The sequence below is a fragment of the Pyxicephalus adspersus genome, chromosome 12 (assembly GCF_032062135.1).
Source record: "Pyxicephalus adspersus chromosome 12, UCB_Pads_2.0, whole genome shotgun sequence".
Classification (NCBI taxonomy): Eukaryota; Metazoa; Chordata; class Amphibia; order Anura; family Pyxicephalidae; genus Pyxicephalus; species Pyxicephalus adspersus.
The window spans coordinates 29,510,393-29,582,481 of record NC_092869.1 but is presented as its reverse complement, the minus strand read 5'-3'; the positions used below and the strand labels follow the sequence as shown (position 1 = coordinate 29,582,481).

At 39.9% G+C, this 72,089-nt stretch overlaps 4 protein-coding genes and 2 long non-coding RNA genes across 7 annotated transcripts in view; 2 read left to right on the top strand and 4 right to left on the bottom strand.

Annotated features, from left to right (window-relative positions):
• ARID4A (AT-rich interaction domain 4A) overlaps positions 1-3,684 on the bottom strand; it is a 45,724-nt gene extending 42,040 nt beyond the window's left edge. Inside the window, exons 1-2 of the mRNA XM_072427650.1 lie at positions 3,506-3,684; positions 1,043-1,099 (exon numbers count right to left, since the gene is read on the bottom strand). Of these exons, the coding sequence (XP_072283751.1) occupies positions 1,043-1,048 (6 nt within the window). The 5' untranslated portion in view covers positions 1,049-1,099; positions 3,506-3,684. The remainder of the gene's footprint in view (positions 1-1,042; positions 1,100-3,505) is intronic.
• A 201-nt stretch (positions 3,685-3,885) lies between these two features.
• On the top strand, positions 3,886-13,794 carry LOC140342214 (uncharacterized). Of its 2 annotated transcripts, none has more exons than XR_011923017.1 (2): positions 3,886-4,158; positions 12,023-13,794. It is a non-coding gene; the product is annotated as an uncharacterized lncRNA (long non-coding RNA). The 2 variants fall into 2 exon arrangements; XR_011923018.1 differs by having other exon boundaries at positions 3,886-4,186.
• A 7,816-nt stretch (positions 13,795-21,610) lies between these two features.
• On the top strand, positions 21,611-23,352 carry LOC140342695 (uncharacterized). The gene is made up of 4 exons (XR_011923128.1): positions 21,611-21,807; positions 21,960-22,139; positions 22,877-22,909; positions 23,096-23,352. It is a non-coding gene; the product is annotated as an uncharacterized lncRNA (long non-coding RNA).
• An 8,553-nt stretch (positions 23,353-31,905) lies between these two features.
• On the bottom strand, positions 31,906-46,647 carry PSMA3 (proteasome 20S subunit alpha 3). Its single transcript, XM_072429029.1, has 11 exons — positions 46,500-46,647; positions 42,786-42,868; positions 40,942-41,065; positions 39,593-39,694; positions 39,433-39,506; positions 37,300-37,372; positions 36,924-36,989; positions 34,942-34,988; positions 33,038-33,105; positions 32,134-32,198; positions 31,906-32,051 (listed from the first exon to the last, which is right to left on the bottom strand). The coding sequence occupies exons 1-11, from the start codon at positions 46,518-46,520 to the stop codon at positions 32,007-32,009; spliced, it is 768 nt and encodes a 255-aa protein (XP_072285130.1). The 5' UTR covers positions 46,521-46,647; the 3' UTR covers positions 31,906-32,006.
• Positions 46,648-50,013: 3,366 nt separating this feature from the next.
• On the bottom strand, positions 50,014-62,195 carry ACTR10 (actin related protein 10). Its single transcript, XM_072427842.1, has 13 exons — positions 62,044-62,195; positions 59,691-59,763; positions 58,805-58,887; positions 57,443-57,551; positions 56,738-56,845; positions 56,086-56,153; positions 55,035-55,114; positions 54,916-54,951; positions 54,452-54,531; positions 54,292-54,365; positions 53,303-53,384; positions 52,528-52,729; positions 50,014-51,539 (listed from the first exon to the last, which is right to left on the bottom strand). Exons 1-13 carry the CDS (start codon positions 62,118-62,120, stop codon positions 51,358-51,360), a joined length of 1,254 nt encoding a protein of 417 aa, XP_072283943.1. The 5' UTR covers positions 62,121-62,195; the 3' UTR covers positions 50,014-51,357.
• Positions 62,196-68,352: 6,157 nt separating this feature from the next.
• TIMM9 (translocase of inner mitochondrial membrane 9) overlaps positions 68,353-72,089 on the bottom strand; it is a 6,751-nt gene continuing 3,014 nt past the window's right edge. Inside the window, exons 3-4 of the mRNA XM_072428463.1 lie at positions 70,506-70,601; positions 68,353-68,783 (exon numbers count right to left, since the gene is read on the bottom strand). Coding sequence (XP_072284564.1) covers positions 68,649-68,783; positions 70,506-70,601 — 231 coding nt within the window. The 3' untranslated portion in view covers positions 68,353-68,648. The remainder of the gene's footprint in view (positions 68,784-70,505; positions 70,602-72,089) is intronic.

The window sequence follows — 72,089 nt, the reverse complement described above, 5'->3', positions numbered from 1 at the left end:
AATATTAAAAGTCTAATATACAGAACTGTATGAAGCGAGGAGGAGCAATCTCACAGCGTGGTAAAAGGTGCCAGTTGCAAAGAACTGCCAAGGGTGGAAGAAACTTGCTCTCCATGTTGCAATAATTAACCAGGCAATTCTATACAAGCTCCATATAGGAAAGTAAACAAATTCTACAACAAAGAGCATCAAGTTATTGATTGTAAAGTTTAGAGCAGCAGTAGTAACTCTAAATCTCACTTTTAAACTTCCTTCCTTCCTCACAAAAATACAGCAATTTTCTATAGCACAAACCAAGTATATAAGTGAACTAATCACAAGCAAAATAGGCAGAGATTAAACCCATCAAAAGAGACTAGGTGGATACAATACCAATATCAAGCACTGTTATTGTAAATATATAACATATAGCAATATGTTGGCAGACCTGGCATGCAAGTTTGCTTACACTGGCAATACGCAAAAAGAAGCCTGCAGTGCACACATTTTGGCTTTATTTAAAAACAAACCAACCAAGTAGAACTAAGAATAACTCATTCATATTACAATTTCAGCATTCTCATACAACAAACTTGCAATTTATGTCATGATGTGGGAATGTTTACCAATTGTCTCATAGCAATATAACTTCCTACAAAAAGTACAGCAAACAGGGCTACTCCACACAAATCATCCTGACACCGTTGACAAGGACCAAAACACCTTATATATAAAAGCCTACAAGCCAAAACCCACCAACATAATGGGGGAAACTTTGCTGTCTATAGATGAGAGTGTAGATGTCACTTTTGTTCGCACGACCTGTGTTACATATTGGCAGGTTTCAGTATCCAGGTCCGCCTGAGAGTCAGACTCGCTACAGTATGTGATTTGGCTAAAACTGTGGGAAGCTGTGAGGTGAGGAAACCCCAAAAAGGTTTGGCTGTAAGTGCTGAAGGAAATGCAGCTAAGGAAGCTCCGCAGGACGAATACAAAAAGTACAAACATGCCGTGTGTATGTTAGGCAGGACAGAGTGTTACAAAATGATAAGAAGCCGCCTACCTTCATCGTCAAAGGTTATTTGAGGGATTCCAGCTCGAAGATTGGTCGTCACTACAGCTGAAAAAAGAGAAACAAGAAAGATTTAGATACAGAACATTTTGCTTTAGCGTCATTGCAGTTTTTCCCAAAGACAATCCCAAAACCCATTGAGAAGTTAAACTAATCACGAGAAGGGCAGGGTAACTAACGATCATGATGTCCACTGCTAACCAAAACAATTATTTTTCAGCAGAAAGATTTGTATCCTCAGATGTGGCTGACAGCGGAGATGCAATGCATGGCCATGAATGTAGCAAGCCAAATGAAAAAAAAAAAATATGCAGCATTTACACACATGAGCTCTACAACTACGTTCACAGAATATGATCTTTAATGCAAATTTAGGATCTGACTGTCTGCATTTATCATCAATCCAGACTAACTGCACAATGAAAGGACATTGCTGTAAAGTCTCCTTGAGTAGCCCTGTACAGTAATGCTGGGTCACGTGTGCAATTCAACTGCTGAATGCTATGTGCACAAAAAAGTTACTTGACAGAGAGCTGCAAAACTAAAGTTAGTTTTGGGCACCAGACAGCAGTCCGTGTACACATGCTCCCATTATCAGGGTAAGGAATAACTTGTTTGCACCAACACAAACCTGTTCAGGTATCAATGCTAGTTTTTTCATAGGAGGTGGAACTTCAATTTCTGATAGAGTTTATGGCCACCAAACCATCAGGGTAGGTAGGGAGGTATATGTGTAAAATTCACATGTGAATGAGGGAGGTATACGAGATTCACAGACATTTATATAGCAGCCTGACCCACCAACAAATATCTGTGAGTACATGAGAAAGTGAGTTACATGGCGAGATGTCCACAAACATCCCCAACAACAAATGTGTGTGGACGTCTCTACCGAGAGGATTTTTGTTGGAGTGCCCACAGACATCCTCATTATTCCTGGCCATCATATGCGAAAGTTGTGAAGTGAGGAGGGTGATGAGGATATCTTTATCAATAATCAGATGTCTGTGGGCACAGCAAAAGGTGAGGTGCCCAGTGACGTCTCCATCACCAATAATCACATGTCTGTGGGCACCTCAAGAGCCAGGGAGAGGTACCTGAAGAGCTTACATTATGTTTGGGGCAACTCAAGAGATGCAAGCAGGAAGTTAGGTACCCACAGAGATCATTTGTCAACAGTGACCACTTTGTGAGTACATCATGAGAAAGAGCAAGGGGTGAGGTGCCCAATGACATTGTCAATGATCATTGTATGTCTGGGACAGCAGAATGTGAAGTGCCCGATGGTCATCATATATCAGTGGGCACCTCAAGGAGAGGTGCCCAGTGACATCACCAATGACCAATATGTGTCTGCGAGCACCTCAGGAGAGACGACAGAAAGTAAAGTGCCTGATGGTCATCATATGTCAGTGGGCACCTCACCAATAATGATCATGAGTCTGCGGGCACCTCAGGAGAGATGGCAGAAGGAGAAGTGCCCAATGGTCATCATGTATCAGTGGGCACCTCAAGGTGAGGTGTCCAGTGACATCACCAATGCCCATCATGTGTCTGCGGGCACCTCAGGAGAGGCAGCGGAAAATGAAGTGCCCAATGGCCATCATATATCAGTGGGCACCTCACCAATAACCATTATGTGCCTGTAGGCACCTCAGGAGAGATGGCAGAAGATGAAGTGCCCAACGACATTAACAATGACCATCATGTGCCAGTGGGCACCTCAAGAGAAGCACCAAAAGGTGAAGAGCCCAATGCCATCAGCAGAGATCACCTTCTTGTCTCTCCTGAGGTGCCCATAGACAGATGAGGAAGTGCCCAATCACATGGTCGGTGGCCATCATATGCCAGTGGGCACCTCCAGAGAAGCAGGCAGAGGTGAGGGGCCCAATGACATCACCAGGGCCCATCATACCTCTATGAGCAGTGTGTGAGGTGCCCAGAGCTCCCCATCACCCATATGTGTGTGGGCACCTGGTCAGATGCCATCCATAGCCGCAGGGCCTGTGCCAGTGGAATGCCTGGCAGAGAAGTGTCCGGTCATCTCAGAGGATTTCCTGCCTCGGTGAAGAGGGGGCGCCAGGCTTTGTGTTGTCGGTCTGTCACGTCGCCATTGCTGTACCGGGCGGCCCGCATCCTCCTCACACGGCTCCTTTGTGGAAGTTGTGCGGAGAGCGCGGTGCCCATACAGGGAGCGGATCCCCTCCTCCTCCTCAGAGACCACCCTGACAGCAGCACCGAGACACCCCGCTCTACCTGCCCCCGCTCTCCTCAGCCGCCTACCATTCCATTGGCAGCCCAGTCACATCCCTTCAAACTCTCTGCTGAGAAGTCAGCGCTCGGCCAAGCCGGATGCCCCGAGCTCCACCATCCCGCCCCCCTTTACCAGCAAAGCTCCCGAGCCTTCCCCAACACCTCGCAAAACCCACGGCATAAGCTGAAAGTTCCACTCACACACTCGGCTCCTCCAACTCCCCACTTGCACGGAACTGCAAGCAATAAACGAAATAACAAGCTGTTGAGCAGAAGCAATCCTTCTCGGAAGACCATTGGTTCTGCCTCACGCCGTGGAGAGCAGACCAAACGTATGATTGGGCAGAATATGCTAGTTAGTTATTGGAAGCGCGGGCTTAAAACGCCTATTGGCTGTTAGGAATGCAGGTAAGAAAATTCAGCCATGCGATTGGATCTCTTTTCCCGTCTCAAGTGATTGGTTAGCATTCTGAAAAGCCAGCCCTTTTCTGTGTGTGATTAGACATTTAAGAGCCGGATGGAGTTCTGCGGATGGCGATTGGCGGATTGGTGTGAGCGATGAACCCAGCCCCGTGCTTTCATTGGTTTCCCTGTTTCCTGGAAACGGAACTAAGCCGAGTTTAGAATGAAGTAAAAGGGCTGCGCAAGGGGAGGAGCTAAGCGCGCGCTTTAAGAGACTGCGCTTGCGCTTGCCAAAGGGCTCAGCGCCATTTTGTAGGGGGATATTTCCCATTTTATGCTCAGACAGGCAGGAGGAGCGACAGAGACGGGAGACGTATAGTCTGTGGGGGAGCCCCGCTGCTACGTGGATGCATCGGGCCGGTCTCGGCTTAGTCCCTGAGGACATTTATACGGTATGGACGGCTCGGGTTGGGTTTTGTGGTAAGCTTTATGTTTCTACTGAAGCTCAGAGGTCATATGAAGGCTGTGACGTTGTTATCGGCGGAGGCCATTTGCCGGGGTGACATAAGCGGGAGAGCTGCGTCACAGGAAGTGCTTGTCTGTCACAGAAACCCGACTTCCGGGTGCAGATTAACCCTTCCCTGGTCTGATATGTCACCACTCTAGGCAGGGCCTCTGTAAGGGGCCCATTGGCCCCTGGTGTGGGCAGACAATGCCAGCTTTGGCCATGTGAATAACCCTGGTCTCCTGTCAGTCGGTTCACTTATTTTATTTTTAATAATAATAATAATAATAATAAACAGTGTTTATATAGCGCCAATATATTATGCAGCGCTGTACATTAAAAAGGGTTGCAAAATACAGACAGTGACACAGGAGGAGAGTTTACAATCTAGGAGGAAATTTTATCATTTATTATCAATTTAAAGCTTATAACCTTTTGTAAATTATTGATTTCTGTTGCACTATTATTAAGGCAGCTGGAGCTCGGCGTATTTGCACCTTACTTTGAGCCTTCGACATCTGCAATCTCCCGGAGTCCTTTCCATGATCATTGGATCTCTCGGGTTAAATGTCTTCGGCCCCTTCTATTGGTTGGCTTGGGATGATGTCACTTGTACACATGTGCACGGGCATGCACGGTGCAATGTACAGAAAAAGTAGACATTCTGATAGGCGGGCTTATACTAAATTTTCACTTTTAAAGCCGGACTAAAGTAAAAACAATAAAATTACACCTTTAATCCTGCAGATCCCTCGATGGCTCGGTTCCTTCCCACCATCAGGTCATGCATTGACCTGGGATTTCTCTTCATCCCAGGGCAGAGGAATCGCCGGGCGCCGCCATCTTTGCTCTTTCAGTCTTCTTTCTTCATCACCTGATCTTGTCCTGCCCCTTCTGCGCATGCCCGAGATTAGGTAATGTGCAGAAGGAGCAGCCAGAGCCTCCCAGCATACGTAATGTAGGTATCCTGGGTGGCTTTGTGCTCCCATTAAAGTGGAAGTAAAAAAAAGACTTCAGTCCCACAGATAAGTCTGTCTGTTGTCCCAGTATCCTATCTTTAGGGCACCGCCATCTTCTCTCTTCTTCCTACATTACCCGGTGCGAGATCAGGTGATGTTGACTGGGGAAATACTTGCTGATCTCCCTGTGCATACAGATGGGCATTTTTTCCCTCTTGATGAAAGGGCTCCTTCTACATATGCTCGACCGTCCCGGGCATGCACAGAAGGAGCAGCAAAGGGCCTCTTAGGATGCGTGACATAGGAATCCTTGGAGGCTCTACGCTCCTATTCATTCTTATTTGCCTAGGCAACTATAAAAAAAAAAAAAAAAAAAAAAAAAAAAAAATCATACAAGAAAGAATAGAAGGAAGATGACTGCTCCCGGCACTGAACACAGACAGGTGAGTTTACAGGGTTTAGTTCCACTTTAACAATCTTTAAAAAATGTTAAAGTGGAACTAAACATAAAAATGAAACCGTGACCAGGTGGGTCCTTCATTGCAGCAGGAACAGACAATGTCCTATCTGCAGTAAAATAGGTTTACCTTCTGGTTCACAATTTTTGTAATTGCACTTTGCTGTCCTCACTCCATCAAGGGCATCACAATCTCCACCCAGTCATCTTCCTGGAGTATGCCATCTTGATTGGCCAGGCTGATGTAACTCTTGTGCAGAAGTTCATTCAGTTATCCACAGGGAATACCAGGATGTGCTGGGTATCACTGCAACCTTCCTGATGAAGATGGCGTTCAAGTATGCATTTTTTGCAGCAGAGACATTTACCTGCATGATCTAACTTCAGTTCTGCTGTAAAGCCTGCCTAATATTATTATTATATGTGTGTGTTAGTATTTATATAGCGCCAACATATGTGGGAGAAAACCCACGCAAACTCCATGCAGATAGTGTCCTGCCTGATGTTCACACCTGGGATCTAGTGTTGCAAAGGCTAGAGTGCTAACCACTGAGCCACTTATTTCTCCTTTTAAAATCTTTAGATCTAGGATCCTCTATACCTGCAGACCTTTTAGTTCTGCAGGTATAGAGCTAAGAACCTCAGAGGTTTACATCATGCATGGTCCAAATCTGTGAATTTGGTGAGGCCATATACAGCCTTACAGCTAACTGTTGAAGTGGGTCTGCAGTATTGGTCCCTCTGTACTTCTCTCAAGCTCAGCCGAACTTCTGAGATGAGGGGACTTCCTCTTGAAGTGTCCCCGCTATGTACTGCAGTAGTGTGTTTTATTTATTGTGCCTAAGTGATGAGTAAGATGTTGCGTTATTCTTCGCTCCTCCAGGCTTTCCTTATGACCGTATGTCTTGTAAAGCTACTGCTGACTGATCACGTCTGTCTATTGTCTTCCTGTATGATGCAGGAATAAGTTATGGTTCAATGCTGAGGTCACTAAAGGCTCACAGGACAACAGACTGGTGAGAAATGTTACCTTACTTGTCATCCCAGATAAAACATGTTTAATCCTTGCAGTGTGAAGGATTACTTATGGCAGGGGTAAAGGTTTTTTTTTTTCAGAGCTTCTTTGAAGGATAATTGTACTTGCGCACAAATGTCCATCAAAAAATGAAATCGGATCCCCTTCTAAAGAAGTCCAGATACATGGGTCTGGGTACCGCAACCTAGTGCCCCTTCAGTCACTATGGGTACTTGTAAACAATAGTGTCATCTCCTGTGTAACCAAAGAAGGTGGAAAATTTATTTCCAGAGGCAGGAATTTAGTCAAGCATGAGCTTCTAACATTATACTGTGCGATGACATTACTATTGTTTGTAACTAGCTGTATGAGTTGGAGGGGCCTAGGCCACAGTGGACAGATTTCTATAACTGGATATCCTAATAGGAGGATTTTGGAGGGGTGTAGCAAACGGATAACTGTAACACTTTTGTATACGTGTACTGTTGTCTTTGAAGTAAGGTAAACCTTTTGCAACTGAACACTACAATACTCTCCTGTCCTCGTTCTCCTGTAGGGTACAACCATCATCTTATTTTCTTGTAGATGATCTTTAGACGTCCTGACTGGCTGGGACAGAATTATGTAACATGATTCCCAGCAAGCTCTGAGGAAACTGGGAATGCTGGATATCCTGGCAGCTAAGGCTGTCCCTTAGGTTTTTGCCAGAAACATGGAGCGATCAGCCAGGATGGACATAGCCTGTCCCCTTTCTGCAATAATGACCTGACTCATCGCCTATTCCTAAAAGTGGAACATAATTATACTGCTGAAAGCAGAACTTAAGTTTCCATTAACCAAAGCCTATGTGTAGAAACTTGTAACCAATCAGAATGAGTCTTGTTTTTCTTAATTGCTTGGTTGCCCTGACTTACTGCTGAGTGGACTCTCATAGAACTCCCTACACACTGCTATTCATTCTACACTAAGTGCTTCTGGTGCCTTGGTGGTTGACTATTACGGTGTTTGTGGCCTTAAGTATGGTCTTAAACAGCCTGCTGTAAATCACTGCTGTTGCAACACCTTAATAAGTGATTTGTGTTCTTTTCAGCACCCATTAACCTACTTTTGTCACATTTTGTTTTTCCCTTAACAAAATCTATTAAATATCGGAGATGGACAGCACAAAAATCTAAAAAATAAGTGTAAAAGAAATTAACCAAACTTTTCAATTTTCTGAAGCCAAAGTCCAAAGTTGGTCTTCCCTAACCTGATTTTACCCACAGGTAAGAAATGTATTGATTTTCCTCATGGGCCTAAGGGTCACAGGATAGGTGCAAAGGGGGGGTTACTCTTAAGGGTTCTAGGACATTCATATTTGGAGACCCTGTGTATCCTTACCTCAATCCAGGTGAGCTCTGTGTATTTCTTCCAGATCTATGAAGTTATCCAGCATTAAACTTAATGAACAATCAGTATAGTTCAGAGTTCTCCCCAGGGCCTTTTAGCTGGGCGCACCACCCGGCACTTTTCAGCACCCACCCGGCTGTTTTTGGGTGGTTACTAAAGAGTTTGGTCACAATACAGGGGCTGCCACCCACCTAAAATGTCTTCCCACCCGGCTTAAAAAAAATTCTGGGTTGAGCACTGTAGTTTATCATTTAGGTTTAAGCCTAAACCATGGCTATAGAGATATTCTAGACCTACACTATGTAAGTTTCTTTTGACGTTCTCATCAGTAAATCATACAATTTGATCCTTGCCACAGACAGAAGGATTTAATGTTCACTTATCTATATTGTAATTGATATTGCCTGTACATGGTGTGTGTTTATATAGGTAGTGTAAAAAGTGTACACATCCAATGTGATGGGAGAAAAATGAGACCCCAAAAAATAACTTCAAACTTTTCCCACCCTAATGTGCCTTTTACCTGTACAATTCAATTGAAAAACAAATCAAAAGTCTGATGGACTTGTAGCATAAGTGTGCACACCTCAAATTAATACTTTGTTGATACGCCTTTTGATTTATTTACAGCATTTACTCTTCTTGGGTACACATCTGCCATCTATTAAAATAACTTTGATTAACCCCAAATAAAATTCTGCTTTCCTAGTAGGATTTTTCTGATGATACTAAGTTGCCAGCTACAGCAAAAGCTATAGTTTGCAAGGAGCTTACAAAGCATAAAAGCCACATCATTGTTAGAAGGTATCAGTCAGGAGAAGGGTATAAAACATTTCCACAGCATTAGATATAACATGGAAACACCGTGAAGACAGTAATTAAAAAAATGGAGAACATATGGGACTACAGTGCCAAGAACTGGACATCCCTCCAAAATTGATTAAAAGACAAGACAAAAACTGGTCAGGCAGGCTGCCAAGAGACCTACAGCAACACGGAAGGAGCTGCAGGAATTTCTGGCAGTACTGGTTATGTACTACATGTGACAATCTCCTGTATTCTCAATATGTCTGGACTATAGGATACTGTTGCAAGACACAATTTTTTTCTTAAAAAAAAAAAAAAAAAAAACATTTAGACCCGGCTAAAACCTGCAACAAAATACACCAAGTCTCCCAAAAGCATGTGGGAAAATGTTTTGTGGTCTGATAAGACCAAGGTTGAACTTTTTGGCCACAATTCCAAAAGGTACATTTACTAAAAGAATCCCATCCTCACGGTGATGCAAGGTGGTGGCTGTAGCGTGGTTTGGGGTTGCTTTTCTTTAGCTGGGGTTTATAGTCAAGGTGGAGGTAGTTATTGATGATACTAAAAGTTTCACTTTAAACCTTATTCTGTATGTAAAGGATAATACTATTCCCAGCAGATTTGTTTCATCCTGAACGTTTAGTTTTTTTTTTTTCGTAGTTGAAACATTTCTTTGGAATGCTCATCTTATGGGTTTGGTGCTGTGTTGTCCTTGGGCAGTGTACTCCTAAAGAATGACGGGGGAAGGGTCTGCTATGCTAGTAATTTTTTTTTACTACAAGTCATCCTGACTCTTAGGATCTGTACACATGTGCAATCATTGTCATTGGAAAGGATCTCTCATGATCCTTACTAACGACTGCACAATGCATGAGCGAGCGTTGTACATACAGTACTGTTCTGCTCCATGGAGTGGAGGGGGGAAATGACAGAGCGGCACCCCGCTGCGCTCTATCCCCCTTCACTTTGAATATTATCGTTGTTCGTCCATCGTCTGTGTATCCGCCAGGTTGTTCGTACGATGGGACGGCGAGCGATGTACACACACAAGATTCCCATCCAAAATCGGCCCTGATTATAGAACGAGAAAAATTTCACGTGTGTACCTAGCCTTACTCCTCCACCCCCTTTGTCCTTTCAGAAAAGTTGCCTGCTGACAGCTTATACCAGAATGTAAACACTTAACAAACCTCATGTTAGTTGGTAAAATAATTTATTCTGCCGATAAAGTACATATTGATGTTTAGAGTTTGACAGCAACAGAAGACTTGTAGTTTAAAGCTGCAATTGCTGAACACATTCTAAAGAAAGCTAATCGTCTGGATGTAAAAGTCATTTTTGGTTTTAGTCATGCATCTAAAACAAGCATGCAGATAATTCTTTGGAAATTGGCTGAACACCTGAACTGCCTCCACTTTCTGGGTCTCTCATTGAATGTAGTAAAGTCTGGCGATGAGAATATCTGAGGCAAGCTGTATATTTTAAATCCAGGACAGAAATGTTTTAAGTAATCTTTGGTGGGGGACTATATGTAGTTGTAGACCAGAGGTCGGCAAACTCCGCCCTTAAGGCCAGATATGGCCTAGTCGGTAGTTTGTTCTGGCTCTATGCCGGCCAGCAACCCGCGGCGGAGCTGAAACAACCTGCTGGAGCAGCATGGGCCTCCGTGTTGTGGCTCCCTTCGCTATTTACCCCGGCCGGTGTTACCACTTCCGCCACTGGGGTAAATAGGGAACATTCTTTCACCAGGAACACCCCCTGGAGGGAAATCCCTCTCCTCTGCAATGCATACGTAGGAGAGGGATTTCCCTTCGGGGCATTCCTGGTGTGGAGGCTGAACCATTAGGGAGAGACGAGAGAGAGTCCGGCCCAGTGTGCTGCTGCCTACCCCTTACATGGCCTAGTGGCCAAAAAAGTTTGCTGACCTCTGTGGTAGACTGTCATTTTTTGTCCCTTTAAATTCTGTCTGTCCAACTCCATATTTGAAAGCAAACTACAGGCCAGGATTTTAAACAAAAAAAAAAATCTGAGACTCTGACACCTAATCAAAGTTACAGTGTATTGTTAGAACTACTAAAAATATGCACAGATCCTGGTCTTTTAGGTCTGTGGTTGGGACAGCCCTGCAAAAACCCTTGTGCTCAATAAAGTGCTGCTTGATCAGGATTGTGTCCCAAGAAATCCTGTTAAGGTTGCAGTGGCAATCAAAATAAGCTTTGTGAATCCCTTATCGTTCCTTTGAGAGGGTAGAGGTTTCTCAGTGGGTATTGCTCCATGACACTCATTGCACATTTCCTGCTGAAATTGTAAAATGTAAAATTGCTGCTTGGAGCAAGGAAACTTGTTCACTCCATCAAAACATGTTACTCTATACATGGCACTTTGTGTGGTGGGGAAGGTGCTGTGTCAGTGTAATGTTGTATTCAGTGTATTTTCAATTAACTTGCACAATTTTTCAGTCTTTCTATAATTAAATCAATTTGGAACTAGCAACATCTATTAGAATTGTTGCTTCGGATGATTTCCAAAGACCTTTTTCAGCTTCAAGTTATAAGATTAAGCCCATCATGGAGTTACATAATATGCAATCCACCCAATGGCATGGAGTTAAATTGGATGTATAGTTTCTTTATATTTATATTTTTAGCTATCTTTTTAACTACTAAGAAAATTATATCTCACTATAAACGCTACTGTATGATTATGATAGTTACACAGGAAAAAGGCCAAACAGAAAACCTGTTTCCATTATCACTTCCTATTCATGATTTTAAGGAAAAGGTGCTGAGTGTTGTCTCTGAAACTGAATTTGCATTATATTTTTATGTTTTTGAAAAGTAAACTTTTTAAAAGAAAATTATATTCTCTTCTTGAAAACAACATCTTGCCTAATTTCCTGTTCGAGAAATGTGCATGTATGCGCCTATACAAATCAACATGTCTGGCTGGACAGGTTTTCAATTAAAATATTTTGCCATTTATTACCTCAAAATATGCTTCTATCCAGTCAAAACTGATATTCAGAAGATATTTTACTTGTGTCAAAAAAATAAACTTAAACAATAAATGTTCACCTAATTTTAGACAGTCCGTGTATTACAGAAGACTTAAATAAATCTAACGCAATACTTTAATGATAATAAAAGACCTTTGACTGAATCTCTTTTTTTATTTCATTCTTTAGGTTCATCTGACTGTGGACTTGTATAAGCTATGTTTGCAAATGAAGAAATTTCTATGTATTCTGCACCTACAACTGCAGTATGATTCTTGTGACCTTCCAGAGGTCAGGTAACATATAAAGTACCTTATGTTAGACAGGATTTATCTGGTATAATGTTCCTGTCTGCTCTGACTTGTAGAATTTTCTACCAGCTCTGTAAAGCTTAAGTGTACCTAGGTATTTTTTTCTCCTTGCAAAACGAACTTTTTGGATATATACAGCTGTGTTTTAATTTTCTACACAGTGTACAATTATTAGGCAAGTGAGTATTTTGACCCGATCATCATTTTTATGCATATATTCCAACTCCAAACTGTATAAACTTAATGCTTAGTGGATTGAAGCATATCAGGTGATGTGTGGCTTAAGGAGATCAACACCCTATATCAAAGTGTTCCAGTATTTAGAAGACTGTCTTTCTTAAAGGAATGGTACATGACTAAGTCTTGATGATTTAGTCCATGGTTAAGTCCATGATTTTTATGCAGGACAATGCATCCGTTAAAGTGCTCCACTGTGTGGCTAGCCAGTTAGGGACTTAGGCTTAGTCTACACGGACTGTTTCCCCAACGTTTAACCTGAGGCTTTTAAAGCCCCATGCATTATATTATGGGTTAATCTACACCAGGACGTTTCCTTGAGGCATGTTCATGGCATTTATCTCAAACGTTGCTTGCAACGTTTAAAAAAATAAAAAAAATAAAAATAAACCTGTGAGTTAATGCTGGTTGATTTCAATGGGATGTTTTCCCGTGTTTTTAAACACTTAATATGCAAATATATTTAAAAAATACAGGGAAACGCAGAAATTTTAAAGGCAAGCTTTAAAACGCTAATAAAAGTGCATATAAATGTAATAGGAACGTTTACATGCGTTTTTAAAAAACATCCATGCAGACCCAGCCTTAAAGATGAAAGAATGCCCCCCTTCCTCACCTGACCTAAACTCTACTGAGAACCTGTGTGCCCTTTATCGGGAGTTTGGGTGGAAAGGAATGATACACCTCTCTGAAAAGTGTCTGGAAAGTTGTGGGTACTACTGCACAAAAAGTTGATCATCAACTGATCACGAAACTGACAGACTCCAGGAAGGCGTAGGACTATTATTGAGAAGCGTTGGCTATATTAGACACTAATTTTTGTTTTTTGTACACTTTGAGTTGTTTAATATACTCCCTTTACAGATGAAAATTTTTGCTTGCGCAAAAATTGTGCACACAAATGTATTCCTGTGAGAATGCTCACACGCCATTTAATTTTTAAAACCATTCAGGTTTATAAACATTTAGATTGCTTGATAACATACTCCATAATAAATTGAATCCTCAAAATATTCACTTGCTAAATAAGTGTGCACACAGTGCTGTTTAGTTGATTCCTTGTATGGTCTTGTGTGATGCTTGGCTATTTATTCATGTATTGGCAGTTTTCTGCTTTTAGGGCAGAAAAAAAAGTAGCTGTTGGACTCTGTACCCTTTCATATTGTGAAAAAGGGTTAATTACTTTGCTTTAATGTACTGTCTACAATTGTAGATGTCATTGTTTTAATTTATTTTGTGCATGTTTAATAAAGTTATTTAGAATAATTTTTATAGTATGACCACTACTAAACCTTTCTGATTTGGAGCAGTTGTAAAGCCATTTATAGAAGCAGTTTGGGCAAAATGTCAATGAGATGTAATGTCATATTTTTTTAAGTGATACCAATAAACTTCACAATTTTTTTCACCAGAGGTGTTGTGTTGTGTGGACTTTCTGTGCATAAACTTTGTTGCTTATCAAATGGTATGAATAATTCATTGTAACCACTGCTGTTCATCTTGGTGGAGTGCTGAGTTCTTTGTCTTGCTATGAGACTTGTATGAGACCATAAAACCCTGTGTGATAATAGGGAAAACAGGCTGTTATCTTTTATCTGGGGAGGCTCAAAGTGTGAGCTTCTTTATGAGCTTCAGATGGCAAGCTACTGTCTTACTATTGGCATTACTTCAGCTTGTTGGGTTGGTACCTAAATGTGCAGGCTTTGTGTATAGGAACCAGTCAGATGTTGGCTGCCGGACAGATATTTTTACATGTGCCTTGATAACTTTTCATGTTGTACTGGGCAGACATAGGGAGGAGGTAAGACTGAGAACTCTGAGAGAATAACTTTACATTTATAGGGCTTTTCACAGTTCACCGTTTGCCACATCTCCCTTCTGTACCTGCAAAACACAAAGCTAAGGAGGGACATGTAAAAATGTTGCATGTGTATAAGCAATAACTTTCCTAAAGTGGAACCAAACTCTGTCAATACTCGCTTGTCCCTGTGTTGTTACAGGCCACTGTAACTCTTTACTCCTTTATCCTAATACTTGACCACTTTGATTAGCCAGGCTAGCATTATATAATTTAGGGAGTTCCCATTCCTGGCACCTGCATGGGAATCCAGGATTGCTGTTTATCCATGGCAACAAACGATGAATTCTGATTGTGCAGCTCCCAACCGGATGGCCATCAGGCAGGTAAGAATAGCTATTGCAGAAATGACAAAACATGTCCCATGCTGCAATAAACACCTGCTTGATTGCCGATTTTGAAAGTGGGACATACTTCTCTTGAAGGCTGTCCCAAGAATGTTTAATCAGTAGTAACAATTACCTACTGGCCAGTTTTCACTTGCAATTTTTCTAAAATAAACAGGTCCAAAAGGAAAGCAGCTAACTTATCCTAAATCTGTTTCCAATCAGATGTGTTAAGAACAATCTCATATATACAAGTCACATCTTGTGTGCAATCCATCAAATCCAAGAAAAACCTTATACACGTGGACACAGCGTTTTTGAGATCTCTGATCAGCTGCCAATCAAAAAAACCAATTGGTCTTCCCAGCGCAAAATTGGCAGCAGATCTGCTTGTGTGCGCTAGTCCTTGGGATCCTGAAACTTAAGTGTTTTAGGGAGCATTGTCTTTTATTTTAGTTACTTCTAAAGCCAAACACTGATCTTTATCAATTAATAAAGTGGCATATTGATGAACAAAAAGGAAACTAAGGTATAGCGCATGTTCTCATAAAGTATACTCGGGCCCCATCATGGCTTTTATGACGGTGACTCAAATGTTTTCTGTATTAACGTCTGTCAGCGATTAACATGTCTGATCTAAAACCCAAATGTTTCCTTTGTAGTATAAAGGACTAGTAAGAGGTTTCTCACGCTACTTTTTTAAATTTATTGTTTAAAAATACTCCCTACTTGGGAAAAAATGGTTAATGGACCGCATACAGGATTAATAGTCTCATACAGGATCTGAAAAGTTAGAGAAGCATGGAATGCTTGTTTCCATCTGCACAGGCATGTGAAAGGTTTGGCTGAATGAAAAAAAATCCAGTTACTGATGGTACAATTGTAAGGCGGTAATATTTAGATGCCTAAATTACTTTTAAACTGTAAGTTTGTCTTTTACTTAACCTTGGCATATGTCTTCAATTGACTTTAACACTTAGGCTGGTTGCAAACCTGTGGTCCATTCTGTTGCAATATGGTAAAGCAGCCAAGAAATGTTACTGTAAATATCTCCAGTCTAATTAAATCTGCAACTTTAAAACTATTATCCTGCCATAACAAGGGGGCTTGTTCAGAGTGATACTTCTCAAGTCCTAAAAATTTCTAGTTTGTTGTACTGGCCCACATTGACATGATTAAAAAACGTATGTATGAGTGCATGCATGTAGATGGGATGTATCTACTTATACACTGTGGATAATCATCAAACACAACAGTTGTTAGTGTGTCGAAGCACTAATAAGTTGCTTAATTTCAGTTAAACATGCTTCACAATTCTGCATCCTATTAAAGAATATTTTTACTGTGCGCTACGTTAACATGTGATACATTTGGCTCTGCAACTCTTTAAACCCCTTTTTATAATCTGTGCTACAAAATATTTTTTTCCCTTCTGCTTTTTTTTTATCTTTGCTTCCTGGCTAAAATTACATGTTCAGATGTCTGTTGGGTTATCATGTGACAACTTGTTTCCTTGATATGTACCTGTGACTTTAAAATGTAGCCAATTGTTTCATGTGGATCCCTGGGGAACTTTCCCTTAGTCAAAGGCATCTTGTTGCTGACAGCTGATTTTTCTGTGGTCTGCTTTTTGCTATACATGGTAAGGAAGTGGGATGGCTCACGACAGGAAATGGAGATGTGTGTTCATACAGGTCAAGTAACACAGTGTACACAACCTAGTGTCATGTCTTCTAGGCTTTTATTGTCCTCAGTTTTACTAAAAACACTTTTTTTTTTGCCAATTCTTTTGTACTTTTATCATTTTCCCTTATACCCCATTATCACTTCTTCCTTTATATTTTAGATGTATTTAAAGGTGGCTACATACCAACTTACTATAGCTTATCCATATACTTACGTATAGCTTCTTGCTGCTCCTTGCTCTTGGTAGCATATCTTGTCATCTGAGTTTGCGGTTACTGAAAACTTTAGTAAAAAAAAAAAAAAAAATTAAACATATTTGTATTTCTAACTTCTTTGCATTTACCTTTTAGAGATCTCTACATCTATCACATGGCAGCAGTGGAATTTTATTGACCTAAGTTAAAGAAAATTTTGCAAATTATAGCAACAGGTGCGTGTCCTTCTTCCCAGCCCACTTCTTATCATGTACTCTCCTATTCTTCAGTTCATTACCCCTCTGTTCAACACTAGAGAATGAGGAAAGGTTTTTCACCCAAAATTTTACCACTGAGGCTTGGATCTCTATACAAACAGAATGTTGTGGAGGAGCCTAAATGGTGCTTGGTTAATTTAAAAGTGTAACTACAGCTCTCTGCACAAGGACTGGATGAGGTGCTCACACTCATTGGAGCGCATCTAAAACAGTTTTATTTATTAAAACAGGCTTTAAACATTCTTAATTCTAATCCCCAAATGGGTGAGAAGTACATCTGTGCCTTTTTTCTTTTAGTGCTGCCCACTAGGCTGTGCAGCCCAATCCAACAGTAGTCACTGTGTTTCCCCTGCACAGAGCTGCACATTTGCACAGTATTTTCTTGTGGTAGCCTCATTGAGACGGTGAGAACTTAATAAAGATAAATAGTACAATGTTTAGTTGCCCTTAAAATATTTTAAAGTTTGATCAATCCAAAATCCAAATTATTGCAATAAACAATTTGCATTGTGTCCTAAAATATTGGCTTGTTTTAGGTATTTTTCCATAAAAATTAATCTACCTGTAAAGCCAAAAAATCCTGTGTAAGCTTCCAGTTTCTCTGGTTAGAAATTACACAGCGCTGAGAACAAATGCCCCTCCACCCCTTCCTTACATGTGAGTGTAATGTTCCAAACATAAACCCATGTCTGTTTTATTCTTTGTCCAAACCCTTGGCATTAGCAGTTGTTCCGCACAGCTTGGCCTGCATGTACAGTGGAGAAATTGTAAAGACATGAAAAAGCAAGAAATGGATTTGTATATAATTCAGGCACTTTACATTCTGTAGCTGTTCTTTTGTATAGCCCCACTTTTTATCCTTTTCCACATTGGTGTGGAGGTGCAAGTTCTCACTGGGCACTGGTCTGTTTTTAGAGCTTACACCCTGGGAACACAATTGTAATACAATAATAAGAAGCAGGAGTGGGTGCCTCTGATTATGACCAAATACTGATAAGCTTCTGGCTGGCCAGGAGATTGGAAGGTGCCAAGGCATGGTTACATGTTCATGATTTTCTGCTTCTTATCAGAAGTTATGATTCCCTTTTAGACAGCCAAACTTCAGGTTTTAGTACAGGTTCTTTTAATCTGTAAAGGCTAGATGTAGGAATGAAAATGATGGGAATGTTCTCCCCCTGTGACAGCTGCTAGACAGCAGAACAAGCTTACTGGTACTTATTTAAACCACAGACAAGCAAATTTTCATTTAGTGTGGCTTGCTTGAAGAGTATTTTGTTGTATGGCATTCATAGTGTTGCTTTTTTCATAGCTGTACACGTCCCACACTTGAAACTCTGCATATCTAATACTGGAGTCATGTAATATTTGTTCTTCACCGAAGTTGAACTGAGTGCCATGTGATTAATGAGTTATTGTTTTACTTCACTCTTTTGCAGAGAAAATCTAATAATCCAACCTAAAAGTTGAATAGCTGGTTCTTGGAATAGTACAGCTTGACCTTCCAGCTCTGTCATGTCCATGCTCAGTTCTGTTTCTGGAGTTCTTGCCTTCTCCCAGGTTTGGGGTCTTCATTACTTTTACAAATTAGGATTCTGTATCTGCAGCATATGTGCTCTGGAGTTACTTTGTCCCAATACAGAATGGTGCTGTATTTTGGAGCTTTGCATGCACCCACACATACAGTCTGTACTGTCATTAAAAAGGACTGATGTCTGCATGCTTGAGTTCACCTTAATGCTGTGCAGGCAGCTCAAACTCTGATAAAAATCAGGCTGAATTAGGAAGAAAAAAATGTAGGCACTTTCGGTCAACCAATTGCCATATCTACTCTATTATGGAAAAAGATTATGACACCTCAAAATTTAATAACATGCAGTGACATCAGATGCAAGACCATCTGCATCCAAAAGCTGCTATCTTTGCTGAATCTAGGTGCCAGGAGTAGTGCCAGTCACTACATAACAAAAAGCCACCAGGAGCAGGGAAAATGTGTTTTTTTTTTTTTTTTTTTTTTGGCATTTTCTCGAGCTGATTATCTTGGCGTGGAAGCAGCGAACTGGGAGACCTTTGATTCCAATATATGCGGCTTTTTTTTTTCTTCCTCTTGTAGGAGGGGGAACATGTTGTATGTGCAGATTCTTTGTGAATGCAGCCATGGCTGCCTGGAAAATAAACTCCACATGTCCCTAGTGTGACTGTAATCAGGGCTGTGATTACGTGTGTGTATCCTTGTTGCTGTATTGATCAGAACATAGAAAACTTGCCAATTGCTATACAAGTTGTGCCAGCATAAGTTTTAATTTTAATTTTTTTCTAAGGTATGCTGTTCATGTATAGTTGTTATATGAATAGAGTTGATCTGATATAAAACAATGCTGCCTCGTCTGTGGTTTCCATGTTTCAACCACATGTCTGAGTTGCAGCAAAAACTGTCATTTAAGTGTACGTGCAAATATAAAACTTCTTCAATCATGGCACAGTTAGGCACTTCTCAAGTTGATTTGCGTCACTGAAATAATCCCATAAATGTACATCTTCAGACCAAACTGAAAGCTGGTAAATACATAGGCAAGCAGGAAACATGTAGTGGGAGTGAGTACGTTCTAGTCAAATAGACTTGGAGCTTGGAACTGCTTTAGTTTTATTCAGGGTACTTAATGCATTTTGTTAACAATATTGACTTAGTGTAGCTAAATCTAAAATGTTTGCTTACTTTCTATTAATTTTCTTTATGCCTTTGTTTAATGATCCTGCCAGAGCATTTCCCTGGACTTTCTGTGACAACACTCACTCCCAGGGTTTTGCAGTGGCATTGTCACCTAATTAATCAAACTTCAGATCAGCTCTTCAGTGAATGTGCTAATACCGTAGACGTGTGTCCACCCCACTGCAGTAGTGTGAAGCATCATGGGAGGTGTAATCCCAGTATTATCTGGTAATGTCACTGCAAAGGCCTATCTGCCATGGCTATGATGGGCGCATACATACCCAGAGTTGCAAGTTCTAGCTGAAGTGTGAATGCCACGCATGATTTACTGTAGAAATCCTTCCTTTGTTCTTTTCCCAAAAGGTTTAGATTTACTTTTGTTTTATACAAGCAATCCTTTTTAAAATGTTCAATTGGATTTTTGATGTAGTTTAGTTACTTTCAAATACCTGTGATAGACACCACAGGAATTTCATTTATCACGTCTGCTGTCATGAAGCTGCCAAACAGCTTTGAACTCTGATGCTGGAAGGAAGTAAATTATTAACTGCCAATCCTAGGTTTATTTTTTCCATTCCTTACATTGAAGCCGTCTGCATAGTGAACGCTTGGATAGCGCGGCTTTAAAGTAACTCTAAATTTCTGTACAATGCATTTTAAAAAATGTTCTTCAATTAACATTAAAAAATGTGCAGAAATGATGAAATAAATTGAGTGCTTTTTCACACCTATACTTCTCATATTAGATTTAAAATAACATATTGAATACTTTTGAGCGGGGTTCCTCCAAAGGTTACTGGGGGTTCCTTATTCAATGAGCATGTGGAGCCTCTCGGGTCAGTTTAAATGACGCCAATGATTTTTTTGGCTATCTGTAAGGTTGACATTCTTCTCACTGGCCAGCGATGTGAGAGACATTCATCCTATTGACCACCACAGTAATCTGTGAGCTGAAGGTTATTTCAAGGGTTCCCCAATGTTAAAAAGATAGAGAGCCCAGATTGAAAGGATTACTGATAAGGTTAAGGTGGAACTAATGTTCCAGATTTAAGGACAATCAGACATGTAGTCATTGTAGAAAGGGACAGGTAATGTCCCTCTTGCAATTTTCTCTACCTGACTGCTCTGGGTATCTGGCAAAAAAGCTGAGCTGCGCCTATTCGTCAAACAGGAAAAAGCTGCTTTAGTTGCTAGGATACCCAGCAATCTCATCTTCCCTTATGCATGACGGGAACTAATGAACTCCTGTGCGCCTGCGCAAGAGTTACATCATTCTGGCCTGTCCAACCATGATGGCCAAAGATTGTCTCCAGGAAGAGAAGAAGTGAGAAGATGGTCTGGCCCCTGACAGAACAGGGAGAGGTAAGAATAGCAGGTTTAGTTCAGTTTTAAATCCATATTTTTTGTTTGTTTTTATAAAGCTGTATTTGTGCTCCCAAAAAAAAGGGACAACGCAGGAGGGAAAAAAACAGCCCCTCCAAATTAGGGACAGCTGGGATGTATGGTTGTAGACATGTTGGGTATGATCATTAGGAACTAATTGTGGCCTTCTATTTATTGCCTTAGATCCATGTCAACTCTTACATCATCCGGATAGGGCAGACTATCGACCAAAGCGCCCCACACCTAAAGTTTTGGTATTGTAGTGCCAACTCTGCCCACTTTGGTTGATCAGACACATGACTAGCAGTAAAGTTAAAGAGGGGGAAGATTTACATACCATGCACAGACTGAAAGCCTGGCAATCTGGGTGAATGTTTTCTTGAGAACATATATTTATATTTATATATATATATATATATATATATATATATATATATATATATATATATATATATATATATATATATATATAATATATTCAAGCCTTGTTGCCTGGTTTGTGGCATGTTTTAGCGGTGTGTTTTGCTGAGGTGCTTCAAGGATGTCATATATGGAAATATTGGCTTCCCTGCTGTGTGTACTATTCTCAGACAACACATGTAGAGAGTTGGGATTATTGGGACAGCTACTGGAAAGAGGTTAAATCCAGGGTCATGAGAGGATTCATATACATACAGAGAGAACAGCTGATTGCCTCGTGCTGTAGGGTTGTCCTTGTTCTGTAGGGTTGTCCTTCTTGTTCTGTAGGGTTGTCCTTTCTGTTCTTACTCGGGGAAATATTGAAGAAGCAGTTTTTTGTTTTGTTTTTTTTTTCTCCTTATACTTGTGTGTTCAGGCAATCGTAACTGCAAATGTCAAATCTACTGGGCTCGCTGTTTTTACACTTGCAAGAAAAAGAGCGGGGGACGAAAGTTTAGCAAAGAACACATCCTCCATGTCTGGTGCTTCAAAATTGTAACTGTAAAATTAGAAAACCCAAAGAAATGGTAGAAGGGTGAGTTTGTCATCTCTCAGTCTTACTGACATTGCTGATAAGTACTACGTATTGTTTTTTTTGGCTTAAAAAAAAAAAAAAAACTCACTTTACTTAAAGGAAGTGGGTGATCCCCTTCCTATATATAAAGGCTGTGATTCTCTTAAGTCTAGGGTGAAGATAATAGGAGGAACATTTATCTTATTACTCACTTCCCCCTGCATCCAGAACTCTTCTCTGCATTGTACTTGATGATAATGTCAGAATTAGAAGTGGCCAGAGGACCTGCTTTGTGCGACTAGTCATGAGACTGGGAAAAAGTGGGGAGAATGCCACCTTGACATAGGAATAAGGTAATTAATGCCTCTTTCACGATCCTTTAAAACGACTGACTGATGCATGAACGAGCACTGTATATACAGTGCAGTTTCCCTCTATGGAGGGGGGAGAACGATGGAGCAGTACCCTGCTGCGCTTTCTCCCCTTCACGTTCGACAACAAGCATTGTACACATGCAAGATTCTCATCGGATATCAGCCCTGAGCCAATTATCAGACTAGAATCATTGCACATGTGTATGTAGCCTTGGGATAAATGACCAATCCACCATTAATATATTGGGTGTAGAGGACACCCTTATCGTGTAAAATATCATGGGGCACCATTTGTGGTCCATAGGACTACAGATGATGTGTCAGTGACTGTCTGACTGTCTAATTTTCAAGTCAGGCGATGCAGGGTGACATTTATTCCATTTTTACTTCACCTACCACCACCATCAGGACTTCTGCTATTTTGGAATTGGTCTGATGTACTAAAGAAGCTGAGAATCTAAACATCTTGGTAAGATGAATTAGATGAAGTATTCCTAACACCTTAAGTAAATCGGCCTCGGTGGCTAAAGGCATATGACTTAGTTAAATGATTTATCTTTCCAACCTGTGTCTCAATACCCCTTCTCAATTACCACTAGTATATATTTACTACTCCAGTAGCTGGGGTAAAATACCTGCTATTTCTTGCTATGAAGGAGCATGTGACAGCTCTGTGATTCAAATGGCTTAGAGCTTGTATAATTTTTTTTTTCCAGTTGCTGAATGGAATGGTGGGGAGTAAAAGAAAGGTGAGCATGAGCGATTGGTCAGGTCTGGATTATAGTAAAGTAGCTGCTTCGCATTTTGCAATATACCATATAAGTTAACCAGATGTTTACCTTGCCAACCCAAGGGATTGCTGTGCATGTCACAGTGGTGACATCACAAACCCAGGAAAGTAATTTTGTAACTGGTATTTGCTTTTCTTTATCCAGATTTTTGAAAGGCAGATGTACAACGGCTACAAGGAAGTGAATGACATCTAAAAGCTGGGTGTAAAAATGTCTAGATCTGCCCCTTCATGGAGCTCTCTAAAACATTTTGGAAAAAATTTGGGTATTTATCGCGGTTTGTGTCTCTCGTTAACATTTCCCCTTTCTTTGTGACATTACAAGGTTCACTTAACAGAAATATTAAGGAATCTCCCTAACCTAAATTTGCATTTAAAAAAAAATCCTGAAAAGCATGCTAAACCTTTTTTTTTTTTTTTTTTTACCAAGGCTTGGAGTATCTATAAATTCTTTGTGTTCAGACATTGTTTCAGTCGTTTTTCCAGTGCTGCCACGTGCATGCAAGCATTTTCTGTGCTGCTGCTGTGACTCTTACAGCTATTGTTGGTATGTGGTTTGACCGGCAGTTACACAGAATACATTTCACATGCAAAGTGCTGCTTAGTGTTCCACTCATGCACAGCGTATTCCCCAGACAGCTCTAGGCAGTCTTGCATTTATGTGTAAGTGCAGATTAGAACTATGCAGTGGAAAGGCAAGTACAAACCGCATTTACTATTTTCTCCTTCGTGTTTTGTTAGTGACCATATGATCTGCACACAATTTAGCCTTGAGGTTCTGTGTCCTGCTCTAACTTGATCATGTAGTTTGCCTTCCATGTCTGCTTCTATCTCAGCCAGGTTCACAGCTTTCCATACAATTGACAGTTGTAGGATCCTGTAATGTGTGACTGGTCTTAGAAAACTGTGTAAATGATTGTAAGCTCTTCGGGGCAGGGTCCTCTCCTCCTGTGTCACTGTCTGTATCTGTCTGTCATTTGCAACTCCTATTTAATTTACAGTGCTGCATAATATGTTGGCGCTATATAAATCCTCTTTCATAATAAATTAAAATCATCAATCAATAAATAAGAATTGTCTTAGAATGGAACTTTCACACACAAACAAATTCACCTTCACCTGTAAAAAGCTTTCAGTTCATCTGCAAATGGAGCCCAGCAGCTCCTGCATTCACGGTTCTGTCCATCTCCCCCATGTTCTTTCTCCCTGGTTCTTCCTCACATAACTCAAACTTGCACTGTGCAGGCGTGAGATTGAGTGATGTGTTTTCCAGTAAATGTAAGAAAATAAAAATAAAACTTTTGCAAAGGGGCAGCCCATGTTAAAGTATCCTAGAAGGCTGTGTGTTTCCCCTTCAAACTTTGCCACTGAAATGGTAATGTTAGAAGGAAAGGGAACCTCCAGAATTGTGGGGAAAAAACACCCTATGATATAAAAGGGATAGCCCCCCTATATTATAATGTTAAAAATGTGATAATAGGTCCACTTCAATGGTTATTGGGTGGGTGTGTGTGTGAAGGATTTTTTTTTTGTTTTATTCCTGTAGTCTCATAAATCCTTATTATTCCACATAGAAGAGATGTATTCCACTTTTCTTTCTATCTGCTGCTTATCCCCATTTTTTTTATCTTCCAGTTTGTGCTTTTGTTTGGGCTTAACCTTCAAACAAATATTTCCATCCTGGGGATACTGCAGTTGGTTAGAAATATGATGGTTTCTGACCCTTGTCCACTCTTTCCAAAGTAAGAGTTGGCTGGATTTGTGATTGAAGTACATCACTTCCCAAAATAAATGCTGTTTTTGTATAATCCCAGCAAAAGTTGTCGGATCTGGCACTGCAGATACGTACCCTCTGCAAGGCTCTCATTCATAGCACCAAGACCTGGTGATGGTTTGTTTTTTCACTTTGAAGAGCCTATGCATGGTGGCTACTGTTTTGCTTCCTAATTATCAGTATTTGTCCTTTGTTCAGATTTGCTTTAAAATGAATCTGAAAATGTTACACCAAAAATGCTCTATGGGTCATTGATAGTCAAGACATTGTTATCTTCAGGTTCTGCAGGAATTTTTTATCATGGAGGGGGAATGGTGGTCTGACACTCGCTGATCATGGTGTCTCTTGTTATCATACTGTAATTACCATGGATCTGAATTGCTTAGATGGGAATATTTTATCTCCTGATGTGTATATTGTACAGCTGTAGATACCTTGTGACTGTAACAGGGAGTAACACATCTTTCACTAGTTTACAAGCTATAAAGCGTGCTACAGGCGTTGACTCTCCATGCTTCAGCTCCTATAATTCCAAGCACTATTCACTGGAGAGATCGGCTTTCACAGAGGGTGTGTCTGTGTGCTGAAAACACAGAAAATAGTTTCAAGGCAAACACGCTGAGCTGTGCATAATTGTGACGCATGACACACTTAGTACAAAACAAAGCCATTGCTTCATGGAAGAAGGCCGCATTCCACTTCCTCTTGTTGGATCTGATGGTTCTAGCTTTTGTCTGTAATATATCTGTAATTTGCTGCATTGCTATTGACACAGAACAAAAAATAGTGTACTTAGTGCACTTTCATTGCACATTTACTGTAAGCGAAAGCAGACTATATAACCAGCTCATTAATTCCCTGCAACTCTCAGAATCCTCATCTTCCAAATAGACTCCAATCTCCATCCCCAGTGATACACAATAATGGTTACCCAATATACATGCTGTGAGGAAATGCATGTTTAGGTCAGCACCGTAAACTGGTCAGTTCTATCACTGCCCTCTCCCTCACCCAGTGTCTAATTATTGTCTATGATGATGCAGCTCCTTAGCCCTTCATCTCATCCTTTCCTGGCATATAAACTGGGTTGCTTTGCCAATTTATATGAGAAAAAGCCAGCAAAGGATGACAGCATAGACAAGTGTCCATAATGTTACTGCTGAAGGAGGAGCAAAAGCTAATAATAAAAAGCATCACTTGAGTGACCGCATTCATCCAAGTTATGTTTTGCTAAAATGGTTGCCCTTTTCTTTAACTGCTGTGTTAAAGACCTCTATTTTCTCTCAGTCACAACTCTTCTGTACACCATTGCTGGACCTTGCTGTACTGAACAAGAGATGGCCTGGAAGTAACGTTTGCCCTTTGTGTTCAGCTTGGTTTGCTTCATAGACTCCATAATGGTAAAAGTGCGTTCCAGGTCCAGAAATACCACCTTAGTGTTTCCCTTGTCTCTAAAGACTGATTGTGTAGGGCAGTCAGGCCCCAGAGCTCTCCTTCCTTCACCACTGAAGAGGTTATCACTGTGTGGCCGGTGTTCTGGAAGCTGATCTTTGCCCCGATCCTACCTGCAAATATCCCTCACCTGCTACCAGCTATCCGGTTTTTATGAGTAAATGAGACCTGGACTCTCCTAATCTGAGTCTTTGATATTAATTTACCACTACAACAATCAACAACCTAATTCTCTGCACGAGAGGGATGGTCCCACTGTACCTATGCTCCTTGCACACTTTCTATTAATGGCCTTTCTAGTCTGGCCATACTTTCTAGTTCTGACATTCTGTCTGCCAAATCCTCAGACAAGCATCTGTCTCATCTGAGCCCCTCAGGGCTCTAAATGTCTTCATTCAGCTTTATATACATTTCAGTAGATTCTAACAGCTCTGCAATTGCTTTGCTGCCCCTCATAATCAGGAAGGTTTTCTAGCTTCTGTGTACATCAAAGATGAATACCTACATGTCCCTATCTTTTCTGCACATGAGCCATTATTACTCTAGGCTAGAAAGGCCTTTTTGCCTTTGTCTGCACCTTAGGTATTCACCAAGGTTCTGGCTCCAGCTCATGCTGTGGCATCCATACTTGAATGGCCAGGTGAGAAGACATTCAGCAAAGGCTTTGTCAGACAATTTGTTTTATTAGAGCAGTTTTGGTGAAGTGCGAGCCTTTAGAAATTCTGGCTGGAGTCAACTCATTACTTGAAATATATGGGTCTAGGCTTAGACTTGTCTTAAGCCAGGATTGTTTTTACATATGAGAAACTTCAGATCCTCTTATCTAAGGTTTGAACTGTCCAGTACAGAAATCCCTGACTGCTTTGCCATGAGAGTCCAAGGCCTGATAACTTTATTTGAGGGAATTTCTTTTGCACAGTTTCACTTTCCCCATTTCTGTGTTCGTAAAACATGCGGATTTGGTCTCCAGGCAAAATGACTGAGTGGACCAGATTGTGGTTGGCTTAGTTGCTTAGAAATACAGCTGTGGAGTTGGGGAATTTCCTTTCTTTTGAAAAATCCTCACTACATGCCAGCCTCCTGGTTTGGGAAGGATTCCTGGGCGGCTTGCCGATCTCCCAGGCTGGCTGGGGAGAGGTCCTGGGCACCTTGTCAATGCAGGGGACTTATTCATTTTATCTACCGCTAAACATCTTTGAGCTCATCCCCAAAGGTGTCTCGGGAGCTATGTCATAAGTGAAAAACACCAACTGTGCATGTCTACAATCTGCAACAAACTGGAAATGTTTCCTTAATTTAGAATAAATGAATGTTCTAGTAGTTTTTTTTTTTTTTTATGTGGGGATCAGTGCACACTGGTCTATGCATTTCCTTTACTAGCACTACTTCCTCATCTACATTGTAGCCTTGAGATGGAGGGCATTTCAGTAATCCTCACTGCTTTGGCTTGATCCAGGCAAATGTGGTATGCTGGCCTGGTAAGACCCCTCTGCAATTTCCAATCTTCAGAATCCTTTGTGCCAATATTTATTTTGTCATCCTGCTTCTGACCAGCTGTAATGTCATGGCTGTTAAAGCTCAGGTTGTGAGAAACAGGTTTGGCAATGAGTATGTGATGCTTCAGAAGCTTAGTTAAGTCTCCTACCTTAAGAATGCTAATCATGCATGAAAAATATACGTAGTGTATCTCAAAATTCACAACAGGAGTGTCCATGTGCGATAAATACTCTCCTTCCTGCAGCTAGGTCTGAGCAGGAACAGGCTTCTGCTTTTTCAGAGACCGTTACCTTTGTGTAGTATGCCTCCTATGAAGCTGTCCGAGACTGTTCCTCAATGATGCCATGGAACCTGATTCTCCCTGACCTTCACAAACCACTGTTTGAACTCATTAGAGAGATTCATCTTTCTATTTTCACACACAAATAATTTTCCTTGTAGCCATTTCCTTTTCCATGCAAATGTCTGATCATTTGGCCTTATCTTGGAAAGCGCTTTTTGATCATGCAAAGGAACAAGGTGATGTTTAGGTTCTAAATTTCTTTTCCCCCTTTTACTTAACCAGTACATTGTTCTTCTGTCCCTCTGTTCTCACTGCTTCTTTCAGAACCATCAAACCACATGGCCCTCCAAAAAGTTTGCATTATTTCTTGTTAAACTGTCTCTAGGTGACTCAGACACCATCATTCAGACTTATGATCTCAATGACTGGATTCCACATTTCTTGTTAAGGTTTACTGATCTATCCACAGATCTAGAAAAGAATAAATAAAAAGGATATAATTTTTTTGTGGCACTGAAGTTTATAGATAAATGTGTAGTAATACAAATACTTCAAAAATAGTAAACACATCAATTGCACTTCTCGCAGTTAGTTCAACTTCATACTCCATTTGTTTTAGTGTACAATATGAATCTAAACAGGTTACAGTACCAACATTCCTTCACTGGATCTGTCAGGGATTAAAACACTTTCACTCCACGTTGAATAGGAATACAGAAATGGGCACTTACTACTTTTCATTACCCGCAGTATAAACTTTTCTCTATACGAGAACACCACCACAACCAGCTACCCCCTGAGGAAGCCCAAGTGGTGAAACACCTCCGGCCTGAGGCTAATCTAATACTTTATGGTGTATACCTTGTTGGAAATCACATGTATTAGTTGAAAGCAACCTGTTTGGAATCATATTTTACTTACCTCACTAAAACGATTAGGCTATGATATTGAACTAAATGCTAGATGTGCAATTGATGTGTTTGTAATACTACACATATTTATCTATAAACTTCATTGCCCCTGTATTTTATCCTTTTTTTTTTTATATAAAATATTTGCTATTGAGGGGCTGGCGAATCTAATTATATACAGAAGAATGAAGGAATCACCAATATATTTAGGTATAGATTTGTTAGCACTTTTCTAATACCTCATGTGCCTGCTGTTCTTTCTTGAGGGGGAATTTTATAGTAAAATGTTAAGTTGACGCAATATCAGAAAACAAAAAATGAATCCCAAAATGTACACTGTTTTACATGTTGTTAAAAAAGTTATCCTAAGAAAAATATTCATGTTTAATTTTTATTACAATACACTTCACTAAGGAACACGACAGCGTCCATGTCTGATATCTTCAGCTGAAAATATTAGTTAACGGACAGTCATGGAGTCTGTATTACTCTTTTAGTTTCTGACTGTGTACTGTGTACCTTGGCCTTGTAAACTTGTGGAAACACTTGAAATAACTTTCTGGTCTTCAGGGAACCTCTTCTATAATTACTGTATCAACAGCTTACAGTATATTGTGGTGGTCAAGGAGAAGAATTCTTACAGTGCTGGTCAGTGGGAAGAATGTCTCCCTTACAGATAGCCGAAAAGATCATTGGTGTCATTTAAGCTGACCTGAGAGGCCCAAACTGCTCATTGCTTAAGGAACCCCTAACAACATCTGGAGGAAGGCTGATTTGGAATCCCTGGCTTAGAGCACAAGAAAGGTCCAATATGCTGCATCATGTTGCAGTAAGAAAGCCCAGTCCTGTAAATTGACAATCTAATTTACTAAAAAAGATACAAAGCTGTTCTAGTATAAATTGGGTGTTGTATGTTGCAGTGCTGGTGCATGGAGGTACTAAATGGCACGGCATCACACCAAAAGGCATAATGCTCATTACAACAGTGCATTGGTGTGAACAGACTGCTGGATGATAACATTTTACTGAAACATTTGTGGATGAACAGAGAAGTTTTACAATACACAACAAGGTGTATTTTGGTCATGGAGTGATTTGTATTTTTGCTTGCCCTAGAGTTACACAGGGCCTCAGCCTTTGACATTCCAAATTCAAGCTCAGCACTACACGTGACCTGCACAGCTTGGCCTGACACTGACGTCAGTGCAATGGCAGCAGGTAACATGGCCAGATATAGGAATGGCTGGGAGGAGCAGCGACGGCTGGGATCAGGACATTCCACTAGAACACTCGTGTCTCTTCATTAATCTGGGGCTTCCTTTAGGCCTGTGCTGGGGTGAAAACATTGATATCTGGTAGTCAAGGTTAATTTACAAAACACCACTATCCTATATCTAATAAAACTTTCTCATATGATTGTTATTAGCTTGCCTCAGGATCAGCTTGCAATTTAAATACTTTTTTTGGCTGCTCTTCCCTTGTTTTTCCTAGCAGCAGACACTGCAGATATTTTGGAATTCTGCATTTAAATTGTAATTTACACAAAATATTTGTGTGATTTATGGCCTCTTAGCAGGCCTTTGTTGCTAAATGCTAGGCCAATTTTTTTCTGTGCAGTACTGATTAGCAAAGCAGCCAAATATGTAACAGCAAAGTGCATAGAAGCCAGAGACTTCAGCCATTGTAATGCTACGCTACTAAGCAGTGGAATTATTTCTTTGTACAGCCAGAAATAAATCCATCCAGGGATAATACTGACCTTTAATATTTCCAGGTCCTGTTTTACATTTATAACCTATTAAATTTATTTTTGACCATAGCCCACATATTACTCTGTATTTACTAAGACTTCGCTTGGGGTAGCACTTTCCCTACATAAACCTAAAGTCAACTAAGGCCACGTTTTTAAAGAAACAGCTTTTTAAATATTTTATATGTAGTAATAACATTTTGTAATGAATGAAGTGCTTGTGTACCATTGCCTCTATAAAGTGTGTGGTATAATCACTCACATGGAAGTTTATAACACGCCTGGCTGCCTGAAAACTTGCACAGCAGCATTGACCCCGTAGTCACATGTACTTTTATTATTTGTATTGTGAAACGTGAGAAACGATAGGATCAGGTACTCGGCACTACTGTTAAGTGGCTGGGAGGTGGTTTCCAATTCAGTTATTGTGTAAGAAGAGAGAAATAATCTTACAACATTTCTAGCAGCAGCTAAAGAGTGCCAGTTCTTCATGTTTGGCATCACAATATATATTGGCTATGTGAAGTAACCGCAGAATTTTGACAAACATACAAACCTAATAGTAACTCACTGCTACCCGTGAAAGTTATCTCTATCAGATGACATTCACATGCCTATTGTGTGCAGTTATAGGAAAATGAAACCTTTCAGAAAAGGGAACAGGCTGTGGGATGTTTTACACCAGGGACTTGTTAAATTTTTCCAACTGTTTATTTTAATGTAAAGGAAGGATCCTTCTCGGTATTTATTTTTTTTTTTTTTTTTAAAGTAGAGTAAGTAATGACCTGCTTTTCGTCTTCCTCCCCCACTACTGTAGAATAAACCTCAACAATGGCATGGAGCCAACGTCTTGACAGCAGCTTGATCTGCCTTCCACACCCACACACAGCTTTCCCACAGCACATAGCAAGCTCTATACTGCCACCCACTGGCCATTCCATTTTTGGGCAGCCAAGTTATTTTTAGTCATTTTAAACATAACTATTGTAGTAAAAATAAGAAGTGACGCATTCATATTTGCCTACTGAATTATTTAATAAATAGGAATTGTGTTCTGTGAATTCATTAGCAGGTTTTCCCTGGTACAATTGGAAATTTGCTGGGATTACTCCACCGTGGAAAGAATCAGATTGACCAACATTCTTTTTTTATCTGTACCGAAAAGCCCAGTGCTGGGTCACCATCCAACATTTCTACATACACTGTGCAGGTACCAGAACTCATTCATATTCATACCAGGAGCATATCTTTACTATAATATGAATATGAGAACCTTACAAAACGCAAGATGTGTAAACAGTGGTTTTATTGCCAGTTGCCACACAAAAATCTATTCAGGTCCATACATATATAGATATAAAAACAGCAATTGGAAAATGAGAAATTAAGTTACATGTTGTCATCATCCGAGTCGTCTTCTTCTTCTAAAGACTCCTGTGTTGAGAGAAATAAACTGTCAGAAGTCTGGATATAAGAGTGGATAAAATGAACAGGAATATGTTGAACAAGTATTTACCTTTGCATATTTTTCAGCTTCTTCTCTGATGTCTTTCGGTACAATTTCATGTTTTCCATTAGTTACTGTTCAAAAAGGAAAATGTAATGTTTTATTCTGAGGGGAAATTTTGTCAGTGGGTGTAAACTATGAGAAAGAATGTACGACCCAATAATAAAATCTTGATGAGAGCTATGAGTTGTACCGCACATACTTGTTCCAGGTCAATACATCAAAGAATTGAAGACACAGAATAGCAGCTGATGTTACCCATGTTTTTTTTTTCCCGCAAATAAAAATAAGACTTGGTAAAATTCTAAAACGAATTATAAGCCGTAGATGTGGAACACATGATAAAATCCTATGCTGTAGAGAAGCAATTTATTCAGCTTCCATGTATGAACACCTTGCCATATACATATTCTCTCCAAGAAATAATATATTAGTCTATGCTTTCACCAAGCGCTGTGACATTTTAATGTGGATACATGCATGAAAATGCCTCCAATAACGACCTGTTCTGACCAACGGAAACCAGATTCCATGTGTCATAAGTGAACGAGAAAAGCTAACACAGTGTTTGTTTTTTAACACTTTACCACAAGTGCCCGTCTAAAAAAGCGTTTACATTCCCAATGTACTGATATGAGTTATTCATAGAACCAGTGTTATTAACTAGGAAGAGCAGTTCTTGTTACCTACAACTACCAGATTTTGCTTTTCATTCTCTCACTCTATACTAAAGAGACATGAAAGGAAAAAGATTATTTAACTTTGGTCTAGAGTTAAGTTGGAGAGAAATCACCAAGATAAAAGAGCAATACCTACAAAATGTGGCTGTACTGTGACCACTTAACTACTCTAAGACCTGTACACACAATGTACAACCAAGATGTGAATGGTGACAAGTATAAATCTTTCTTACTTTCTCCAACCCAGCTCAGTTCCAGTTCAAAGGATTTATCTTTTACTTCATCATGGACAATGTAGATTCTGCAACAGAAAAACAAGAGGTTTGTTTACAGATTAACATCATCAGGTTTTCTATAAAGTTACATCAATGAAATCAACAAGAAGCCCTAATGTTTTGCATTGAAGAGGCATTGCCTGTCCTTTCACCACAGCTGAGCTATTTCAGCAAATAGATTGTTGTATTCATATAGAAGCACGCCTGGTAATGTACATGAAACAAACCATGACCTTTGCAACCGACCATGTCTGGGTTGATTTCCCCGTTTGCTTCCATTGGACTGTGGAGTAGTATTTAAACCGATTTTCATTTGCAGGTCATTATACTGCAAATAATCTGAACTGAAGTCAATTTGTGCATAACTGCCCAGAATTAGGCTGTGACCCCAACACTAAGATACACTGACAGGACAGGAATGCTTCCTTTGGATTTTAGCACAAGCTCAGCTCTATGTACTGCAACTGCCCCAAATTATTGAACATAAAGACTAATATTGTGTGAATAAAAACTTAAGTGAATAAAGTAAATCTAATCAATAAGTAAAGAAACTAGCCTACATCATACTTCTCTAATAGGCTCCTGTGGTAAGTGCTCTAACCTATGACCATTCAGTTAAGGTTTATATCTTGTCTAACAATAAAAATAAAGCTCAGTTTCTATAATACTTCACAGTTTTAGTGATCTTGTTTCACGGTCCGTCCTCTTGTTATTATTATTGTCTTACTGTCACTAGCAGTGGTTATGAACCTGCACATGGGGCTGGTGGGTTATAGATAGATAATTAATTACAATTAACCTGTGAGAACAGAATTATGGAAGAGGTAATTTGTGGGGTTTTTTTAATGTCCCATGGCCACCATCCTGAACTTGGTTTTGTTTAGAAAGTCAGCGAGTTACAATAGTCTAAATCAGTAATGACAGAACCCATATTTTTATCCTCACATTTTACTCACTTAGGGATTGCCTTTGACTTTTGTGACCACAACACCTCACCAAATTCCAATAAATGTATAGATGTTACTTCTCAAACTAACTGTAAACTCTCTTGTCCCAGGTCCAACAGCATATTGTCAAGAAAACCCATCTACCCAGGCCCATGCATGCACTGTATATTGTTTATTCACTTCATGCTCCAGCAAAGCTCAGGACAAAACTAAACAATGTCACAAGCAAGGGCCACTCAGAAAGGGTTACCAAACAGCTCTGCAGCCTTTTCACCAATGTCTCATGGAATGGAGGGCAGCCCAGTATAATACTGGCAAGGGAAACTTCTATAAAGTGGAACTGCAATCATTTTGCAATCTACAGTCTCTGCAAGAATTCCCCAGCCAGATGGGCTTGAGTGGCTGCTGTAATGTCACTCGCTATGGTTTCTCCGGCAGGCCTGTGCATTCTTTGTTGACGGGAAGTGATGCAGCAGCTTTTAAAATAAATAAATAAAAGTCTAAGTATCCTCTGTTAGAAGACTTACAAATGGCACCGAGTGCTGCCAGGTTTTCTTTAAAGCCCATAGCAATATCTGCTTTTGGTAATAAATGACTGGCCTAAGAGTTCTTTTAATTAAAGATCTGAAAAATAAATACATGCATGCTAGAATCACTGACAAGCTGTTTTACTATTACCCCAAAGGGTTTATCATGTACACCACCAAAATTAGGTTTTCTTGGTTGCATAACACAGCAATGAACCAGTTGGTCCATTTTGTTGTCCATATGTAAAATTACTTTTATTGGTATACCTACAGTAATGAGAATCATGATTGTATTTTTATAAAAATAGGAATTAGCGTGGCTACTCTCATTAGCATGTTTTCTTACATCCGTTTTGTCCACAATGTGTAAAGAAACAACTATACTCACATTTTTGCTACCTCTTTCACCACTTCCCGACATGTCATCTCTTTCATCTGCCAAACAAAATATTAGTAGATGGGAGTCAGTGTGTACATGCCACAGAAGATCATCAGGAGGTGGGGGATCGATATATAGATCAAAGAGGATATATAAAAGCGTATATTGAACAAAAGATGCCAGCCCTCCATGTCCAGTATCACATGAATGAACTAAAGTGTTTTTTTGGTCGCCAAACTTTTCAGGACCTAAGGACCACTAAATGCACGGAATCCGAACCACGCATGCGCAGGGAGCAATGTGTCACTCAATGAGGTAAGAAACTTCCCTCATAGTGACGTCAAGATGCCATTGTGTCCACACGGGGATATGGTCTGCCGCTCTGGCCGGTGAGCCCCCAACCCCCAGCGGGGTCAGAAGGACGCACCAGCCAGAGCCATGGACCACCAACATCAAACATCTAGACTTTCCTTCCCCAGCCCTATTGTCCCTGGCCCGTCTCTTTATATTATTGGATTTCAGTTCTTTCAATGAAGCAGACTCAGCATCACATATGGTCTGAACCGTAGACAGTCTGCAGTCGAGTCTACCTAACATCACACTTTCATTTACACAAACACACAACCATTTGGACATTTTTTTGTAAAAATAAAAAAAAAAAAAAACATTGACTGACCTACTGCTTACATGAGGGCTCTGGGCTCCTGAGAGGAGTACTGGAGAATACTGAGGCAGGTTACTGTAATGTTTGTGGATGCCATGTACAAACCCCTGCTCATGTAGCAGAGCCCAAATGAATCCTAGTGCTGCCCCTCTCTTTGGCCCTGACTTATTAAAGCTCTCCAAGGCTGGAGAGGATACACTTTCATCAGTGAAGCTGGGTGATCACGCAAACCTGGAATGGATTTCCTGACAGTCATTTGCTGGCCGCCTTGGCAGTATTCCCGAGTGTGGCTTGGGGTGAATTTTACATACCAAAAGCAGTAACCCTAAACCACACTCAGGATAGGGAAAAAAAAAAATTGTACCTGCTCCCCTCAATCCAGTGGCAACCTCGGCGAACCCCGGCCGGCTTCTGCATCACATCCCTGGTGTGATCAATGTGATGCATGAAGTGTCGGTATGCCAGGGAGGCGCGGCAGGAGATTTAAAAGCAGATTACATTGTAATCTACTTTTAAAACATTAATCACAGGGATAAAGCTATTAAAAAAAAATAAAAAATCTAAATAATAAACCCAAAAGATTATTCTATTATTGTACCTCTGTTTGGACAATTTTTTTTAAAAATTAATTTTTTAAAAAGTTAATTTTATTTATAACTTTATTATATTATAATTTATGATTTGTGTTTCAAACTTTACAATACCCAGGAGTTATTCCTAGGAATTACAGGCCTAAAATATTAAACAACAAATTTCCACGAAAAACAATACCGCTTTTGACATAAAAATACGGCAAATAATTAGACCGCCAGGGAGGCTAGCAATTGTTTTGAATCATTGACCAGATCCATTTCAGGTTTGCTGGATCACCCAGCTTCACTGATGAAAGTGTTTTCTCTCCAGCCTTGTAGAACTTTATTAATTCAGGCCCATTAAGTCTGATTGCTGTCATGCTACCTGCATGACAGCAATCAGACTTAATGGGCCTGAATTAATAAAGTTCTACAAGGGGTCAGCTGAAATTATGATATTATGGGTCAGCTGAAATTGATATGATATTATGTTGATATTATGGGTCAGCTGAAATTGTTCATTATACCTACACAAAAAAGGTGTTTTTAAAGAAATATATTTTAAACATACATATTATGATTTTCTAACTGCCTGCTGTGTAGCTTCAAGAAACTGCATGGTTAAGCAGAAGATAAATTGACGGCTTCAACCTGCCATGAACAGCTATGGATACATCACTGAAAATTTGAACTGATCCTTAGTGCTCATTTTATTCATTGCTTCCCATTGAGAACATATAACATGTCACACTTACCTGAAGTTTCTCAATCTCTGTCTTAGCAGCTTGTTTGGCTTTACCAATTGAACATCCCCAATAACCCTGCAATGTACACAAAATTGCAGAATTATCTTACAACACATTCTTATAGACACAGAACAATGTATTCTAATATACTGCCATGTATCATTCAGGGTTTCACTAAAACAAAGGTAAGATTGTCTCCTGGGAATCTAAAATGCTGTTTTTCCTTTTAACATCTACATGAATAATCATTAGATTTTCTATTCTAATATTATTCCTTGTTGGCTATTGCTTTCCTGTAAATTTAAGACCAAACTAGTACAGCTGTCCCTAAAAATAATTCTGAGCTCCAAAGTAACCTACAGTCTAGTTACAAACAGATACTTACATAGGATACACCAGAAGGGTCAACCATGTACAACTGAGCGCCATCATCTTTATTGTAAGATCCCAACATAAAACTATAAAGAAACAAAACAAACTGTGAATGTGGTTTAAAGATTCTAATCTGTTAGAATAAAAGCTAAAGCAGAAAAAGAAGCCGGTATGTTGATGTCTCCGTGTACAAAATGTCTCTAAAGCATCCCAGGACTCAAACCTAGAAAGGTTCAGTACACCAATCTCAATCTTTCTTCCTAAAATGATGGCTGGGCCTGACAATTATACCCAAGAACCAATAAGATGTGGAAGGTAGGTGAATTTTCAACTTTATAAAGAAAAAGTTTTACTCACCATGTACAAATGATTGTCAACTTATGAGCCAAAGGGAAACTTCAGCCTCTGACTACACCAAATGTTTAGTATACACCAATGAGTCAAAGCCACCAACAGGTAAAATAATTAGCATTGATCTTGAATCAACCAGGTGATTACCTTACTGCAATAATTCACCTTACCTTCCTGATCGCTCTAGGTAAATGCGAAAAAGCTGAATGTTCATGTTTGGTTGGCAGGGAAACCCGGGAATCCCAGCTTCCCTTGGAAGTGCTGAGAATGAATTGATGCACTCCTGGGTGGGAGTTACCTTATCTCAGCAGAGCCAATCAAAATGATAGTTTCCAGGAAAAGGATGGCAAGATGGCATCACTTTGCACTAGAATGTAAATAGGTGAGTTGCATGGAAGGTGAAGTACTGAAAGCAGCGAGTATGGTAAAAAGTGTATAGATCTGGGCAAATCATCGAAAAAATTGCAGGTTCTGTTAGGTATTCTTTGTGTGCTGTCCAGGAAGTAGAACTGATGAACGGACATCAGGGTTGAGGGCTCACTAGTGTGTTTGTGGGCAAGCCCACCAGTGCATTCTCACAGAAGAGCTACTATTGGACAAAGTGCTGAAAAATGCAGCTTGCATAGTATGGGGCAGTATATCCACTGACTATTCAATTTGCTCCATGACAACTCCTATCCACTGCCTAAAGTGCATACAATGGGCATGTGGCATCAGAAAGAGACAGTGGAGAAAGAACAGAAATTAGCGTTGTGTATCACATTTCCTTTTAGAATATTTGCATGACCAGGTGAGCACGTTGGAAGCAGGATGCACAATGGGGAAAAAAGGTTAGCGGAGGCCAAATATCACAGGGGACCTTCAGAAATGGTTTTTATTAGTTTGGGAGCTTTAAGGGCAGCACACTATTAGACAGGTGGTTTTTTGTTTTGGCTGATCAGTGTATGTAATGCTAGACAGGACTGTTAGAGACTGCAGACATATTAAGGGGGACTGAAGACATATTAGACTGTGGACGTTCTTCAACAAGAGAGTGGGAATATATAACACTGGTGTAGTAAAGATCACTGCTTTTTACAAACTAATGATCCCAATTCTACAACAGGCTTGGATACAAATGGCAACACATGGGGTTGATATTGCTCCAGAGGGAGAGTAACTAAAGCAAAACATATAACATTTATTTAAAGAATACATTTGGCACACTCCATCACAGCACACACTTATAATAATTAGAATAAAGAAGTGATATCTGCATAGTAAATAATACTCATTTTACAACAAACTGCAGAAAGTATAAAGCAAACTGTGCACGTTTCAGCCAACATATAATTTAACTAAAGGAAGTCTATCATGAGAGAAACATGGAAGCTGCAAAGCTATCTGATCATGTGTCATGTTGCTCCTCTAGCTAAAATTGGGACCATGACCTAGAACAAGTATGTAGGTGAACCTTTTTCATCCCTCACTAACTTTCCTCAACTGTACAACTGTTCCGGGTCATTGCTTACGATAATAAATCCAGAAGTCCAGTGACACTTAGAAAGGTGGTGAATAAGTAACTCATAGTCCACTGCTTAGAAATTCCCCTTTATGATTTACTTTATTTGTGATTGGCTGACACCTTCTGAAGTGTCTGAGCAGCCTGCAATCTTCAGCCTAGACAAAAGAAGGACTTTCCAGACTGTGAATTGAGTGAGATTGACATTTACAAAATATGCCTTGGTAGTTTAAAGTGGAGGTATACTCTAATGTAATGGTAAAAACCTAAAAAAACATAATTACTATCACATACCTGCAGCCAAAAGGTCTGACAGCACTGTATAGTGTATAGGCGTGTACATACATGGCCACTCTGTCTGCGAGATGCTGCAGGGGAAAAGGAAGTAAGAAAACATTTGTATCACTGAGGTCACATAATAGACAAAGGTGATGTACTATAGAAATAACCATACCTTTAATGGAATGTCATAACCATAGTTGGATCTGAAGTTGGAGGCCTCCTCTCTAGCGATGTCAGCCAAGGAACGGGCGTCAGCCAGGAGACCAGCTACAGCCTTTATTCGATACAAACATTATATTACATGGGGTTCTGGTATTTCTATTCATTAGTACAGTGTATCTCCCATACATAAACAACCTATATACAGACAACTTGGTTCAAGATACAAGTTTTAAATATAGATTGTTGGTCCAGTTCACCTAATAAAGTGAGATTGTTCAAACGTTCACTTTTTCCCCATCCAAAAATCAATAAATGTGAATAAACAAATGTGCAAAATGCATTTTCATTTAGGTTATTTGGTATTGTTTGTAAATTTACTAAACTCCTAAACTTAGTGCCAAAACAAATATGATTATTATTATTGTTATTAATAAACAGGATTTACATATCGCTAATATTACGCAGCGCTGTACATTAAATAGGAGTTGCAAATGACAGAGGAAATGCAGACAGTTACACAGGAGGAGGAGAGGAACCTGCCCCGAATCTTACTGGTTATATGAACTTACTACATTAGTGTAGATCAGATTTTCCAAACCAGTGTTCCTTCAAAGGTTGCTTGAGCAATGTGTGCCTTTCAGGTTAGTTTACCAGATACCAATAATCATTTTGGCTATTTCTAGGAGTGACATTCTTACACCACTCTATTGTACTGTGAGCTATGGACATAGTAATTATAGCAGGGATTCCCCAAGACCTACAAGATAGATGATAGGAGTCTTCATACCAATACTCGTTCTAAAGCTTAAAACACTCTTAAAAACAGAGAAATTTATTCAAAGGCATCAGGACATTGTTTACTCCTAAGAGTGCACTGAATTTTTTACAAGGTGTTTAAGAAGAGGACCTTTGCTCCGGTGTTATGCAAGAAAGAGATCATACTTTGCTTCAGCAAGCGGACTTGGGTAATTCTTCCTTTTAAGTTATAACTATAACTACAAATATAAAAATGCACAAGTGGTAAACTATAACTATATTTTCTTGCAATTATTTTTTTGAAATTGTAATTTTTAATAAATATATATAAAAACATATAAAATTAGTACAAACACAAAATAGGATTGTAGGGGGGGAAAGAACAAAAACGGACATGTGAGATAGAGAGATAGTGGGCTTCTGAGATATCATACACAACAATAATAGACTACAAGAACTCCTGATGACCGTATGAAAATTAGGGTATCTGCATGGGAGTCTATTGCTGAAAAAGTAGAAGGAACAATATCCAATTCAAATCTGATTCCCCTGCAATGGTTACAAAAGCTTTACTTTGGGTACTATGCATCGATAAACACTTACCATTCCAACATGGCGATCCACATTAAAAATACGCTTGTTGGAACCTTCTTCATACAGCTTAGAAAGGACGAGCTTCTCTACTCCAAACACAACTCCATCTTTGCATCGGATGCCAATGGCTGTGCTGGAAACAAAGCAGCAGCAACAACACGAAATGAGATCAAGGAGCAGACACAGGTAATATTATGGTACATACACACAAAAGATAATGGTCACCCAAAAGATACTGGATGTCTGCTTGAGATGATCAAAATTGTGTGCAGCGGTTCCCCAGAAGGTATTTTAGCAATCCGAAATGACCGCTATCATCTCCTATGCAGGAGGGTGCAGCATTGTGGCCGCTCTTCGTACAACTGAACAGGGCTGTGCATACAATGTTCGTTGTAGCTACACTGCAAACAATCATGAAAAAATCCTTTTCAGCATTTGACGTGTGTATGTTGCTTAAAAGTACCACCGTTGCTGAAAATTACCAGATTCCGGCATCACAGGTCAAAATAACATAAAGAGCGAGGAAACAGCTCACAGAATGTCTCAGACATCTCATTAAAGTGGATCTAAACAAAACTAAAATGTCACCAGGAGGTAGAGCTAATTAGAAATAAGAAAATAAAAAAAATAAAGTCCTGGCTCCTTGTGACTTTTTGTGTTAGCATGTGCCACTCTGTACGCAGTGGTGCAGTACACAGAGCCAGCCACATGTGCAAGAGTTACATTATTGGCCGAAAAGGAACTCTGTGGCGGCTTCCTAGGATGTGGCAATGACAGGATCCTGTAATCACAGCATGGAACCTGAACACAGCTCTGCTTTAACTACTTTTTAGCTTGCTTGATTTTGGATTTTCTCAGACATCTCCCCAGACCTTCAGGTAAGGTTTAAGGTATCTCTGTACCTGCTGTTATACTTACAGCTCTGAGCTTTATTCTTTGGTGATAAATTATCCACAGAAACTATTATTATGACACAGTATTTATATAGCCCCATCATAGTCATGTCATTAATTGACCGTCACAGGGGCTCACAATCTAATGTCTGTACTATAATCATGTCATTAATATAGTCTAAGGTCAATTTTTTGAGGGAAAGTGGATTAACCTAACTTCATTTTTTTGGGATGTGGGAGAAAACTGGAGTAGGCAAGTTTATCTGCAAAGGGCAGCACAGTGGCTCAGTGGTTAGCACTCTGGCCCTTGCAGTTCTAGCTCCTCCTCGTGTTTGTGTGGGTTTCCTCCAGGTACTCCGGTTTCTTCCCACATCCCATTAATTGGCTTCCCCCCAAAATTGTCCTTAGACTGTGGTAATGACATATGACTATGGTAGGGACATTTGATTGTGAGCCCCTTTAAGGGACAGCTAGTGGACTTTGTACAGGGCTGCATAATATGATGGCGCTATATACTGTGTAAAAACAATAATAATAATAAGCTGGCCAAATTCAGCTTCTATTTGTCCCATGCTATGTTGTGCCCCAGAATAGGAAACACAGCATTTGAACAGGATGCCTGCAGCCACCCAAAAGATGGGAGACCCCCAACCCTGCAGCTTTTCTTAGGAAATAGGCATGGCTTAGTATCCTGAAAGCGGGTAAGAATCTATTTTGCAATGGAAATGATGGGTCATGAGTTGTTTCACTTTAATCATCTTATTGAATAATGAAAGTGTAACTACAGACATGCTGTACTTTTAATATTACCGAGATACACAAAACGTGATAAATATTAGCAGGATTAAATATCAATTCATTTCTAGTTAAGTATCAAAATCAGAAACCTTGGGATGAAGACAGATTTAAACATGAAGTCCATAAACTTTAGATTTGGTTTTTAATTAGAAAATGACCTACCTGCTATTTTCCACAGCTTTAGTTGCATATTCGACCTGAAAGACTCTGCCATCCGGAGAAAATGTGGATGCAGAGAGATCATACTGAGGGAGGAAAAAAAAAGAGAAAACTATTAGAACACTCAGAACATGAGCCCTTCCACTCACACCTTTCATGACTGAGATCAATAAGGAATACTTAAGCTGTGCCCCGGATACACTGACTAAAAGTGCTTCCAGCAGCAACTAATTTCTAACTTCAATTTACAACTTCAATTTAGAAAAGGAGAACATTACCAGACTTCCCCAAATATACCAGCCTTGGTACCAATGACCTTGTTGTCTTTGTTGTAACAAGGGGGTATCTGACCGGAATATAAGCCATATCCAACATGTCTGGTGATAACTTTAACAGATCAAATATTTTGGAATGAAAAGGGAAAAACCCTATCATCGCACAGCAAAGCAACTTTAAAGCTCAGAGCACCCCACAGCCTTCACCATTCCACCGAGACACCTACTACCCACTGAACTATATGAATAGTTATTTTGTTCTGCATGGGCAGGGTTCAGCTACCAATCACACACATTTTTTAATATGATCACAACTTCCAGTGTCTTACTCTATGTACAACATATTTGTTCAACGTAACAAGTTAAAGATTTAAAGAAATCCTGATATAACTACTAGTAAGTCATTCAACTGGACTAAGGCCAGGTCCACACTTGCAGTGTGTATACTGCTTCCTCATGCCTGGAACTGCTGGCATGTAGCGCTTCCCTGAGGCAGCGAACGGTACTGCTTAATGCTGCCAGGTGAAAATTTGCACAGACGCTGGTTCTTTAGGATGTTTGAGCTGCTGACAAGTTGCCAGCCGTGGGGAGGATATTTTGATTTTTAGGTAAGCAGCCGTTTAGACTGGCAGCCGTAACAGGCATTTCCATGAGTCTGCTAGTGGCTGGCACTTTGTCAGCAGCTTGGCATTTAAACATATTACAGCAGGAAGCAGTCGGCGGTAATGGACTTGCTCACTGCTGTCCTAATTCATTCTATATGGGTGGCAATCTGTGAGACACTAAATGTAGGAAGAAATGTTACCTGCACCACAACCTCAACTTATACAACCTAAGAGTCAGGAGCAGCATTTATTTAATATCATATAGATCAGTGCTCAACCCAGAAATTTTTTGGAGCCGAGTGGGAAGAAATTGTTGGTGGGTGGCAGTCCCTGTATTGTGACCCAACTCATCAGTAACCATCCAAAAACAGCCGGGTGTTTACTGAAAAGTGCTGGGTGGTGCGCCCGGCTAAAAGGGGCTGGGGAGAACACTGTAGATCTAGATATGTATTACAAATTATATAACACATAAAACAAATCAGTCTAAAGGTCATGGGCTGTGTCCATGACCTAAATTTTAACGCTTTACGCTGTCCTCGGTTTTGCCTGGTCTTGTGTCAGGAGCCGATGGCATTACCAATAATCAGATTCCAAACACCATCTTCCAGGAATAGGCATTGTGCAGTGAACTACACCAAGCCGATGAGTCACTGTGCCTTTCACAGACTCCATGTACCTGATTTATTACAGCTCTCCAAGAGAGGAGACTATCCTGAGACAACCCAGGCCAACCAAAAAAATCTCAAATAGATCTGCTCCAGGATTAAAAACATTTGTAAAATGATAGCAAATAATTTTATAACCTTCCTGGCGGTATTATTTTAGTATTTTTAAATGTCAGAGAAGTACATTTGACATTTAAAAATACTTATTTTCACCGGTCCCATCCCACAGCACCCACACACACGTCCCATGCCCGCCCGGCATTTGCATTCCCTACACATTCCCCAACGTTCACACACCAGGGGTTGCGAGACCCGAGGACACAGATGCCAAGCATTGCCAAGGGTTCACAGATGCCGGGCTGGCATCACTGGAGGATGCTGCGGGCTTGTGGGGACCAGGTAACCCCTTAATTACACCCCGAGTGTAATTCAGGGTTACCACTTTTTGTAATGAAATTTAACCGTGAGCCACACTCGGGATTACCACCAGGGAGGTAAGAAAATCAATTCCCAGTGGATTCTTGTATAAGGCCCAATACAGAGGTTTCTCTGGCCCTTTGGGTGTTCCGCAGGTCTGGCCGGTGCCACCCCAAGCAGGGTCGGGAGAAGGACCCAGCTGGGGGGGGGGCGCACCAGCCAGAGCGGCGGGAAACGTCCAAGCTCATGGAGGTGGCCGGGCTGTGACCCTGCACACGCTTTACGTTTAAACTCCAGATAAGGAAGGGATTCTTCACTGTAAAGTCTGAAAATGTGGAATCGGCTCCCTCAGGAAGTGGTTTCAGCAACTACTACAGATTGCTTTAAGAAAAAGCTGGATGTATTTCTAGAAGCACGGAATATAACTGGGGATTAAGGCCGGGGTTTTTTGCCTTCCTCTGTACCAACTATGTCTTATAGGGTCCTATACCTGGGATATGTTTATTTCACTAGTGGTTGAACTTGATGGACTTATGTTGACTTGCTATGTAAGGCTATGTACACATGTGCAATAATTATCATTGGAAACGAAAAACGACTGATCGTCCGATAATCGTAAACAAAAAAGTGATCGACTAGCCAACGACACCAATGAACGAGGAACGGCGCTGGAAACAAACGACCCTCCTGGTGGATCCGATTGTCCAATGATCGTTTGCTATCTATTGTGTGTACGGTCGTTCAGTGATGGTGGATTGTTCTGCAGTACACTTTCTCCTGTACATGTCACTTCCTGCATCGTTCAAATGATTGTATCTAGTGTGTACATTATTGGTGGAATAAATTTGAATGATCGTATTGTTACAGCATGTACAGAATCCTGCACAATACCATCGTTCAAAATAATCGTGCATATTCGTTCGTTTTCTAACATTATTTATTGCGTGTGTGTACCTAGCCTTACTATGCAAAGAAGAGAAAAGCCAAGCCTATGTGGGACTCGCCCGGCTCACTTTAGTAAAGAAATTTGTTTTTTTAAGATGAAAACCCCACTTGGGTATTTCTTGCTATCTCTGCCCGGTGACCACAGAGAAAACAAAAAATGGTACAGATGTCACCAAAACAAAAGAAAGAGGAAAATCTAATGGGGACACCTGATTCAACTTTATTTTTATAGGTAAACCCTCTGACTTCCTGTTGTGTCTCCTACACAGGAAATGGTCATACATATACCCAATGGAGCACACTTCCTGATGTGTAAATGAAATAAAATAAGGATAAATATACCCAAGGGGGCGCAGATATTAATATATTGGGTAAGATGGTTTTAGATCTCCTGTAAGGGGTTTGTGTTGACATCAGACAGGGAATATATAGGCCAGTCACTGACCATGCATAACCCAGGTCACAAGCAGGTCAGCTGCAGGTCAAGTGCAGCTGTCACTGAATTGTCACAATGTGATGTCAGGCCCTAAAGATACAATGACAAAGGAGTCAGTTTAAAAGTCTATATACAAAATTATTTCATTCTGTCCCTATGTGTGTATTATAAGAACCTCTATAGGCTGTGCTATGCTGACATGTGGGGCCCCTGAGTTGTTGCTGTGGCCCCCGGTAGCCGGCCATATACAATATAATGGACTTTCGGTTTCAGTCCGCTCCCAGCTTCCCTCCTCTCACAGGCCGGGCTGCGCACAAACAGCTACCCCAGCCCCGCACTGAAAGCGACAGCCTCGGTCTCCCCACCACACTCACCCCAGTCCCGATGGAACTCATAGCTGACAGCGAACACTACACAGGCGGTGAATCGGCACTTTCACTCCCGTATTCCCCCAGTCTCCCACCGGCCAGTATCGCGTGACCTGATTGCGCCGCAGTCAGCCAATCGTAGGCCTCCTATCAGTACGCATGCGCAGTACGGAACAAATCTGAGCCGAAAGAGCGAAGTCATAAGGCCATGAGAGTGCACATTGCAGAGAATGGGGGAAGTCACGTGGGTTGCTGATACATTTGTATGGGACACATGATGAATAATTTTATTTTCCTCATCTGTGTTTGTAAGTTGAGGATACAGAATCCTTTCCATAAAGCAGCTTTCAAAATAAAAAAAAATACTTTTCAAAAGCCCACACCCCCTCCACAAACCAAGTCCAATAGGTTCTGAACCATCCCATCTTCCTTCTTTCCCTCGCAGACACCAAAGAGCTGCCTTTACCTAAGCTCACTCACAGGGCAAAATTGGGTGGCATGTCTTCCTGAAAATGTAAAAAAAAAAAAAAAAAAAAAGAGTGCATTCCAGGTTTGCTGGATCACCCGGGTTCTTCCATGATTGCAAATATTCTCCAGTCTTGGAGTCTTTAATAAATGCAGAAGAAATCTTTTGCTATACACAGCTGAGCTTGTGGCTGATCTTAGGGGGTGAGCTCTTTCTGCAGCCTCTTGTAACTCTTTAATGACCAAGATAAACTCTGCAGTTGTTTCTTTTTGCATATCAAAGCACGGCTTGCTCCAGGAGGTTAATGAATGTCTAGGCTCCATATTTTTTTTTTTTTTTTTTGCTTTGTTTGTGATTAGCTCATGAGGATTTTATACAGTAACTGACACCACACTGCCTAATATTATGTTGAGACAAACATCTGTCCTAATTGCATTTATTAAAATAATATACCTGTTCCGACTTACATACAAACTCAGCTTAAGAACAAACCTACAGTCCCTATATCGTATGTCCCAGGGACTACCTGTATTCAAGAATTCTGTTTCTTGTCAATACTGCTGCATATTTTTATAATGTTGTGCTGAACCTAAAGAATGGAAATCCAGTAAGTTCATAAAAGAGGAGGAGTCTGTACAACCGTGAGCCTGAGAAATAATATAGTTGCTGTTTATTGTGAGAGCCTGGAATTTATATTAAAACATAAAAAAGTAAAAAAAATGAGACTGTTCACCTGCCATGTGCATATTGAATGGATGAGCTGATGCAGAGCACCCTCTACTGGTAGTGTACATATCACATATTAAAGTGTATCTCTCTATATATTTGTATATGCAGTATGTGAGCTACGCCATCTCCTATGTTCCTCTATGAGATCCTGCTCTCAGGAGAGAGCTTTCTGAGCATGCTCAGTGTGAGCTCCATGACAGTGGGAGCGTACTATAGACCTGGCAATTAGCTGCAGCTTCTCTCTGCCCACCTTGCATAATAGGGACCCCCAGGACCACTTTCCTGGCAATGAACATTAGGGTACTGTCTATTCGCTCTGTGCTGTGGTGCCTTATATACATACTTGCCTGTTCACAAAACTTCAAGGCTGTGTTCAGACTGGCGGTGAGGTTGTGGTGTGGTTACCCCTTTCTCATGCAGAGACACTTAGTACCACTCACTGGAGTCGAATCTGCAGACACTGCAGTGCCTGTTACACAAAGCTGGCCACGTACCTTCTGTGGACCCTAATTTCTCTTGAACAGAGGGATGTTGGCTACTCAAAATGTGGGAGCCAGTAGGAAACCCCTTTTATCCTGCTCCTTACTCATTAAAATGTTATACCCATCATATCATGCTACCCTGTCACATAGCTATCCCCTTACTCTCTACACCAATTTCATGGGGGAAATGTAACTGCAATTAAAAGACTCTGTAACTCCCCCTAAAAATTGCATCACTATGGCGCCATTACAAGATATAAAACACTATACCTACCGCACCGTGCTACCCTGTCACACATAGCTGGCCATTTACCTTCTGTGAACCCCAATTTCTCTTTAAATATAGAGAAAGGAAAATGTAGGATAGGGGGGACATTTGTGGCTACCCCCCACTAAAATTGTATCACTCCTAACATACCATGGTCCCCTGTCACATATAAATGTCTGCTTATGTTGTTTGAAACCCAATTTCTCCTGAAACGGAGGCTGAAGGTATATTAGGCTTTAGGTATAATAAAATGTAGGATAAGTGGGGGACTCTTGTAGCTGTGGCATCATCACAAGATCAGAAAAACTATACCTGTCATACCATGCTACCCTGTTACACACAGCCAGCTACTTACCTTCTTTGAATCCCAATTTCCCAGGAACCAGAAGATGTAGGGACCTGAAGATGTAGTAGTAAAAACATGTCCCCCTGGAAGGTTAGCGGCCCCCTCTAACTGATAGGGCACATTGTATGGTGTAGTTCCTGCTCTTTGGTACAGGAATGGTGAGCAGGGAGCAATATATGACTGGCCAGCACTGTATGATAGATTTAGGTTTGTATCTTTTATTAATAAAATGTGCATCAAATTGTGAGTGCAGAAATTCTTGATTTGTCATTACTTTTGTTTGAAGCATGTATGTTACAGTAACTAAAACCATTTCAATATAATTTAATTTTTAATTAATATTCTAGTTTAAATACATATTTAATGTTTGCATTGTGGCCCACAAGTTTTATCTCAACGCCAACAGTGGCCTTCAGATAAAAAAAAGGTTGGGCACCACTGTTATATAGCATGTCAGCAGGTTTTAAATCCATCAGGTGACTCTATTCCAACAACATCTTTCCCGAAGTTGAATATGCCATTTCCCGGCCCCAGAGGATGTGACTGCCCAGTGCCAATTTCTTCATCCACACTGAAACCAGCATGAGACGGGACAAGTGGTTGACAACAATAGCAAGCGCTAATAATAACCCACTACAACCAACAAAGCTATCAAAAATAGAACTAAGAGATATTAGAATATTATAAAGATAAATGTGATCTTGCAAGGAATGTCACCTTTGATGTGGACCATAAAGAACTGTCCTTGGTTTGATTAATATGTGAGCTCCGGTAACAAACAAAAGTGGCCAGGGAGTTGTTGAGTGACCAGTTTGTAGCTCTTTACAGTGAAGGATTATTATACCTCTGAGGATAGTGTTTATATCATAATGATGCATTAGACCATCTTTTCTTTTCTTTTTAATTATCAGGAGGGGGGCTTTGAAATAACTCCTGATATAATTACTATATCCACAGCTCACATTATATTAGTTTGGTGGTCTATGGGAAGAATGCCTCTTACATTGCTGGTCATTAGGAACAATGTCACCCTTACAGATCACTGGTGTCACAAACTGACCTAAGAGGTGCAAGTTTCTCATTGCTCAAGGAACCCCTAGCTACCTCTGGAGGAATCATAAGGTACCACCAAATCCTGGTTGAGAAACACTGTAGTCATCCTTTTTTAGAGAAGATCCTATGAAGTGTAGCAGGCTGTAATGTTTTTTTTTTCACAAGCACCCACAAAATTGTTGGCAACGCCATACAGGCCTGTTTATTGTCCAGCATTTGCAAGCACATACAGTGTTACAGGAACAACATTGTTTAAAAAAAGTTAAACAAGAAAACAGTGCAAAGACTTGATTGTGATTACTGGAATTTAACAAAAATAAATACAAACCTATAGTGCTTCCAAAACCAAGGTAGGGTTCATATAAACGCCCCCAAGTCTGCTCTAGCAAAGTAATATTTAAACCATATGCTATGTCAAGATTTGGAGATCAATGGCACATTGTTTAGGTAAGATGCCATTAGTAAAAGTTAATCATTTTGCCACTAGTTTCACGTTCTAGGGCCACATGTTAGTAAATCCTGTAGCTTGTTTTTTAGGCATTTTGCTCCAAGCAACACTTTACTACTGTTTTGATAAACTAGTCCTATTCTATGTGAAAGGAATAATAAAATCATGTAATACAGATATACAACATGCCACATTACTTAGGTTCATTTTGATTGAGTGTGCTTGCATAGCTGGCGCTGCTTTTAAAATCAATAGCAATTGCAGCACACAGGTAACGTGCAATGCAGTGTCTGCTACTTTGCTCTCATGGCTTCTGTTCACACCAATCAGAGGTGTTAACGGCAAGCATCATTGCTTTCTGCAAAATCTGTTAACAATTTTAAAAGCTTCATTGAAGTCCAGTTTGGAATGTTAAACACAGACCTTAATGGGAGTGCTGGCTGTCTCTTTAAACTCGCTGCTAGCTGGCATTTCACAAACTTCATGTTGTGCTGAAGCTTACAGAAGCCTGCTAGCAGCTTGTTTAAAGTGACATCCAGCATTCCTAATAGATTCTGGGCTTAAAATTCTTAAACTGGAGGTAAATGGTGCTTTAGAATTGTCAACAAAGCTTGCTGAAAGCCCTGTAAATGCTTATTGTACGCACTGTTGTATGCACAAGTTGAAGCTCCCATGGAACAGGCCTTAATGTATAGCTACTGGAGGGACAGTTCTGTACTCTGGTTACCATGAATGTCTTTAAATACTACACTGCTTGACTTGTGGTAAATGTAACAAGAGATTCAGGTTTGTTCATGGTAATTCCAGGGATGTAAAATGTACAGCTACTCACCATCTGAATGAATTATTTATATAGTGACCAAAGTAATATCCATTTGTGTCTTAAATACCTGGTGCAGTTAGGTAGATTATTACTGTAACACAACTAAATCCCTGTGTCACTAGGTAAATAGTTAATACAAAACCACAGTCTCCCTAGCTGCGAAGGGTACAATAGTGTTTCTTCTCAGCATATGAATAGTCTTTGAACAAGGCAAGCTTTAAATACAATATCGTTTCCATAGTGGTAACATCATTTCTCAGTGGAAAAGGCTCTTTTCATCAATGGGGGTGCCGACTTTCCAACATCATACATAATTTCAAGAGGAGGGTTGTTTAAACAGCACCAATCGGGTATACGGCCGGTCTGGTTATAATATTCCTTAGATACAGAACGACTGCCGAGGATGTCTTGTAAAGCCCCGAATATTGCTCCTAAATAAAAAGGACAAAAGAAAAAAAATGCATGAAATAGCTTATTTGATATGACTGTGATAGTGCTATCATAATACACAATGTATTGTATAAACAATTACCTGAAACATGTGTGCTTGCTCCCTAACCCAATGGCCAGAAATGGTGCAGCTAGATACATCATAAGGAATACTCTGCTACATTCAGATTGAATATATTCAGTGTTCTCCCCAGCCTTTTTAGCTGGGTGCAGCAACCGTCACTTTTCAGTAACCACCTAGCTGCTTTTGGGTTGTTACTGAAGAGTTGGGCCACAATACAGGGGCTGCAACCCGCCTAGAACTTCTTCCCACCCAGCCTAGAACTTCTTCCCACCCAGCCTAGAACTTCTTCCCACCCAGCCTAGAAAAAAAACTAGGTTTAACACTGATATTAGTAGAATAAAGTGTCCCTTTTCTTTAATCTCTATTGACAAAATTAATGGTTCACTTAAAGCTGAACTCCAGTTTTAAATTTAATCTTGCACAGCTGTACATGTTGCCCTGTTGTACAGAAAAAATTACTGAATATTCACAGAGCTTCTCCTGAAGAGTGTTAAAAGTTACAGAGGTCACATGGAGCCTTCCTAATATTCTGGGTGGAGGTCATTCAGCATAATCTATACTTTTCCTCTACAAACAGTATACGGATGGGGAAAGGGACAACAGAAGGCAAAATAAAAGCAAATTTAACTTTAGCTTAAACTCCCCCTTTTCTCCAGCAGTAAATACACTTTCCATAATCTCCTTCTTTACTGCTGGCTGCAAGGTAAAACATCTAGTACTTCTTGTATTTTTTTTTTTTAATAGCATAAAGTAGGAAATCGCTGCAACCCAAGGTGACATCTCCTGCTAGATAGTTGTGTTTCAGGTTTTCCAATTGGAAAAATTCCCCTCCCCTCTTTAGACAACTCAAACATATTCACTTTTTGTGTTACCATTCAGTGTAGACACTATTCAGTCTGCATTACCTCCAAGCCAGGACACACAGTTTGGTTTTGCAGGAGGAGTGTGAATTTTAAAGGTCTTGGATGCCAGAATTTCCTTATATTTTGGTTTTTCCACCAAGTAACGAATTTCTGCCATTACCCGGTGAAGAAATCCTGGCAGCATGGCCGTGCCACCAATAACCACAATGTTTTCGGCCAGTTGTTTCCTGGTGTCTATTGGACACTGTTGAACAGAGAAAAGAAATATATATCAATAGTAAATGAGAAGGGTCCAGCAAAGAGTTCAAAAAATTGCAATGTGACAGGTAAACAGTGAAAAAAAAAAAACAGTCAGTGAATGACCAAGTGAAGTTACTGGACTGTATTTTCCATAATTCCCAAGTATAAATGAGATGGTTCATCTGTATTATAGGAAGAAATACACAGAAGCAGAGCCCGCCTTTAAATATTATGGATTGAACTGAAACCCATCCTGGTGATCCACAAGTCAATTTTAGGGGGAAGCCAAATAACCTAACTGCAAGTTTTTAGAATGTGGGAGGAAGCCCACGCAACACGGGGAGAACCTGCAAACTCCATGCAGATAGTGCCCTGGCTAAGATTCAAACCTGGGACCCAGTGCTGCAAAGGCCAGGGAGCTAACCACTGAGTCACCATGCTGCCCTGTGCTGGTTGTCTTTTAAAGGGTTCTATACATTCGAAAGGTAAGACATGACATGACTTTTGCTCAGTTGTGGGGGTTTGTGATTGCATCACTAAAACAAACCATATATAAAAATGTAATCTGTTATGTTACCTGCACAAGTGAATCTAAGATCAATGTGGCAACAGACTTCTCCTCATTATCCTGCTCGAAAAGAAGCTCCACAACAGAATCCCTATGAAAGGTAACAGAGAATATTCACACACCTCTAAACACATCAATACATAAAAAGAATGTTGGTTTTGCTTACAGAATACATATGTCCAGCAAAAACTTTGTTTATCCACCCTTGGCTGGGAACAGAGCCCAGGCTCCCTAGGGAGCAGAGTGAGAACCACACTTTTTTATAACATTATTACAAAATATCAAACATAAAAAAGATGTATGATTGTTATATATCAATAATGTGAAAAACAGTGGTAGAATTTCCACCAACTATGCAAGAAAATTGAGTTGGACTCTAGACCAAAGGGGATTTGAAAGATCTTAATGTAGGTATTATAACTGTAACACTGCACACCAGAACTATTCTGAATATAGAAAAGTGGAGAGAAATATTTATAGTAGCAATTAAAAAAATGACTTGGGTTCAAGGCTTTCCTTACTCTATTTAAAGTAGATCTTCCACTTTTTTTTGAAAGTCCCCCACCCACTGCAGTCAAATTCCACTATGAGAAAAAAAAAAATTCTTGCAATGACCTAGGTCATGCATCCCGGGAGGCTCTGGCTGCTCCTTCTGGGCATGCCCTAATCTCGGGCATGCACAGAAGGGGCATCTTTTCCACCCATGTGAAGAGATGTCGATCTCACGCATACGCAATTCATGTAATAAACTTATTACAGACCTTCCACCTTGATTACAGGGTCTGCCTTATTCAAACCTCAATTTCTTCCCAGAGAGCCTAGATGAGGATATTATTATCCACTTCTTTGCCAGATTTAGAAGAATATAGGACAATCAAAATCAACTGTTAAAGCCCACAGGTACTTTAGGTAGGAGGGGGGAAACATTAGATAAGACCAAGGTCCGCATTAAAAAAGATGAGCAGAGATTCAACTATGGTAAACAAAACAAGCCGAACCTGATTGCTCCCTTGACATGCAAAATCTTTTGTCCATCTAGTGGATAATCAACATCAGGGGGTGGAGCAGGGCGCTGAAAAACATCCAAACCAGCCATCAGGAATGAACACTGACACTTACACTTTATCATGAATAAATAGCACACAGTGTAATTCTTACCTCTGAACTGCCATCAATGTTAAACTTGGCAGCCTGGATCTTAAGTCCTCTCTGCAGGTCACTTACAAAGCAAACACGAACTGAAAACAAAAAAAAAATAGATGGTATTAGAATTGTAGAAGTCTACATTGATGTAATATCCTGCAATCTAAAATTGGTGAGACATCATCAGTGTTTTATTCTGTAATCCTTACTAGTTCTGAGTTTATGTTTGGTAGTGTACATGGAGGCAGTGAAAGACAAGCGATTCAACCCAGCATGGTAATAAGTAAAAAAAAGAACTTGTGTCCAAACATAACTAGAGAACAAGGCTGTATATGTTGCAGGAGGGGAGAGGAATATTCTGATTCCAGGGAAGAGCCAGTGGATTTGGGTATTTGATACTCATCTGTTTTAAAACGTGGAAGCCCCAACCAAACAAAATAGTTCCGTTTAATCTAAAGATTTTGGTTTACAAACAATACCTTTAATGTCTTCCACTATTTCTTCTGGTATGCTGCCTGCAAACATGAAACATAAAGTCAATAGGAATATAGGTTTATCATAACAGAGGAGTTCTCCTATAAATTAGAAAACGTCTTACTCATTACAGATGGGAGGCTCTGATCCTTGGCTGTGCCTGTGTCTACTGTACATTGCTCCAACAATTGTGTTTCCAGCTCCCTATACAAAATAAAACATGTTATGGCTTTAGATATACAATAAGCAAAGAAACAGATGGATAAAATTTCAAAATTTTTAATGCCCTGGTCTGTTTTGTGTCTGTAGACACAAACTGTACAGTATCTGAAATAACTAGCTTGTATAAAATCACACAGGGCCCTGACCTTTATCTGACATGTAACCAATACAAATTTACTATTTCACACAAAGATGCCCACTCTATTCCCTCTTATCACCTTCCAAAGATACCATGTTCTTGAAGTGGGCCCAAAACATTACCCCATCTTATATGGACACCAATGCCACAGTCATTATACATAAATCACATTTTAAAGTGCTTAAATTACAGGAAGTTTGGATTTACATAATTAAATTATGTCTGCTCACAGATGTATATCCAGGTATCCTTACATGGATCTCCGTTAATAACATCTGCTAAAGATGCTTTTTATCTCATGTGACTTTTTACTTCACCACAGAAGTTTATCAGGTTATGGCAAATGGAGTTAAAGGGAACTAAACAGCCCTTGATAAGTAATACTGTAATGTCCAGCATTACTTTCTTGATGCTAACGGTATTTACATTCCATTGTTTGGATCCTTGTGAATCCTATTGCTCTCTCGAACACTATTCATAAAAATCATGGTCTAAATATACTGTTCTAAAGTTGACTTATAAGCCTGAAACAGCTGTAATACACTGGATGCAATACCGATCACTGGAGAACAAGGCATCCATAATATTTCAACAAGGAATAATACTCCATTTTTTTCATTTGGGATGGAAATGATGCAAAGGTTTGATGTTTGAAGTGGGACATGCTAAATACAGAGGTGCAATGTAGTGTTTATCAGACAAACACTTATACCATTATTCATGTAAAAATTATAGTATTCAGAGATTTCCCCCTTCCCTTTCACATAAAAAAACCTGAAATAAAAATGTAACACCACAGTGATTAAACACGTACTTGTGAATGGCTTTTCCACCCAGAGGAAGTGCCCCCCAGCAACTTAGGATAGGAATGCCTTCATATACCTGGTACAAGTTAAGATGGTAATAATAACGGATCGGAATAGAAGAGCCTTTATATGATTCCACTGTAGGATTTTTATTGCTGTCTTTGCCACAGATTTTTCCTACTCCCTATCTAGCGAACCACTGTTATTGGAATTAGAAGTGATGGAAAACATCTCTAACAGAGTTTTAGTTAATAGTAAATCCAAGAAATGGGGTTCTATTTAGTCCCAACTGCAAAAGTGTTTGGCTTGACGTCCCCATCAAGACGGAAAGTACCATCTTTAATCTCTGACTGAAAGCAGACACAAGTATTTCAGGTTGAATTCTAGCAAAAACTATTTGTGAATTTTAGCTGAAACTGAAAATACTAAAAATGTTGGTTAGGTTTTTATTGCTCTATGTAATTATTTATTATTCTATCTCATTTCCTGTCCCAATGACACAACAGGAAGCAAGGGGAAAATTCCTGGTTTATAAACCACAGTAACAGAACTTTCTAAACTCAACAAAGCATTGGATACAATGCCAACTTATAATAATACAATAGTTATATATGAATGTCACCTTATCCCTATAAATAAAACTATAATAGAAAAGGATACAGGTAGGACTAGGCTTTCTGCATATCCACAATCCAGCACCATGGCAGAGTTGATGCCAAGTGTCAGAAGAGACATCAAGTGACCTGGAGCAAACAGCACAGAGGGGACCTGTAAAGACAAAAATCAAGAACTTTCTTACCTGATTTAACCTGCAATCCATTATAAGTGAATTTGAAGGCTTGTTTTTTATTAGATCATCTGATGACTTGAAAATTACTGAATGCTACTATAAAAGAGTTGGGGTGCAGATTGATGACTAAAGCATTCTTCTATTGAAATCCAGGAATTATGGGGTTAATTCCAATTAACCATTTTGCATACAAAATTGTATTCATGTTATTCCCTTGTGGTTCTAGTAGGAGCTTCAATTGGTCTCTCCTAATAATTCAACTGCTGCTAATATAGTAGGTTTTAATTTGTATATCTGTATGGCTGTGTTAGGGCCACCATGCTTTAAGCTTCACTGACTAGGACTAGTACGAACAAGTCTATGTACTCTACAATATGCAATAAAGTGACTGTATTAGAGACTAACATACATAAAGACTTTAACATATGATTAAGGTAGGGATTGTGAGCCCCTTTGAGGGACAGATAGTGACATGACTATGGACTTTGTAAAGCGCTGCATAATATGTCAGCACTATATAAATACTGTGTAATAATAATAATACATTTGTGCCTGCTGCATTAAAGTTTTACTACCTCAAAGTATTTGAAGAGGACCCGGGTGAGGGTTTCCCTAAAATGAGAGGGAGAAAGCACGGATTCTATTATCACAACACGACGGTCCCGAGGGTTCACCAGAAGATGCCTAGAAAATAAAGCAGGAGTGAGTAAGTGCAAACAAAGAAAACAGGTAACAAAAGCACAAAGAACACAACAATTTAACAACATATTACCCTTACATGTGGTGTAACATGTTGTATGCACCACATTCTAATATGATGATTCCATTACATTGACCTTCATGTATAAAGGGGTCTAAAACATGAGAGGGTTTAACCGCTGTACTCAATCATACGCTGGTCTTCTTTTTACTTTTTTACCCCCATGAATTAGTGTTACATACTTAAGCCTACTTTAAGCTAGTTCCTCAATGAATAATTGCAAGCTGGCAGGATTTTTAATGTAGAAAGGATTGGTGATGTCCCTTCTGCAAAAAAGAACATACTTACCTGCCTGCTCATAATATTTTTCTGCAGTTCAGTGTACATTGCTGGGTATCCCAGCATACCCCCGGGTTACCGCATAGGAGTTGTCATTGCAGCCAAGCCAATCCTTATTAAATATCTGTAACATGAAAGATAACTAGACAAAGCAAGTTTAAGGAACAGATGGTGTCCCTTCTTCAAAAAATGTCCTGCCTATTCATCAATGTTTTGACAAAAGGACAGGTTCAATTTAACGTATGGCAAACAACTACATAAAACAGAGGAAATATATTCAATCCTTGTTATTTACACAGCTCTGCCATACAGCACAGTCCTATCTGGCTGGGAAGGACACCTGATTTTACTCACATTCAGTTGAGCAACACTCACAGGCCTTTTTCCTGCAGCCAAACCTGTGACTTGAAAGTTAAAGGGGAAGCAGCAGACTCTTTGTAACCTTCTCTCATTCTATCAGAATGTTTCTTGCTAACAAATGAGCCCTTCTGTCCCGGTGAAGTTTGCTGCAACTCCCTCTTACAATATAAGCTCTGCTGTAGGGACAGCAATAAAGCCAATTATAGATTCATTATTATAAATAATAATAATATTAGATTAATGATTACAGAGCTGCATTATTGTGTTTTATACCTGCCTGAAACTCTGCTTTAACTGCACATTTACCTAAAATGAAAATTCACTGACAAACAGTTACCATCAGACAAAAACCAGATGAAAAGCCTATTCCAGACCCTGTCATACTTTCATTGCCTTTATCAGTGATGGTGTCACATAGTCACAAACGGATTCTATATGACACCATATGGACCATGTGCTCCAACCTGGAATCAGGAAACGTCCAGATCATACAAGTAATCAAAAACATTAAACAGATACAAAATAAGAAACCCCTTACCTGAAATACAACATGTGGATGAATTCTATGAGATAGGAATACAGTTCTTCTGTGTTAATATTGTACTGGACAACTTTGATCGGCTGTAATATACAAAAGAGATTTTTTTGGCAACCAGGAATCATCTGTAATGAAAGAAGCCTGAGCTTGTTGCAATACTCCATTGATGACGCTCCTCTCCTACACAATATTTTATCAAGATTGAAAAACTAGTTCAATCATTTTTGGTAATTTATTTCTACATGCAAAATTTTGCTGACATTCTCCTGCAAGTTTACTGATTAACTGGACATCTCTGCCTTCAATAATTTGGAGTTGCTCACAAAGAACAAGCATATAACGAATGACATCAGAGTAATGACAGGGAACATTGCAAAACCAAAAAAATAAAAGTTAGTGTGACAGGTAACAAGGTATTAACTAGCATTTTAAATATGTGACCTCAGTGTAACCAAAAATAAATGCCAATGACATATTTAGTTTACTCCCCAGCCCCTTTTAGCTGGGCGCACTACCCGGCAATTTTTCAGTAGTCACATGGCCGTTTTTGGGTGGTTGCTGAAAAGTGTGTTCAAAACAGGGCACTGGTCAGTTGGGGTATATTACAAGGACAACAGAAAAATGTGACCTACTAAGGGGATGGGGATTATTAAGTTGGAACAAAGTATATGGGGCGGTAGAAAGCTGACATAATTATAGGGGTTACTGGATTTTTATGACAACAACAACTGTAACACTAAATTCGTCATGTGTTTCCCCAGTCACTTTTTGACCCCTTGCCTACAGCTTCTTCCAACTCAGCTTGAAAAAATGACCAGGGAAAACACTGAAATTATTAAAAGCCATAGAGCGGGTAGTCTGTTTCTGGCTGATCTCCTTCGATTACCTTTGCAAGGCCAGGTTTTCGGATTTCGCTCCGAATTATGCATCTTGGTCCGGTTTCACCAGCAAATCCACATCTAAAAAAAGAAATGATCTTAGATGAAATTCTCCACTTATGTGGACCTAGAACTATAAAAATTCTATAATGCTAAAAAATATCTTAACAATCTACTGAGGAAGTTTGCTTCAGCACAGGCGTTACCTGTGCACACTACATTGACCTGCTTTATAACTCTAGGGACACTTTAGTCCATAATGAGATCTGGTTACACTGCAAGCAATGAACAGCCTTTAGAGACAAAGCCTGCCTTCCCCAAGCCCTGGACATTCACCCAGCAAATTTCAGGAAAATTCAAATACTGTACTTTACATAATTTTACCTGCTAAAGCAGAATTTTATTGAACTTTAGCAACATACCAATACCAGCATACTAAGCAAGCAGCAGAAATTGGTTGTGTTTATTTTGAAAAATAATATAATGGAATGATCAGACCTGTATGGGTATGTCTAGTGTGGTGCTGGAGCCTACACAGGGCACATTTACTTATGTTCAGGCATTATAGGAAGGTATATCAGCTTCTAAGCCAGCCGTCGCCAACCAGTGGTCCATGAGAAAATTTTGGTGGTCCACAGAAAAATTTGGACATTATTTCCAATGTTTGTGTTTTATTTAAAATAAAACAAAAATATTCTAAATGACAACTTTGCCTTTATATTGCCCTAAATTCACAAACTGTACTAGAGACAGAGAAACAAGAGAGGCGCAGTGCAACGTCAGTGTAGTCTTAAGTTGTATGTGGCAACCATTGCCAAACTGTACGCTTCAGTATTGTTTCCACCAATACAACATTTACCCGCTCCGCAAATACCGATTCTCATCCGATTGTTTTATTTTATTTATTTTTTTCTCAGATGCTCTTTTATGTAAGTATGACCTTAACTGTTATATTTAATCGCATCAAATAGTTTGACTTTGATAACTATCATTTCTTTTTTGGTCTTAGATTAGAATGAAATAAACCCATAATGAGTAAAAAAAAGCAAATTAATATTTAGTATTTCTTTAGAAATACCAAAGATAGTAACAAGAGTAATTCTTCACTTAACCGTGAACTGATCAATGAATCAGAGCCTGCACAGTCCTTGTCAGGCACCATTAAGAAGATCATTATTTTACAAATGTATTTATCTTTTTAAAAAAATTCATATTAATGGTCTGTGGCATTTAAAATTATGACCGGTCCCATGTATTTCCAGCTTATCTTATCCAATTTATGATTTTCCAGCTAGAACACTCCATGTACTCCAATGACATGTCCCATATATCTCAATGAGAGATATATGCACCTTGTAGGTTCCATGCTCCTCTCAATTTTAGATCTTATGTAACCCCATCTTGCAGGTCCCAAAAACCCCAATGATGGGTCCCTATCTATCCCAAACTTGCAGGGTCAAAGCACCCCAATAATAAATCTTATGTATCCCCACCTTGCAGTTCTCATAAACCCCAATATTAGATTGCTGTGTATCTGCACCTTGCAAGTTCCACGCCCCTCTAAAACCCTATGTATCCCCATCCTTCAGACGCTATGTATCCAAAAAATAGGTCCCTATGTACCCCAATGATAGCTCCCTATGTATTCCCAACCTGTAGACCCCATGTACCCCAATATTAGACCCTATATAAATCCCATCTTCTATGTCCCATATACCCCAATGACAGACCATGCATATCTGCCTTGCAAACCCCATATACCCCAATGAAAAGTTTCAATGTATCCCCACCTTGCAGGGTCAATGCACCCCAATATTAAATCTTATGTATTCCCATCTCAGGTCCCATGTACCCCAATAATAGGTCCCTATATATTCCCACCCTGCAGACCCCATGTACCCCAATATTAGGTCCCTATGTAACCCCACCTTGTAGGGTCAATGCACCCCAATAGTAAACCTTATGTACCCCAATGACAGAATTCATGTATACCTACCTTGCAAGTCCCGTATACCCCAATAAAAGGTCCCTATGTTTTCCCACCCTGCTGGGTCAATGCACCCCAATATTAAACACCATGTACCCCAATAATAGGTCCCTATGTATCACTACTTTGCAGGTTCTATGCTTCCTAATATTAGACCCCATGTAGCCCAATATTAGGTCCCTATGTATCCCCACCTTGCAGAGTCAATACACCCCAAAATTAAATCTTATGTATCCCCATCTTGCAAGTCCCATGTACCCCAATAATAGGTCCCTATATATTCCCACCCTGCAGACCCCAGACACCCCAATGATAGGTTCCTTTGTATCATCTATCTGTCAGGCCCTGGACTTTAATTTCCCCCTCACACTCACTTAGTAAACGCCTCTCCCAGGTCTATGACCACCGCGGTCTTCTCTCCGCCACTGCCCAGCCCCTCGTACAGCGGCATCTTCTCCCAGACCAGCCCAAAGCTACACTCTGACAGGGAGGATCCGGAGAAACACGAAGGTCCTTCCAAAGAAACGGCTGGCCTCCGAACTGCCTGACTGAAATTCGCCTATCGTACGCGTGAATTGTATTTAAAATTAAACGTATTTAATATTTTTAAACATGTAAATATTTTCAAACAATAGACCGTGTAGAGAGGTGACTTTATTATAGTCAGGTAATATTTCTATGCAGGTGTTATTTTAGTGTCATGCTAAGGCCCTTCTTTTCCAGACAGATAAGCACACTGGGACTTGTAGTTAAAAATAGAATGGAGACTTGTGTGTTTCCTGTTAGTAGTGAAATTCCAACCTCAGCCAAATTACAACCTTAGCCAGAGGGAGATTTCCCCTAACTTCCTTTCCAATTGACAACATTGCCACCCAAGTAGAAACTAAAAAAAAAAGAAAATGTGTGCAATAATAGGCTAACAGAGGTTTTGATGTTTCTGAATCCTTTAAATATTTTTATACTAAATTCTCTATTTTTTTAAATTATTGTTGCTGTCAGTGATGACACAAAAACCCTCACAGGTCAGGTAGTGAAGGAAAAATCTTCCCAATGGGGGTCACAAAGAGAAGCAACAGATGTCTAAATCATATGACACCAGTCCAAGCTGAAGAGGTTTTAATTGGTGACAGATAGAGGTATATTTATAAAGCAGGGAATCAGACATTCTCTCAAACATTCCCCAGTGGGAATCTAGATAATTTATAAAGCAGGGAATCAGACATTCTCTCAAACATTCCCCAGTGGGAATCTAGGTCCATGTGTTTCAATGGCAGTCATTGATTTCCACCAGGGAACGTTTGAGGGAATGTCAGATTCACTGCTTTATAAATAGAGCCCAGAGAGCCTCAGTACAACTGCTTACTTTCAACAATAATTAAGGAAAGGCCTGCCAGTCCAAAGAAACATAATGCAATAAAAGAGTTTCACTCCCCTCTTTCATGTCTGCTATCTTCCATCCATTCAGCCATAACATTTTTGGTTAAACTTCCAGGAGTGTCAGATACCTTGGTCCCCTGCTACATGCTGTGGTTTCTTACTGCGACCTCCTTTTTATTATTATTATTATTAAACAGGATTTATATAGCGCCAACATATTACGCAGCGCTGTACATTAAATAGGGGTCCTTATTGCTGTGTTATACAATGCCATAGGTTTGGAAAGAAGGAGCCATGATGTGAGGTGGGGGAGCCCAAGTATCAGACACTCCAAGAATTGCCAAGTGCCAAAGAGACTGGAAAATCATTGCAACAAAGTCTATTGGAATGTAGAATCTAGAACCAGGTCAACTGAAAATCAGATGTACCATGAAATGAATTCTGAATAGACTTCAAAGCATCTTGAACTGATGCCATCTACACAAGCCCAGAGCCCATGGACAGGAGCTAGTCTTTCACAGGACTGAATTACTTTTTTTAAAGCCAAATTGAATCCTCTGTACAAATTTGCTAAAAACAAATGTTGTTAAATGTTCTACCATTTGTAAATAGCCACCGCCTTGAGCAGCTGCAAAGAAGATTCCTTGTTTTCCCTGTGGAAAAAAAAAATGTCTGCCATTTATCTACCAGCCCCATTGAAGCCTATAGTGCAGTGTTTTTTTAACTAGGGGTCCGTGGAACCATAGGGTTCCTCCAGAGATTGTTAGGGGCTCCTTAAGCAATAGCAATGGCTGTAAAGGTGACATTCTTCCCACTGACCACCGCACTAATGTACTGTGAGCTGTGGATATAGTAATTATAGAAGGGTTCTCTGAAGACCTGAAAGTTATTTTAAGGGATCCCCCATGTTACAAAGATTGGGAAACACTAAAATAGAAGACCGAATTGAACATGCACTGATGGCTAATCAAAGAACTTCAGATTAAATATCTGTAACAGCAGTCCCTATATTTCTCTAAGGGTCCATTTACACTTTTCTCTTGTGTTTTATTGCTGCAAAGCATGTTATATGCGTTTGGATGCTGTGCTGTCCTTTATTATGAATGAATATAGGGGGAAACACTACATTTTCCATTTGTTGTCTGTTTAGGTGCATTTACAGTGTTCTATGTTGTGGGGATTTTTCAGGTGCCTTAACAATAATTAATGCAACAATAATAAAAGTTGTTCATCAAATTTATTGTATTCAGTCTTAAAAACATACATAGAGCTCTTGTACATTCATATCAATAATTGCAATATACATCACATATAAAAAAAATTTTTACATCAGCATTCCTATATCTTCCAATTTTTTGTCCTTGACGCATTTCACTGTAGGCTTCCTCAGAAGGACTTAAGATATCAGCTGCATCAAATTTCTTTTCCAAGCAATCAATCTCTGATCTGATACATGAACATTTTATCCCAGACCATTTATGAAGGATATGTATAAATGGCTCTTGGTTGCGAACATGAGAGCTGTAACCCCATTCTTTCTAAATTACCTCCACTTTTTTAATTGTCTTAATTGCTTTTCACTATAGTGATCACACACCAAATCAAAATAGACATAACTTTTGATATTACGATTCTACCATTACAAATCGCTACCAGGCAGTAGCTGTGACTCTGGAGACATCATTCAGTATAACCAAGGTGGTTTACACTTTATGCTTATGTCATATTGGACTCTAATGAATTGTAATATCAAAGGCCATGTCTATTTTGATTTGGTGTTTGATCACTGTAGTGAAAAGCAATGAGGACAATGGAAAAAGTGGTGGTAATTTAGAAAGAATGGGGTCACAGCTTTAATGATTGCAACCAAGAGCCAATTATACATATCCTTCATAAATGGTCTAGGAAAAAAATCATATCAGATTATTTTTTGAAGATAAGAGAGGTTGATTGCTTGGAAAAGAAATGTGATGCAGCTGATATCTTATGTTCTATTGAGGAAGCCTACAGGTGAAACGCGTCAAGAACGAAAAATATAACGGAATGCTGATGTTTTTTTTATATGTGATGTATATTGCAATTATGTATGTACAAGAGCTCTATGTATATATGGAATATGATAAATTAGATGAGTAACTTTTATTACTGTTGCAATAATTATTGGTAAGGCACCTGAAAAATCCCAACAACATAAAACATTGTATTTGAACCTGTATAGAAGGGATGTGGTGCCACCAAAGAAAATCTCCCCTTAATTATTTATTTGTTTAGCTGCATTGACAGACCATTGCATTGGGCATCACAGCAGAAATGCAAAGTGTGAACGGGCTCTTATTCACATAGGCATTGGCTTGTAGAAGTACAGTGCATACAAAAGGCTTTTACAAATAATATGCAGAACTGCATTAGGCTTTATCAAAGTCTTCTACCTACAACAGCATCCATACAGTTGTATTACAGTGTGTCTTAACGCTAGCTGATTACCCAACCCTGGCTCACCCCAGGAATAAGAGCTTACTCTGAAATAACAGGGAGCGACGCTGTCATAGATTTGGGGGTTAGCATTTGTAACTAGGGTTGAGAAATACAGATGGCCACACTATAATTAGGACTGCTGTCATTTTCAAACAATCTACTAACAGGCTTCAGCAATGCTGTGTTTAATATTCCGTAGCTCTCACAAGGTTGCTCAAAGCTTGCCATACAATACCCTTATACAATATGGAGACCGTATGAACAAGACCTTGGTCAGGCAGACAGGAGAGGGTGGCCAGGCCACTGTAAGACATTTTTTTGGCTGCCAGCTTTTCCTGCTTAGAGGCTAACATGAGACATTTGAGTTAGGCAATGACTGCTTCCATCAGAGCCCAACCACATAGAGTGAGCGAAATTATTATTTGATCCCCTGCTGATTTTGTACGTTTGTCCTCTGACAAAAAAATGTCTATAATTATAATGGTACGTTTATTGTAGCTGTGTGAGAGGGAATAACAACAAAAGAAGCCTCAAAAACCCAGTGCTCAAAAGTCAGAGTTTGATGTGCATTGTAATGAGTGAAATAAGTATTTGATCCCCTACCAACCAGCAAGATTTCAGGCTCCCAGATGTCTTCACTGTATGCATGTAGTTAGCTGAGATTAGGAGCTCCCTCTGTAAGGAAGTGCTCCTAATACAAGCTTGTTACAGTACCTGTATAAAATACACCTGTCCACAGAAGCAATCAATTAGATTCCAAACTAGCCACCTTGGCCAAGACCAAAGAGCTGTCTAAGGATGTCAGGGACAAGATTGTAGACCTACACAAGGCTGGACTGGGCTACAAGACTATCGCCAACCAGCTTGGTGAGAGGGTGACAACAGTTGGCGTGATAATTCGCAAATGGAAGAAACACAAAATAACGGTCAATCTCCCTCGGTCTGGGGCTCCATGCAAGATCTCCCTTTGTGGAGTTGCAATGTTAATGAGAACAGTGACAAAGCAGCCCAGAACCACACGGGGGGAACTTGTCAATGATCTCAGGGCAGCTGGGACCATAGCCACCAAGAAAACAATTGGTAACACACTGCGCTGTGAAGGCCTGAAATCTTGCAGAGCCCTCAAGACAGCACATGTACAGGCCCATCTGCAGTTTACTACAGAACATCTGATTGGTCCAGAGGAGAACTGGGTGAAAGTGTTGTGGTCAGATGAGACCAAAATTGAGCTCTTTGGCATCAACTCACTGTGTTTGGAGGAGGAGGAATGCTGCCTATGACCCCAAGAACACCATACCCACCGTCAAACATGGAGGTGGACACATTATGCTTTAGGGGTGTTTTTCTGCTAAGGGGACAGGACACCATAACTCCATTGAGAGGACAATGGATGGGATAGGTATTCCAGCATGACAATGACCCAAAACACATGGCCAAGGCAACAAGGGAGTGGCTCAAGAAGCACATGAAGGTCCTGGAGTGGCCTAGCCAGTCTCCAGACTGGTTGATAGGGGATCGAATACTTATTTCACTCATTACAATGCACATCAAGCTCTGACTTTTAAACACTGGGTTTATGAGGGATCTTTTGTTGTTATTCTGTCTCTCACACCTACAATTAACCTACCATTACAATTATGGACTGGTCGTTTCTTTGTCAGAGGGAAAACATACAAAATCAGCAGTGGATCAAATACTTCTTTCCTTCCCGGTAGGTGCAACGCTCAGTGACACATTAGTAATAAACAGGATTTATAAAGCGCAAAAATGTTACGCAGCGCTGTACATTAAATAGGGGTTGCAAATGACAGACAGATACAGACAGTGACACCAGAGTAGGAGAGGCCCCTGCCCAACACAATATGGGAGATATTTAGTGGTGGGAAGAAGTGAGGGTTTTAAGAGACAGAAGAAGATGGGTAGGCAAGTTTGAAAAAATGGGTTTTGAGTGCTCTTTTAAATGAACAGAAAGTAGGAGCAAGCCGAATAGGACAAGGATGACCATTCCAGAGAGTTGGGGCAGCTCTGGAAAAGTTTTGTAGCTGTGTGTGTGATGAGGTTATGAGTGAGGAAGTCATTGGAGGAGCGGTGAGAGCGGCTGGGGGAGTACTTTTTTACCAGGTCAGAAATATAATAGGGGCAAGAGCTGTGGAGGGATATGGCAAAGCACAGGAGCTTGAATTTGATTCTAAGGTTAAATGGAAACCAATCAAGAGAACTACAAAGAGAGCCAGCAGAAGAGGAGCAGTGGGAAGGATGAGTCTGGCTGCAGCATTCATAGTCTAACACATTTAACTGCCTTTGAAAATTAGAAAAAAAACAAAAAAAAACATGCACATATTATGGATTTCAGCGTTGTGGGGTTAAGTCACAAATGATCATAATTTGTGATTCTGTTCTACGAGTGGAAGCATATTCTTCTCTAACTAGTTATTCTCTTTCTCATTTTTGAGATAAATACGTTGCCCAAGAGGACCAGTTGTGCTTGTCTAGGGGAAAATCTGATATATACAGCGGTCCCCCAACATCAATCATAAATGCGCCATGATGGATTCATGAGCGATAGATTAGGATTGCGGTTCCCTTACATGGCGAGGAAACCGCGGACATCACTCATTTATTCTCCCCCTCCCCATAGAACAGTGTGTTCATTCATCTGTCACTGGAAGATATCATGAAAGCTTTCCAGCAACAATCCTCTGATGTCCATTGAACTGCTGTACAAGGCTTTAGATCACGACTATAATACAGGTTGCTCTGCATATAGCTTCTGGGGGGTATTGTTATTCCTCAAGGACTGCTGTAAAAAACACCACAATGTCATCAAAAAGTCTTATCGATAATAACTTTTAATTTCTGTCACAACCTGAAATAAAATTTTATTACAAAAAAAAAAAATAAAAGTTGATAATGTCATTTTTGGGACTGCAGTTTATATAATCCCATCCCACGATGAAAAGACAAGTATCTGCCATTTTTAATCTTCATCTGCATGTTAATTCTGAGATCTTCTATGCGGCTGGGAGAAGTTTGGCGCACCCGGAACTCTCAAGTGCAAATCTTCTGAGCACCACATGGCCCATTTTGCTGGGACGGTAGAACCCGGATCAGGAGATTCTCTCCATCACTATCGAGGTTGGCTGATAAGTCCAGCTTTAGCTGCCAGAGCCTCGTTTTGTTGAATATGGTACTCCTGAAACCTCATGGATATCCTTTGTGTCATTTTTAGATACTTCTGCAGACAGTTCTCAGAGCAGGTAATCTAAGAATAAAGAGACAGACATGTAATATTCCCATGTACAAGAGTTTATAAGGAAAATATTCAGTAAACTACTGTGGTATGTCTCTCCCCTATTGTGTGCTACATCCCCCACTTCTTAGATTGTAAGCTCTTTGGGGCAGGGTCCTCTCCTCCTCCTCCTCACTGTTTGTATCTGTCTGTCATTTGCAACCCCTATTTAATGTACAGCTATTCGTAATATAAACACTGCTTATTATTATTAATAATAAAAATAATAATAATATTAACCTGGCTAAATTGGAGAGCCCATTATTATAGCCACCTGAGCAGCAAAGTAATAAAGTATGAGACTGGTATCACTTAAAGTGTATCTAAAGCCAAAATTTGGAAAATTGTGGTACTGCTGGAGTTGACCCAGTGATGCTCTGGCAAGAAGTGCCAGAAATATTATTTATTTGGAGAGATTGGCAAAGGGTAAGAACCTCATTCTTGTTTTATTGCTTCTTCCTCTTGCTGTTTTCAATGCATGTTTCCAATAGGAAAAGCTGTTAAAGAGGGGATATCCTTTGTTTACAGCAAATCTCTTTGGGGTCTTTAAACCAGTGAATCCAACATTTACTGAAACATTCCATAATGGAGAATCAATCAGTGCCATTGAAACACATGAACCTGGAAGATTCTCCTACAGGGACTGTTTCAGTGATTGTCAGATTTACTGCTTTATAAATAGACCCCATAGGGTTCTTAGACCCCTTTGTCTTTGGAAAAAGGTAGTGAGCTGAATCTCCCCAGAGACAGCAAAAAACAAAACACAGGAAGAGGACCTGACTGGGAGCTTTACCTTGCAAATGCTATTTAATTCTGAGCAGGACCATACATTCAATATAGCAGGGGAGTGCAGAATGTAAGTAAAAAAAACTAAAACAAGTGTGACACTCAATATTGCAGATAAGAAGGATGCATATTCACAGAATCCATTAATCATGTATGCCATGATGGGTCTATGTGCTCTCCCATATACTAAGCTAACAATTCCAAACTACAGGTAGTCCCCAGGTTACATACGAGATAGGGACCATAGGTTTGTTCTTAAGTTGAATTTGTATGTAAGTCGGAACAGGTATATTACTTTAATAAATGCAATTAGGACAGATGTTTGTCTCCATGTTTTACTGTATAAAATCCTCACTGTGAGTTCATCACAAACAAAGGAAAAAAAAAATGAAAACTTTATGGAGCCTAGACATTTATTAACGTCTGGAGCAAGCTGTGCTTTGATATGCAAAAAGAAACAGCAGAGTTTGTCTTGGTCATTAAAGAGTTACAAGAGCTTGCAGAACAGCAAAGGGCTTCTTCTGCAAGTCATGCAACCCCCCCCCCCCCCCATCAAGCCCCCACCCTGCACACAAACGAGCAGGGAAGCCCTATTCGTATCTAGCAGTTGTCCGTATATCAGATGTCCTTAACTTGGGGAGTACCTGTATACAACTTCACGGAGCTTTCATTGTAGATCATCGCATTACATTGCATTCATCAGATGGCTAAAACCAATTAAAATCAGTGCCAAGCTCCTGGTATCATTTCCTTTGGAATTAAGTATAAAAAACTGCATTTTGGGAGTAGGGGATCAATTAAAATAACAAATTTACTTAAAACAAAAATTCCATAAAATCATTCATATTTTCCAGTGACATCTCCGTTATGAACCTAATCACTCACTGCGGATGCAAAATTCACACATACCTCATCAGGTTTCACCTCTCGTGTAGTGAAGTCCTTCACACAATCCATGAAGCAGTTTTCTGTGAGTTTATTATACGTTCCAAGAAATTCTTTGAACTGCGCATAAACAAAAATAGCACCATGAGTTTCAGCTTGTGCTGTGATGAACACAAATAGATCAGACTCCTGAAATATCATGACTGATGACAAAAATGTTTCAAGAGACCTTGACCCTAAAAACACTGTGCTTATGTTTGTTGAAGTAGCCTGTCATTAGTACATAGTACACAGTTTATGGGACAACATACAGTTTTGTATTCGTCATTTTCTTTCTGTTTAGTTTATCTTTGAAACTGCTTTGTAATACCATGAAAAAAAAGGTCAGCTGTTACATAGTATGTCAGGTTGAAAAAAGTCCATCAAGTTCAACCACTAGGGAAATAAACATATCTCAGATATAATACCCTATAAGACATAGATGGTCCTGAGGAAGAAAAAAAACCCCCAGGTACAACAGGGGGAAAAATTCCTTCTTGATCCCATGAGGCAATCGGATGTTACTTGGATCAACAGTCTCTTATCTTTTAAGCCTTAATCCCCAGTTATATTCTGTGCTTCTAGAAATCATCCAGCTTTTTCCTAAAGCTATCTATAGTAGTTGCTGAAACTACTTCCTGAAGAATCCCTTCCTTATCCAGAGCTTAAACTTCTTTTCCTCCAGACGCAAAGATTGCCCTCTTGTTCTTTGTAATGATCTCAAAGTGAATAATGGGGAAGAGAGTTCTCTATATGGACTGTTTATATATTTATACAGGGTGATCGTACCCCCCTTATACGTCTCTTCTCAAGGGAGAATAGATTCAGTTCAGCTAATCTCTCCTCATAGCTGAGCTCCTCCATTCCTTTTATTAGTTCTATTACAACAAGATTTTCCCACCATATCGGTTTCATTATTTGTTTCCCAAATCATACATTTCCTTCAAGCTATACTACTAGATTGTATGCAGAGAACCACAACTCAGGAAAATGACATTAGTGCTGGAAAGAAATTAAAGCATTATTAGTAAATTGGAACAACAGAGGGAATTCACAGTTATGGGCTTTTAAGCAACCTATAGGTGCTGTATATGATCATTATATGATATATGATAGTTAGATTAGGAAATAATCTGGTGTCTTAGTGCTCTGAAATAAAAGTAGGCACCACAGCCTGGGAAAAAAAATTTACTGGCCTGGTCTGATTTTAGGAAAAATGGGAAAATGTACAAATCTTATTTGACAATTATTATTAAACTGTATTTATAAAGCGCTAACATATTATGCAGCACTGTATATTTAATAGAGGTTGCAACAGGAGTAGGAGAGGACCCTGCCCAAAGGAGCTTACAATCTAGAACAATATTTTTCAACCAGGCTTACTCCAGAGGTTGCTAGGGGTTCCTTGGGCAAGGCGTGCCTCTCAGGTCAGTTTAAGTGACACCAATGATCCTTTTGGCTATCTGTAAAGGTGGCATTGTTCCCAATGGCCAGCAATGTATTTCCCACTGACCTCTTTGCTAATATGCTGTACTAGCAGGGGTTCTGTAAGGCTACATACACACTTGC

Bases quoted from the DNA above. Each gene is read 5' to 3' on its own strand.
- ACTR10 (XM_072427842.1), bottom strand. From the start codon at position 62,120: ATGCCGCTGTACGAGGGGCTGGGCAGTGGCGGAGAGAAGACCGCGGTG. The intron at 56,846-57,442 runs GTAGTAAAACTT...TTGTCTTTACAG, and splicing joins TCCTCTTCAAATACTTTGAG to GTCCCCTCTGTGCTGTTTGC. The intron at 53,385-54,291 runs GTTCGGCTTGTT...TACCTTTCATAG, and splicing joins CATGTCAAGGGAGCAATCAG to GGATTCTGTTGTGGAGCTTC.
- PSMA3 (XM_072429029.1), bottom strand. From the start codon at position 46,520: ATGAGTTCCATCGGGACTGGG. The intron at 41,066-42,785 runs GTAGGTCATTTT...CTTTGTTTCCAG, and splicing joins AAAGCTGTGGAAAATAGCAG to CACAGCCATTGGCATCCGAT. The intron at 37,373-39,432 runs GTATGTGATAGT...GTTTCTTTATAG, and splicing joins GTCAGACCTTTTGGCTGCAG to TTTTATGTTGGGATCTTACA.